Source organism: Ruditapes philippinarum, unplaced genomic scaffold (genome assembly GCF_026571515.1).
Source record: "Ruditapes philippinarum isolate M1 unplaced genomic scaffold, ASM2657151v2 ctg1169_1_1_1_1, whole genome shotgun sequence".
Taxonomy (NCBI): domain Eukaryota; kingdom Metazoa; phylum Mollusca; class Bivalvia; order Venerida; family Veneridae; genus Ruditapes; species Ruditapes philippinarum.
This window is the reverse complement of record NW_026859164.1, coordinates 190101-251125: the sequence shown is the minus strand read 5'-3', so window position 1 is coordinate 251125 and position 61025 is coordinate 190101. Positions and strand designations below refer to the sequence as shown.

General features: G+C 32.3%; 3 protein-coding genes and 2 long non-coding RNA genes across 7 annotated transcripts; 4 read left to right on the top strand and 1 right to left on the bottom strand.

Moving 5' to 3' along the window:
• Positions 1-13968: 13968 nt before the first annotated feature.
• LOC132755506 (receptor-type tyrosine-protein phosphatase T-like) lies at positions 13969-19163 on the top strand. Its single transcript, XM_060746386.1, has 11 exons — positions 13969-14158; positions 14609-14696; positions 15044-15117; positions 15516-15552; positions 15707-15804; positions 16067-16186; positions 16417-16568; positions 16977-17112; positions 17947-18096; positions 18344-18443; positions 19090-19163. Exons 1-11 carry the CDS (start codon positions 13970-13972, stop codon positions 19161-19163), a joined length of 1218 nt encoding a protein of 405 aa, XP_060602369.1. The 5' UTR covers position 13969.
• Positions 19164-22056: 2893 nt separating this feature from the next.
• On the top strand, positions 22057-23912 carry LOC132755503 (uncharacterized). The gene is made up of 3 exons (XR_009629222.1): positions 22057-22197; positions 22740-22875; positions 23637-23912. It is a non-coding gene; the product is annotated as an uncharacterized LOC132755503 (long non-coding RNA).
• Positions 23913-27273: 3361 nt separating this feature from the next.
• Positions 27274-36975, top strand: LOC132755505 (sushi, von Willebrand factor type A, EGF and pentraxin domain-containing protein 1-like). Its single transcript, XM_060746385.1, has 3 exons — positions 27274-27430; positions 27686-27889; positions 35519-36975. Exons 1-3 carry the CDS (start codon positions 27346-27348, stop codon positions 36973-36975), a joined length of 1746 nt encoding a protein of 581 aa, XP_060602368.1. The 5' UTR covers positions 27274-27345.
• Positions 36976-37702: 727 nt separating this feature from the next.
• LOC132755502 (uncharacterized) lies at positions 37703-38759 on the top strand. Its single transcript, XR_009629221.1, has 3 exons — positions 37703-37827; positions 38220-38332; positions 38650-38759. It is a non-coding gene; the product is annotated as an uncharacterized LOC132755502 (long non-coding RNA).
• Positions 38760-43439: 4680 nt separating this feature from the next.
• LOC132755501 (fibropellin-1-like) lies at positions 43440-49368 on the bottom strand. 3 transcript variants are annotated; one of them, XM_060746382.1, is made up of 10 exons: positions 49127-49150; positions 48627-48700; positions 48357-48515; positions 47818-47893; positions 47142-47237; positions 46542-46655; positions 46306-46419; positions 45159-45266; positions 44325-44504; positions 43440-43889 (listed from the first exon to the last, which is right to left on the bottom strand). In XM_060746382.1, exons 2-10 carry the CDS (start codon positions 48651-48653, stop codon positions 43735-43737), a joined length of 1029 nt encoding a protein of 342 aa, XP_060602365.1. In that variant the 5' UTR covers positions 48654-48700; positions 49127-49150; the 3' UTR covers positions 43440-43734. The 3 variants fall into 3 exon arrangements, with proteins under 3 accessions (XP_060602365.1, XP_060602363.1, XP_060602366.1); XM_060746380.1 differs by lacking the exon at positions 49127-49150 and adding an exon at positions 49226-49368 and having other exon boundaries at positions 43441-43889; XM_060746383.1 differs by lacking the exons at positions 46542-46655; positions 49127-49150 and adding an exon at positions 49226-49366 and having other exon boundaries at positions 43444-43889.
• Positions 49369-61025: the final 11657 nt, after the last annotated feature.

Sequence of the window (61025 nt, the reverse complement as noted above, 5' to 3'; positions counted from 1 at the left end):
GAAAACATTCTCTTAGACAAAATGTTATTTAATTCAAATTAACCTTGACTCATTTATTTAACAAGTCTTGCTACCAAACAAATATTTTGGTGACCTTGACCTTATATTGACCTTGACTGTTATTTATCAAAGCATTAACTTCATATTGAGACACAGCATCTTTAAGGTCAGGGCCTTCGTGTATATCAAACTCAAATTGACCTTGACTCATGTATGACATTGACCTTGAAGGTCAATTATTTTATTTTCGCAGATTATCGCCATATTATGCTGTACCTTTTTTATTAGTCAATAGATTATTTTCATACTTGAACAAAACAACTTTTTGGACAATACCTTTTCAAAGGTTGAACTGACCTTGCTTTTGAGCTTTAAAACACCTCGACCATCAAGGTTAAAGTATTAAATTTTGGACTCTGAAAGTTGTCACAATTTGTTATTTATGTACGGTTAGATTATTTATGTACGGATTTGATTCATACTAGACAAAACAACACTTGTGACCAAACAGACTTGGGAATAATTTAGTTTTGACATTGACCTATAAAGACCTTAATCGTCAAATGATTGAATTTTGATTATAGTTTCTTAACTTTGTCATTTATTTATGGAAATGATTTATTCTTGGACAAAACAACAAGTGTGACTAAACAGACCTATTTAAATTAAAGAAGGAAACACATTTTTTTCTTTAATTTTCTTTGTAAAGATTTGTTTAGTTTGTCTTCTGAAAAAGTAAAAATGTCGAGCTTTGATTACGCCCGGCGGCGGCTCTTGTTATTTTAGTTTTGCCTGTTGTTTTCTCATTAAGGGCACACAGGTTTCTTTATTTGGGGACCATACGCCAAGACTAATTTTTAACATTTCTACATAATTAAATGTTGAATTATGCCTTTGCTGCTGTAAGTGTACAAGGACGGTACTTTACATCACCACTACCGTCCGCGAACAAGTACAATTAACTGCGAACATTTTATTGGGAAATTATTTTCTTAAGTTTTGACTTGAGATAATAAAATACTGCTCCGTTCTGTTCTGTAATTGTGAAATTAGACCTTCTTACCTGTTATCTAGTGCCTACGCTTTTTACACACTGCCCCACCTACATGGCGATAAAGGTATAAGTTTACACGATATATTACATTTAAACTTATCAAAACACGGAAATATTCCATGTTTTTCCTTTTAAGGAAATAAATATGATTGCATAGTTGTTTAAAGGGAATCGTCTTATTTTTTTTTGGTCATGATGGGACTTGAAATATTTTTTTCCAGCTTTGTATACCAGTTGATGTTAGTCTGCCAAAAACACTTGCGTGCAAAATTTCAAATAATTATCTCATTCGAGTTGATCATTGTTATGTTGCAAAATGACTCGAAATTGAAAAACTGGCCAGAAATCGCACAAAAAGCGGTATTTGTATAATAACTTTTGCATACATGTATTTTCCATTTATATTGTCACAATTGATCAATATCGCAATGTGTATTAAGTGACATATAATTTTACACTGCAAGCTTTCATACTTTTAGACACCACAATTAGTGGGTATGTAATCTAATTTTTTTGCTCCAAAAGATTTTTTATGAGGGGGGGGGGGTTACGGTGCACCAACACAAGAATCACATATGGCACCAAAACAGGAAAGATGAGTTTGGCTTACTTCGGGTGTTACACTTAAAGCAACACCACTGGCCAAAATCAGAGGAAAGAGATGCTTAGAATCTAGTTATTCAAACTCATTTAAATCACGTACAATCTATAAATTGTCAATAAATGTTGAATTTTGTCCCTCTACGACACCGTAGCGTCACATCTTATGAAATAATTTCCTATAATAGACGGTGCATATTTCTGTCACTAAGATGCTGATATGGAGACAGAATCACCGACACCCGTATATTAAATGATCTAAATTAGTTTTCATGTTACCTTTACTTACAACACCATTATGAGGAAAAAGGTAAAGTAAAAATTGGCCCACAAAAATTTTAATCTCGCGTTTAAAGGAGGAACATGAAATAACAAGTACTTGAAAAGAGTGTTTATTTATAGGGGGTTGTTTTGTTAGATAATAAAAGAATGGACTTATGCAGGACAGATCAGACTGAAATTCACAAGTATAGTCTGATTTTATTGACCTGTCAATTATAAATACATTATAGCACTCATTTAAATATTCGATCCTACTTCGGTTTTGTCCGTTTATTTTACGAGAATTAATATGGAGTATATAGCTAACGTTTGTAAAACTCCAACTAGCTTAATGTAGGTTCTCGTACCATCCGCAATAGCAGTCGGTTAAGTGATACCAAATGTATGAAAGGTCCGAGGTTTGATCTCTTCTATTGACATTATTATACTTAATTTTAGACCATTTTTTTATTTCTTTATTTTGAAGTATATTATAATGAAAATGGTCAAGCGCTTTCAAAATTATCTACACAGGTACGAAACAACTGGGAAACACTGAATTGTCACGTTTGTATCGTGTTTTACGGCACTGAAATGACATCTATTGATCTTAATCCGAATGAATTTTGAATATTAATTCTTGAACAATGTTATATACAAAAGTATTGTATTAACAAAAAAGTGCAAAAACCTATTAAAACAGAAAGAACAACATTAACTTCAAAAATTTTGAAAATAGTTATGAATTAGAAAAAATGCCTGGACATACGCTGATTCGATCTTACAACACGTAGGACATTTAGAAATTATATACCCGTAGTTTACCCTATTGCGCTATAACGGTCAGTGTGACTAATGCATTGAAACCAGATGAATTCAATCATATCGTACTGCTTAAATCTCACGGAATTTACCGAACATTTATCGAATATTGATATATTCTGTGCATTGACCGTATAATCAGTATGGAATTGACAGGTTAATAAAATCAAACAATACATTTAGTTAAGTACCTTGTCTTCTTTTTCATACATTTCATAACGTATACAAGTTTTAATTGATATTGAACTTCTTACAGGAAATCTCATGTCCGTGGACTATTTTATTTTTTTCTCTATTCTTTGTGAACTATTCATCGTTAATGATAACATTTTTCCATTGAATATTAGAGATAAGACATTTGAATTTTTCCTTTTATCTTTATTTTCGTATATAATACTGTGATAAATGTCATGACATTTTGCTTTATTCACTTCCGGTTAACCTTTCTTCATGAGCATATTGTAAAAAATGGCCGTTTTCATTGAAAAGTCTCCAGTTACAAGTTAAAAATGCTATGAAACTATGAAAAATTCTTCAATACTAATAAAACTTGGGAGAATTGTTGATTTAATTATAGCCTCTGTAACAGCATGCTCCATCTTAAATTTCCTGTTACCATGGCAACTGGGGGACATCTCAAAATTGCCAAAACTCACTATTTTGCATTGTCCTTTTCCGATTAAAACTGATTTCAAAGTGCTGCAACTTCTCAATGGATTGAGATAGAGTAAAAGGCTTTCAGCGATGGTTACAAATTACCATACGATCGAGCTGATGCCATTTTTAGCCTGTCACATGTCCAAAATTTTCTCGGCGATGAGGTGGGCTGCCGCCCCTTTCAAACCCCCGAAACAGAAGGGGCACATTCCCCTTCTGGCAACCCCTTGATGTACCTTTTTCGGTGGGGACGGCGCCGAAAAAGTGATCACTGTTTTATCAACATTTCTCAAACGAAAAACAGTGTTTGGGGCCTAAACAAGACATTTTTTCACTGTTTGAGGCCTTAAAACACGTCTATATCAGGTAAAGGGTTAACTATCGTCTGCAGTTTGAGATGGTATTTGAAACATCTTGTGTTATTCTAAAATTTTAGAGTTAAGGATTAAAAACTAATTGGCCGGTGCTAGGTACATTCGTTTTGTTGTACTACGGTCATGATATAATTAAGATAGTGCCAAACTTTTTGCAAGACAAACGGGGAATGTACAATTATGGTGAAGACGAATGTCAATTTGATCTTAAGAGAACAAGAATAACGTTAAACAAATAACTTATACTATAGTAACTCGAAACAATTTCTAGTTACTCTATATACACTGAAATGATACCTTATTTGGTACTGCTGCGGAAGAATAAAATTATATTATACGAGTCCCTGGAGAGCATTATATAATTTTATCATACGAGTCCAATAAATTCAGCATTGAATCTGCACAAATATAATATTCTATTCATCACATAACCAACGTATGAAAAGTTTAAAGGGAAAATAATCATTTAACGCTATCATTTAACGCGTCTTCACGCTACTGTACAGTATGTTTGTATAACGCAAATTGCGTCACGTCAAAATATAAACACGGGTGTGCAATACCCTTTTTATTTAATTTACGAAGTGACAAAGGCGGTACGGGTATGTGATAAATGGGAATATACTTGCACTTAACATGAAAAAAACTTATCAGTAATTGTGACCAATGTTAGAGTTGCATTAATCACTTCCTTGTAATCAAAATGCAACTTCGTAAAGAGACTCTACTACATTTGATTTTTGTTTACATGTTTTATCTTATCTGTTTTGCTCGCAATAGTTGCTGAACAAGGAAGAGAACGGGTAAGTTTGAATTTTTGTCATATTTGTTGTGTTACTTGTTTTGGAATTGATGTTTTTTTTCATCATTTGTTGGCCATTATCTCCTAACTCTAAAAAAAATATGAAATCTGCGATAACTGCATTTGCAAGAATTTAATTAACGGCGATCATTTTTGAATGATATATAGTCATGAAAAAAACTTATCAAATCTGTTACCAAAGATGCTTCAAGTGCAATTCATATTATCTTAAATGGAAAGAAAGGAGATCAATTATCAAATATTCAAACTGGATAAAATCGTTGAATAAATCATATAATACTTATATCATAAATTATACACTTATCAAATTAATATAATTTCTTATTGTCTAAATGAAATGTCAGTAAAGAAAACAAAGCAGTCATCATATATAATTCTTTATCTATGCTGTACATATAAATGTTTTTAAAACAAAAGATCAAAATAATCAAACGGTCAAAAGCCGGTTCGACGTCCCCTGTAAAGTATTGAATGAAATATAATCTATTTATGGTTATCATTGAAAATAGCTTATGCAATATTTTTGCCCACATTCGAAGAAACAGCATTGTCACACATTTACAATTTGAATGAAATGAAGTGAATGATAACAAACTTTAGGAGGATTTTGTGACATTTTAGGTACGAGCTTTTCAAAATATTTATTTGGTGATGAATTCTTCAATTATAATTATTGAACAGATAAACAATTCATAACAATAATTGATGTGTTTGTACCCATTCATAAATGGCATGATGTAATTATTAATTCTGTATGATACGTTTAGTGAAACTAACTTTACGCTAGGTAGAATTTTAAACAGTCTGCTCTTGAATATTATTTCAATTTTATAGAGATATAAACAATAATTGTTTAAAGTCGATTTGAGATCCTTTAATTGAATTTCATGCGAATATTGAATTTTTGTTACAATGATGATTATTACAATGATAATTGAGATTTATGTATTCAATTTCAGTATCATTGTTACTCCCCTTTCAAAAACATTATAAAGTTACTTCCCCTATTTTCATTGCGTCATTAGAAAATCAATGTATTACATTTAATTATCATTGTTACTCCCCTTTTAATCAAAAACATTATAAAGTTACTGACCCTATTTTCATTGCGCATTTAGAAAACAAAAAAGGCAGACAACATAATATTGTGCTTTTCCCTTAAAATCAATTGTTTTAAAGTGATTTTGTTGATTAAATATTTATTGAAATGCAACACGGCATATGACAGGAAGTGCAAAACTTATGACACTGATGAATCATCTCGGACATTGTCAGTCATACTCTGGAGTTGGAAACTGTGTAACTCTTGATCCGGACACCGTTATCCCTGATGCAATTTCTGCAAAAAGCAATTGTGCTGGAACTATTTCCATCTAAATAACAACCCATACTGCACACGAAATTGTCATTTAAGAAAGAGAACAGCCGTAACATGATAATGACGACACTAAAATAGAACAAACAGTCACTAATAAATCAAATATACAGGTAAATAAGACGCGTGCTGATAAATATAATTCTGAAGAATTGGCTGAGTGCTTAATTTCTGGGAAATAAGAACCGTTTATCAAAACTAAAAAGTTTCGACAAAAGAAATGATTAGGGATTTGCTGTTTCATCTGACTTTCTCTGGTTCATGCGACTGCTAGAACATGACAAGCAGATCGTTCCAAGTTTGGCTGGCTGGATCTCTCTAACGTCAGAGTTGCAAGATCAAACATCCTCTACAGAAGAGCACATACGTCCTTTAATGCCCCAAGTACAAAAAATGCCACTATCCAAACAATTCTAGAAACAAGAGCTGTAAACCAACAGTACACATTTGTGACCTTTGATTTGGCTGCTGCTAAAAAGCATATTCTATAGTATGGAATAATCCGACTAGGTACAATGCTACTATCATACTTTTGGGGGCTTTTCGTTTGTAAGGTTCATACCTAGGGGTGATTGGCAAACGTATTCGTGGAAGTGGTGTCTCAGAAATCCTGATAAGAGTTGATCGCATGTGCTAATGTGTTAACAGTTGAAGCTCGCAAAAGTCAACATTTTGACGAGTTTGTAGCAGCAGTTATCAAATTCACAACCCTAGTGCATTGGAAGATATCAACCAAGCGTTAAATGAGAATCAAAGACGTGAACACCTTGAAGATGTGTTAGCTCATGATTTGTCACTGAACTTTAAAAGAGGTATCAAAAGTTCAAGGAAGACGTCAAAAAAGGTCACCTAGAGAAGACGGCACAGTTCTGAATGGATTTATTAATAAGATTTGCCTGGTTCTTCGTTTTGTGAAAGCCGCGAAGAAAAAAGATCTTGACCTATACATATCAACTTTACAAAATATGCTACAATTATTCTTTGCATATGATCATCAAAACTATGCAAAATATCTATCTGTATATGTTCTTATGTTGATAAACTGATTCAACACACCTAGGATCAAGAAAACGTCTTCAAAATAACGGATTCAGTGTAAGCAGATCCAATGTGCCTGGCTCCGTAATGCTGTTAATATAACGTTTGAGCAAACAATAAACAGACATGCAATGTCTCATGGAAACATTATAGGATTCAGCAGACACTTTGCTGCAAAGTACAGATGGAGTTAAACACGACATTTTATTTCGATTCTAACAAGATTAAATAAGGAAGATTACTGATGTTATTTTTTCAAGCGTTAATAACTTCCGGTGCAAATTTTTGTTTAACGATGTTCGATATCACACCCTACTGTTGCTAAGATATATACATTATTAAAAAAAGAGAAGTAATAAAAAAAGTTACTTAATCAGGTTTTTCAACAATAAAAAAATTACGTCTTAGAATGGATTGTATTGTGTTGACATCAGTGCCCAATTTATCATTCTTGATATGTTTGAAATGACGTCAGCGTTTATGAAAGAAATGTATACTTAGGATGACATCATTACGCTGCTTAAGGATTGGGGCCGTTTTGTTAAAATATGTATTAACTGATATGGATCAAATCTGTGGCGTAAAGCGGATGTTATATATTATTTCAGTATTTTATGAAAAGAAAACATAATATAATAACTGAAAATATAAATAAAAATGCTTTTCAATTGTTGCTTTAAAAGGCTTTGTAAGCTATATAATCGATGGAGAAAACATAACAGCCGCACATACAAGTAGTCCCTAACCAGTATTTATTGGCAGTTTAACACCGGTTATTTTCTTCTTTGTCTATAGTGGAGTGTTAGAATTTGACGCGAAGTCATTTGTGTTATACTAACATAGCGTAAAGACGCGCTAAATGTTAGCGTAACAATACATGAAATGTAATTTAAAAGCTTTTTTTTCTTTGCTTGTTTGCGTATTATTTGCACAATTCATAATTATGCTGATGGTTTCTTCAGATATAAGCCTTTCTTAGTCAATATCTGTGTTTCATTAATAGTTCTGTCGGTAAGATATCCGAAAAATATTAAGTTATGGAGACCCGAACCATATAAGTATCTGTCCAATACCGAGAAGTAACTTGGTTAGATAAATTCGCACCGAAATAATTCGATGCCCCGAAAACATAATCAAGCCAAAACGAGTACTCTGTTAGTAATACGTTTAAGCGAAAATCAAACATTCACCATCTTATTTTCTACTTCAAAACAATGAACACTGTTAAGATATTTTTATATTTTGTCACGTTTGAATGATAAGTAAGCCACTTTATATGATTTAAATATGTTTAAATGTTCAAATTTGTTAAACTTGTGTAACAAATCACGTGTTTAAAGATAAATACATTGATAAAATTTATGATCAATGTTCGAGGGCAATGAATTGCGTTCTTGTTATCATTATTTAACTTGGTAAATACTCTATCCAATAGTTTTAAGATCTGTATATCTTATCTTTTTACGAATAGGGTCATTTATTTCATGCACCTGTTGTTTTAAGAAACAGATTTCGTTTAACCAGGAAGGAAGAAAGGGGTAAGTTTGAATTATGCGTTTCGTCTATAATGTTATATCTCTTTTCTCGACCATTAAGTGCTTGATCAATAGAAAAAGTTGCTGTTCTTTCCTCTTTCTTTGTTTATTAATTATGTGACGGCAATTTGTTGACAATGAATTTATTTGTCATATTGAAATGAATATAAATTCAGTAAATTTTTAATAAATATTAAATTAAATATAATGTCCATTTTGCGCAAGAAATCTATTATTTTTCAAAAGCTTTATTTTCTTGTGAACTGTAAACGCTTCCAAAAAGAAACTTCTTTGACAATTATCTGAATCATCATTTTCCTTCTTCTACTTTTTTGCAATTAGTATTGATTACCTGAACCATTTATTTTTGCTTTTGTTTCGATTTGGCATTTAGAAACAAACTACTGTTTTTACTTTTTGCAAAATTCATGACAAATAATTTCACATTCAACGCTACACCCTTCCTTCGGGTGATAGGCAACCCACATGATCAAGATGTTTGCCTTTTGCAAAGAAGGAAAAATAATTTGTCATTAATATGGTTAACACTAAATTACATGCAACAAAACTGTATATATCCATAGAAAATATATAAAGCTAAACGTTTACCATTACTATTTCATGACCGCAAAAATTCTATTTATTTATCTTTATTTATTTATAACATTCAGGGCTTAAAACGTTTACGGGTATTTTTTTTTATCTTACACGCTACCCGCACGTTGGTATTATATTTGCAAGTCATGGCATATAAAACATATATGTTAAGTAAATAATAAAATGTTGATCATTCGATTTTAAAACCTGATAACTGAGGGTATGCTTAACTGACTTTAATGATAAGCAGTTTCTAAACAAGTCAGATTGATTTACAAGAAAAAGTGAAATTGAATTGTTGATTTGATTTATACCTAAATAAAGATAAATGATTATTTTCTAAGTATTCATATTATTAAATTCTGAAAATGAAATTGGTTAGCTATCTCTATTAGTAATCGTTGCTGCAATTTCCCAAACGTTCACATACAAACTTAAAATATTCTTTAAATGATATGCATATCCATTTGTGCATCATTATTAAATAGTATGCCAAAATTTCCGCACACAGACATACAGGTTGTTTTAATTGTGAATGAAAATGATTAAACAAAAATGTAAAGAAGCAAATGCGAACACAATAAATTTATTATAATTGTCACCGTAAACTATGTAACAGTAACACGAATGAAGAAAAACTTCTACAAATAATTGCTATTGGAGTGCACCATTTAAAAAGAAAACAATCTTTATCATTGAATTTATCATTCAATCCTCAATTCCTTAATTATGAAATGTCTTTGAAAACAACAGGTAAAATTTCTACTGTCAAATTTGGATATGGGAATAGTATTTGAGCAATAAATTTCTTGCATCTTTGCATATACAAATGTTTTGTACATATTCGTTTCAGGAAATTTCTTTAACAACAATAATCATTTTGATGCTTTTGTTGTTAAAATAGAGATCTTTGACTATGATATGGCTGTGCTTCTTACGTTAGAGCTGATTCTCGTAACATGCATTTTGATAACAGAAAAAATAGTAGTACACACACAACAAGGTAATCTATTAACTTTATACTATTTTAAGATTGGCCCGTAAGAACTTACTGCATCTAGTTGGGCATAAAAGTATGCTTTCTTTTATTTTTCAATTTAATTCATTTTCCAATAACAAGATAATATAATTGCTGTTTTCTATTATCATAAGAAGCAAAAAGAAACGATCATTTTACTAAGTGAAGAACGCCGAACATATCATTTCCGTTTTTTCAAATCTTTTTACCTATAGGCCCTGCTGATCGGTTTTTCCCAATTTTCCCTGCAAAGAAAAAAAAAGTATAGGGTTCTGCTTTCAAGCTCCTATAAAAGACAAATTTAATAAAAAATATTCATGATAAAGGTACCCCCGTAAAATAAAATAAGGGTTAATAGTGGCGCGTGCTAATGCTTGTAAAACTATAAAATGATTTTAAATGATAGATATTTTAAAAGTTATTTTATGAAAAATGTGCAGATATATTAACGTTAACGAGTTGTATTTATTTTAAACCTTTAAATGTAGCAAAAGGGTGTCCCCTTTTAACTCTAAGCAAAGGATGTCAAGGCGGGTTTGTAACTGGAAAAAAGAGTGACTTGGGGAATTTCAATGAGATAGGAAGTGTTATTTATACATTGGCAGATCATACTCATTACATATTTTTGCGGTGTCAGGAAGATGGCACCTATAACGACACAGGGTCATGTCTTAGTGTAGACAGAGCAGGTAAAAACAATTCAGTGTTCCTAAATGTGTTCCTGCTTTATGTCAACCACCTCAAGTCATTCCGCCAAATGGCAAGTATGTCTTTTCTGATGGTTCTGATTTTTTATCAAAGATAATTCAAATTGGAGACAAGCTCTTTTTTAAGTGTAAAAAAGGATATTCTTCAAAAGAAAATGATTACATTACATGTACAGAGGGAAGCAAATGGCACCATAATAAAAGTAGTGGATGCCAAATTGTGAATTGTACAAATCCAGGAGAAGTAGAAAACGGTTTTTACATGTTGGGAAATAACTATGATAATCATCCCTATACAGGATTTAATGTGTCCTATCGAACGACGATCTATGTTTCTTGTCTGGAAGGGTTTGCCATAAGTGAAAATAGCAAGTTTGAATGTAATGAAAATGGGTCTTGGTCAGGTTCAAAACCGACTTGTATTAACATCACATGTGATATTCCTCCAGAATTTGAAAATGGCAAATATCACTTAAAAAGCAACGAAATTCCAAGACATGGAATAGTTGGATATAAAGAACAAATATTGATTCGTTGCAATGAGGGTTATACACTGCGAACGAATCCACAAAGAACATGTATAGCATCAAATAAATGGACCGGGGCAACCCCTATATGTGAGGAAATATTTTGTTCTAAACCTTTACCTGCATCAGATGGGACTTATATGGATGATACAGGTAAATTACTAACGCTGAATAAGATAAAGTACAACAACACCATTACTTTTCATTGTCATAATGGATTATAATTTTAACGTCTGGGAACATTCAAAAAGGCGCTGTCATGATACTGGAATATGGAGTGGAACAAAACCAAAAATGTTCGCCTATAAGGTGTACTAAAACCAAAGAGACAGCAAATGTGGATACTATTCTTCAAACGTTACGACACTGAAGGTCCCTGTTGTAGAATTCTCGTATAACACTACACTACTTTTTGTCTGCAATAATTCCAAATATTCTTGCCTTAACAAGACACAAGAGATTAGATGTTCTAAAAATGGAGAATGGCTCGATAAAAAACATTTATGTGGTGACTATTGCAATTTTGTCAAAACATTTAATTGATAAAAAATAGATATCAGTTTTTGTAATCTTAGTAAATTTCGAAAACTTAACATATTTCATCTCTAATAATTTAGTGTGCATACTTATGATTAAAAGTTTTCTAATGATTTATATTGAATAAACATATTATCTTTTAAGATATTTTCAAAATTTATTTAAACATATCTTTTTAATTCTAAAAATAGTGCAATTTCTCTAATGTAAATTTACACGTAATCAAACAATATCGTTTTAGGTGTACTTAAAGACATCACACAAGAGCAGTCAGGGAAACACGACACCAAAAATACGAATTCAGATGCATTAATAGGTGCTGTTTGTGGTGCAATTATTGTCCTTATAATAGGAGCTGGAGTTTTTGTCACATTCATCGTTTTGAAAAGGTAAAATTAAGGGTTTACTAGCAATGTGTTTTGTTTGTTAATGTCCTACTTATCACTTTTTAAACACTTTACATATAGCTTACACACATTAATGACTCGTTGTTCTTTTTTTAAATACAAATGTAACCTGTGAATCAATTTCTGTTCATCACTGGTATGTTGTATCCCCCGTTTAATGCTGTATCTGGTTTTGTATTTGCCCGACTGTGTCTTCTTTTGTTTGCCTAGCTGTAGCAATGTTATTCGTAAGAGAGGTCACTGTTAGTTGAAAGCTTGTATGAATGTGTTCTCTTATATTTCACGTGCATGGTCCTTAGATCCGGACAAAACATATTCTTGCTTATGTTCAACTTCGTAAGAGTAACCGACATGACTTACTTTACAGTATAGTTGTTTAATATCTTGATTCAAATTCTTGTATGGCGATCCTGGTAAGAATTTATCTATTTCATTAACATATTTGTAGTACCATATTCCTTTCAATTGATGAATTTGATAAAAATGTGTAATTCATTGATTTGTTAATTATTTGAAGTTGACTTGTATTTTGTTTGTAGGCTCGTTTTGTATGTCTCACGATAACAAAGAATGAACAACTAGAAGTCTTTATTTATCCCCGGGTACATAAATTCTTATTAATGATGTGTTTGCAAACGCATTTAAAATATTGTTGCAAGTAATAGATAATTTGCATTATTTCTACAGGCGAAATGTTCTTTGGCGAAAAAAATCTGACGATGAAAGGCAGTCATTTAGAAGTTCTCTCACACATGCAACTGACCTGGAAATATTCATTGATTGCCAGGAAACGAATATTGTTACAGGTTTGCTTTTCTATTCGTAATGAGGGTTCTTTAAATACTAGATGAAATTACAACTAAAATAAAATACATGTCTAAGGCGTTATCAATTTAAATAGAAGTTGTTTTTTGAAGGAAGTAATAACATGTTCGCTTCATGGTGCATCCTCTTTCATTTCTTCCAGTATTATTATAACTTTCTGACTCTTCAGGATAATTGATTTTAATATTCAATGTGTTAATTAGTAATTACCACTTAATCCTGTTTTAGTATCGCTCATGTACCGACCTAATTGCTCTCGGACGATCACCACATCTTCAGGTTTAAAAATCAAACGTTCATCAATAAAAGATATATATATCATCTCATTAATTTAGCATGAACTATTAAGTAAGTAGTAACTTTAGACACTAAAACATTTTTTTTTTCTGTACAGTATGTGACTCTAAAACGACTCTTCAATGTCATCTATGATTATATATATGGGACCCTAGAAAATAATGGAACTTTTTCATGTCATTTTTGATGATATGGGACACTAGAAAATAATGAGACGCTTCAATGTCATCTATGATGATATATACTTGTATTTGGGACACTAGAAAATGATGGGACTCTTCAATGATGTCTATGTTAAAACGGAAAAATAAAGGGATTGCTCATTGTCGTTTGTGATGATGTGTCCTATTTTATTCTTTATACATGTATGTTTACATGTTAAGCAGTCGACAACCTTTTTTGATGCTTAGCGATTTTTCAGTGATATTTTTGTAATTAAATTTATAACACTTAACCAGGCCCTACCAAATGGTTTGATAAAAGCATTTGTATGAACAGAACGTACACGGATTGGAATGGCAGATGCATCAAGGAACACAAATAGAGTATATATCAATACAACAGTTGGAGATTCCAGCAACCAAACCTACTTTGACTTTAGGAACTCCGAATCTTTGCCTAAAACAGCAATAAAAATAGATGATCTTCAAGATGTTGTGTTTAATGGAAATAATGGGAATAACATATTTGAAACTCAGTTTAAGGTAAAATTTATAAATTTTTGAGGTATGTTTATTACTTTGATGATTTCACTCAATTTGATATTTGTTTCAAAATTGTTACACAAATTGTAAAGATGATTTCTAATCGTATTCGTAATAACTGGTAAAATTATTATTTCTTTTTTTTTCTGCAGGATAAATGTATAATAAGTTGTTCAAAACTTATGGAAGTCACGGATCAGTAGTAAATGTTTTTCAAAGCAATTGAAATAATGTCATGCGCCTTGAACAAAATGATATATATTTTCAGAACCAAATGTAACAAGTGATTTAATTTCCAATTAATCAATGACTATAAAACAATAATCTTTGGAAAGCAATCTTACAGGTAAATAATTACATGTACTCATTAGTTCAATCAGTCAATTTTGTCTTTGAAATATGAAAATTTGGTTTCTCCATTAAACAATTTACTTTATAATTATAATTAAGGCTCTACCACAAGGTATGGTTGAAAACTTTTCTGAAGCTGTCAAGTTAGAAAACAAAGGGAAGAATAGATATACGAGACTTTATGCTTGTAAGTAAACAGTAGTTTTCAAAATAATATTTTGATATTAAAGTTATAAATCAATTACTCTAAAAATATCACCCAATAATAACATAATGTATCAGCATTTGCAAAAACATAATATTGAAAGGACAAGCAAGAATTAAGAATTAAACACAACAGTAAATGACTAAGTCATAATATGGTCAGAAAAAGATGAGCAGATGAAAAAATTGATTCTTCAAAGTTAAGTGAAATAATTTATTATTTGAATTATTATGCTATTTAGGATAAGTATCTGTTCAACCTCTTATCCTGTATATCATGTATCAAATATCAAAATTGTATAAAAAATATTCCCATTTGTTTTAATAAAGATGATGACACACGAGTTGTTCTTAACACAGAGGAGGATTCAATCTCGGATTATATTAACGCATGCTATGTACATGTACGTGCCCCTCTTCTTGATCTCTTCATTTAGAACAATTATCATATTAGAATGATGTGTAAGGATAACCGTCTACCAGTGGCATCACATATCGTTGATAGCTTAAGTGTTAATATAATCAAGTAATCAAGTTTTAGCACAGAAAAAAGCCGTTTAAACAATTTTTATCCACTGTACACTTTTCCAGTATTATAATAAAACCAGATTCTTTATACATTACCAAATATCATACACTTTTCTTGCATTCTTTAAAAGACTATGTGTTCTATATTTTCCTCTTAGAAGAATTATCATGTTTATAAAGGCCATGACTTGACAACTTAAATAGAAGGAGTTATAGCATTATAAGCCCTAATTGTGGACAATATTTGTTACCATATAGAAATATCTTCTTACAGGGTTTCAATAAATCAAGAAAATATATAGCGACACAAGGTAAAACAAAGCTTAAACATATTACATTTTTTTTTAATTCTAAACACTTTTTTCATAAGTCATTTTTCATTTTAAATGAATACATAGCTGCTTTTTAAAGTTCACGTCATTTAAAATATTTTTTCAAGTATCACATTCGAAAGATAAATTTCAGGACCAACAAAGAACACCGTGGCAGACTTCTGGTGGATGGTTTGGCAGGAGGACACCAGCAAAATTGTAATGCTGACAAACTTAATAGAAGAAGGAAGGGTATATAGATTGACCGTTCTTATATGATGTTCAAAACCGTCCCAATTTATTTTTTCATGATTGTGCTTAATTGGTACAGTTAACTTCTCTAAAAAGTGCTTCGGGTAATTTGTTCAGTTACTGTCGTAGTTCTTTTTGTTCTTCTTTTTGAACAGATAAGCTAAATACATTTTTGTCGTTTCAAAGGGGATTGACATTTTTGACTGCCAGCAATGAACTTTGCCCACCTTTGTTGATCCTTTTTAAACACTTTCATTTACAGAATAAGTGCATAAAGTACTGGCCTGATGACATGGAGGAATATTTTGGAAAGTTGAAGATTTGCCTTAAAAAGGTGGAAACAAATTCCCAGTTTGATATAAGGACTCTATCTGTTAAAAAGGTATGGTCAAGTTGATATGCTCATTATGATAATCATTATAATAATCCTTGTAAAACACATTTAATAGTACTGAACGTTTGGAACGTCGATTCGATTATTATGATTCAGATTCATGAAAATAAAACCAAAATGATTATGTTGATCAAAGCAAATTCTTTTTCTCTTTTTGTTCTTTTTCTTTCGGAAATTTCTTTGATGTGCATTCATATTTTGTTTTTCCATTTGTAAAGGATAACTCAGCTGAAAAGACCGTTACTCAGTTTCATTTTACAGTGTGGCCTGACAAAGGTATTCCAAGATATGCATCTGCTCTAGTTCACTTTTTGAAAAAGGTGAACAATGCACCTACTCACGGTAGTAGTCCGATCATTGTACATTGCAGGTAAATTAGATATACATTAGATAAGAATGGCAATTTCCAAAAGTAAATCTTATATTAATACAGAAATTATTAAGTTCAATTTCAGGAAATATATACTATACGATTATCATTGTATTGATTATCTTTCTATTCAATAGATACATATATTTTGTTTTAAAAATAACAAACCCCTAACATATCTGTAGACAGAAATACTTTTTTAAGCTTTCTTATGAATGTTGCCTATTCAAGGCTATGTTAACAAGCTGTTGAATTATAAAAGTCTCCCGTTTTATAATAAAATGCAAAATTCTACCCAAGCCGGCCACAGGAAGAATGGGTGTATCAATGTCTATCATCTAAGAATTTGATAATTGTTGCTTTGCTGTGTATTCCATTTTATCTATATCATGTCATTGCTTTACCAAGTGCTGGTGTTGGAAGAACTGGAACCTATATCGCCCTAGACTATCTTACAGACCAGGGGAAAACACTTGGATACGTCGATGTTGCTGGGTGTGTTGATTCTCTAAGAAGGCAGAGAGTTAGTCTTGTGCAAACATTGGTAAATAATACAAATGATTAATTATACTTTAAGTTAGCAAAATTTGTCTTGTACTTCTTGAATTTATGATATCGGTAATTCGATAGGAGGGAATTAAAAATTATATATACAAAAGTGCGAAATTTTAGAAATGAAATCTAAGCGTGCCATAAATAAAAGCTACTTTCAAGTCATTGAAAATGATTTTGTGCAATGCTCTAGCTACATTCGTTTTCGATATCTCGTTTGCCACTGTGTCATAAATATTGAACCAAACAAGCATATTACTGTTCTCCTTTCACATTTTTTCATTATTGAAATTACATGTACATTGACCTCATCTCATGCAATTAATATAAAGAAAATAATATATAACTTCTAGATAATAGTGTCTAACTGAATTGAAAAAATAAATGAATAGGATTTGTAAATGTTTGATTTGAAATCACACGGATTTTCTTTTGCAATAAAATTTATTAAATCATTTACTATATACAAGTAATAATTTTGTACAGAGTGATCAATCTGCTTTATCTATACACCTGTTATTCATTTTAAATGTTTTATTTTGTTTACTTACGCGTTGTTTGAAACAATTTACAAACGGTCAAATATGAAATGTGCAATATTGAAGTATACGTATATAGCTTTAAAAAAGTTAACTTTCTTAAATAATCAATCATCAATGTAACCCTCATCTAAAATGCATGGTATCTTTAAAATAGAAACATGGATAAATAACAACATGACAAATTGTTACTACATTTGTTTTGAATAAAAATTTGCAAATCTGTACAGTTTTTACTATTTGTAACCTTTTAAACGTTTTTTTCTCATTTGTTTTATATTGAATAGGACCAGTATATATTTGTTCACCGCGCATTGGTTGAATCACTAATGATGTCATCATCAACAATCCCTGCACAGAAATTCCAAGAAAGATATTGTGAACTTCAAAAAGTAGATCCCAACAAAAATAAAACGAGAATTTGCATAGATTTTGAGGTATGTGCCCTTTAGGTAATTTCTACACAGTGCTTTATAAATGTTTTTCATGTTGTTTTTTTTATATTAAATATGTTGTACGTATAAGAATGTCTGTTTTATATTGTCTCTAGAGATATGAAATGGTCATTCACTTCAATTAAGAAATTGTACGTAAGCCGATATATAAATGAAATATAAAATAGGAGGATTTATTCTCTAAAAGTATCTATCAAATCAATGTAATAATTCACATTTTTTCTTAAAGAATCTTCAAAGAGTCTCGCCACCATCTGAAGACAGTCTGTACGTATCAGCAAAGCTTGTTGTAAATAGACAAAAGAACAGAGACCCTAATGTTCTGCCAGGTAATTGAGTATAAATTCATGTATTTCCAAATCATTGTGTATTCTAAATCTATCTACACTTATATAAAGTTCTTAAAGGAATGTACGAATTTGATTAAAACAATCTTTATCTGTATTCTTAGCATTAATTTTATGTCGGATTTGACAAATTGCCCGACAGGTTATCCGAATTTGAAACATTGATTGAAGTAAATGTCACGATACCGGTTATCTACTGAAATCAATAACTTGTCAAGTGTATTTACTCACAGTTTTAGATGAACCAATTTTGCGAATTTATCACCCTTTTCTGTGAATAATATTCTACAAGGAAGAAAATCACCAGTCCTGTCGGGCTTGACCCAAATTGATTGAACGGCAAATGAATTACATGTCGCATGTTGTAACACAGATTTATATCTTTAATGATTTTTCGGCTTGGTTACTCTGTTTAACTCTTCCTTTATGCTCGTATATAAGAGTTTTTTCCCTTTATCACCGGCATAACTTTGACTATCATCAAACTGTATGTATAATATTACAATTGCATTTCATACAAACCGCGATAATCTGTTTAATGGTACTATTTGTTAAAAAGATCCTTTTGATATAGAATGCTTGAATAATAAGAACATTTTGAATATAATTGTATCATTTTAATTTGCAGTTGAGGATTTCATGCCGTTCGTAACAAGTGATGATGGGAGACCTATCTATATTAATTGCCGTGTTTTGCGGTAATAAAAAAAAAAGTCGTTCGGAGGGGGGCGGGGGGGTCGTGGGGGGTAAGGTAATGTGGGGGGGGGGTCATGGAGTAAAGGTACAAAACAAAATAAAAAATAAAATAAAAAAAAAATAACGATAGCGGCATGCGGGTAAATAAACAACAAATATCAACTAGGTTTCGTTTTTACACTGAGATTTATAGAAGTGAATAAAACTATATCTCGGTTGCCTGCAATTAACATTGTTTGTTTCAGTTTTTGAAAAGGCATAATTCCAAAGAAATATGTGAGTAAATTTGCTTTTGAGTTAATGCTGCGTGCATAATATTATTACAACTAATTGCAGCATGATATTTTGTTCAAAGTTTTATTCTGTTAACACATATATTTTCATGTGTGTTAGACAACAGAAACAGTCTTTGTTACAACATTGGAGATTGTGGACTCAGCATAATTTTATCGTTACGGTTTATAAATTTAAACAAATCTCATTAGATTTAATTTCATGACCTTAAAGCAAATTAGCTGCAGTCATTAAATTACTTATTTGGCGAAATAAAGAGGTAGGCGTTTACACAAGTGAGCATATGTACGTTGAGTTTTTCCGCATAACATTGTGAACTTTTCACGTTAAACACATCACTATAATAAGAATAAATTGGAGTGGTTATACATTAAGTACAACAATTCAAACGATGTGTAAGAAAAGGACAGCGTTACTTGTGATTGTTTGGCTACAGTTATCTCACTTGCTGATAAATGCTTGTATTATAGTATTGAAAATGTGTCCTAATTAGCACGTATATCCAGTAATTCACGTTGCTTAAACAGGAGTGCAGTTACTAGTATTAGTAAACCGCACGCCGGTTACTGCACTGTCTGATGAGGATGAAAACATGTCATGTTTGTTGAATACCTATACTTTCTTCAAACTTTCTTCTTGGGCTTGCTTATTGTGACGACAGAGAAAGGGGTGATAATGAAAAGTCATGTGCGTATGCTCGTACATTGTTAAAGTTCTCATATTTTTACGACAGGCAAATTGTTTTAATGTTGCTATGATACAAAAGAGAAAGAAAATAAAAACACTCGGCAATCTGTTGATAGTCCGGGACCACGCCCCGTCGTCAAATAAGATACCCTCGTGTTTCGATGCTCTTTCTTCATGTAGGATAGACTATATCAATTAAGAAAACAATTGATTAAAGCGTATTTAGAATGAGAACGCAATACCATACTTTCCATAAATGGCAATGAGTGTTTCCTTTTTTTCTTGCAAATCGTCTCAAATATTAGAGGCCCCTAAGGCGTACCCGCATTTTGTGTATAAGTTCATTGTGAAATAAGTTGGTAACACTAGTTCCTGAAAGTTTTGATGAATTTTGCGTATTCTGATATGATTTCTTATATGTGATTTGTAAACTTTTAGATTTAGACGTCGACATTAACCCTATAGATGCTTTGGTTCCCAACGGACATTGTTAAACAAAACAAAAAAAGTTCAAGAGCATGAATTAAGTCACCTTTGTAAGACAAGATAAACACAATTTATTTTTAAGAAAAATCAAATTTGTTATTACTCTTTAAAATAGTTTTAAAAATTTATTGTTTGAGAAAAATAGAAATTAATATGAAAGTTGTTCATTTTTCTCAAATTGGCCAGGTTAAGGATTTTAGAACATTATTTACAAATAAAATCGACCGTAGTTTCAAATAATAATGTTTTTTGTTTCTAAAGAGTTACAACGAGAAGAATGCATTTACCATAACACAATCGCCTTTGAAAAGTACAAGAGAAGAATTTTGGATGCTTGCCTGGGAACAAGATGTTCACACAATTGTCATGTTGAACAGCACCGATGAGATAGAGGTAATCCATGAACTTATAAATTTAACATTTAAAAGATTTCATGCCATTGTTACGTTAAAGGGCATCGCTTAATTGAAATTATGGAATGAAGATTTTAATGATCAAAATGCACGAAAACAAATTGAAAATTACTTGTTTCAAGAACTATTCAATTGTTTTAAATTTTTTAAACGTTATTCACGTCTCCTGTTCGTTGCTGTGTTTACACGCTAATCAACTTGGTAAATGCTAGATATAAGTTCAGAAGACATTTGTAACATACTTATATGTCAACTAGCGATTTTCATTATTTTGTCGGTGTCAAAATATCTAGAATAACCGAAATTCTACTAGTACAAAATTAATTTTCATCTTTTTACACTGAGTACAATTGAAAAAATACACAGGTATCTGATTTTGTTTAGAATGACGAGAAATATTGGCCTGAGGGGAAACCAACTGTTTTCGGAAACATTCATGTTTCAAAAGTATCAACTGATACGACCAGTGATCATGTCGTTTTGACGCTGTCCCTGAAGAAAAATGACACGGTAAACTTTTAAAATCTTCTTTGATCGTTTTACTATATTATATATTAAATAAAATGAGAAGGGTTTTTGCAAATAATGTCATAACTTTCACTCGTTGTATAATCTGATTTTGGTATATCTGTTTTGAGTGTTTGGATGGATTTCTGCGCACCATCCAGTTTAGGTCAAAGGGCGCCGAAACAGGAAAAATGGTTTTGAATAACCTCAGGTGTTACAAACTTTAAGATACACCTTGGCGTTAAACGGTAGTTGTAATTCTGATGCCTCATCCCGTAATGACAACCTCTCAACCACAAGAAGATGGTGTTCCTGTGGATTCTTCAATTTTTTATATATGTTTTATCCATATCCATGTGTTTTTCGCAAAATATGATTTCATTATGTAGGACTGTAACTGTAACAGTAGAAAATGTAATAAATGTTTTAATGATCTCCACTGAAAACCTATTTGGATTAAAACAAAAGTAATTTAAACCACTTTCCTATATTATCTTCTATTTGCAGACGCGACGTATCAAACAAATACAATGTGGAGGATGGCGAAAAGGCAATTTAATACCTGATTCGCCAGACACTATATTGTCCTTGCTAGAAACGGTGCGGGCATGGCAACAACAAACGGGAAATCATAAAATTCTTGTTCACTGCATGTAGGTTCTTAGTACCTTTTCGAACGATATTCTCTCATACTTTTGTACAATCTTCACCTATCCAATAAATATCAATCACGTCTTTTCCTTTATTATTGACGTATGTGTCGACCTAGGTCATATCAAAACTTACATAATAAATATTATGAAATAATGTGTGCATTTGTTTTTGAAAGCGCATGTGTGGTCGGTAACAGCTTGCTTTCCTTTTCACACTTACTTCAATTCCGAATACTGCTTTGTAAGGAAGTTATTTTAGCTAACTTTAATTATAGGCAGTGTGTCTAACCAGGTTCATAGTACCGCTAGAATGTTTTCATGAGGCATTAGCGATTTTGACTGACAAGGAGAAATACAAACAAAACACAATAATCTATTAAATAAAATATAAAACAGACTCTTGATCACTAAAAATACTTATTCAATATAAGCAGTTTCCAATGAACCAAAATGAAGCGGATTTTATTTGTTTTATGATTACTTTTTTTACTATTTATTGTGATTTAATATACATTCTAAGTGTCTATCCTCATTGTCAGCAGGAATGGAGCAGATAGAAGTGGTTTGTTTTGTGTCATATCATCAGTCATAGAACGTATGAAGATTGAACAAGATGTTGCTATAGCGTCTGTTGTAGAAGAAATGAGAAACGCTAGGGAACAAATCATTCCCAGTTTAGTAAGTATTAATGAAGTATTAATGAAGTATTAATAAGTAAAGTCTCCTATAGAGCAAGTTATTTGAATTCCCTCTCGAATAGATTCACACGTAATTAAAAAGTTAAGACAATTCCTCATATCCGTACCTTATGATATATAGTTTCAAACATTTTAAATATTAAATTGAAATAGGTATCACTGTGATGCCTTAATGCGAATCAAAGGTTACGAATATAAGCAGTGTATTATTTTGATGTTTTCTTACATATACACGCACTTGCTTAAGTATTTAACACTGCTTTAATGATAAAAAAATCATGCCAGTATGTTTTCCATATCAATTTGCCATCTATTTCAGTTTACCGCCAAGTTCATTTAAAGGTTTGATGGACTTTTTGCGCTAAGTTAAAGGCTGTTAAAATGATATTACCACGAATCCAGGCAGTCAACGTCAACTACGTCGTTATAATAAAATGTACTTTAAACAAATGTTTTAAAGGAGAATCAAATTTCCCTTCTCTAATAGTAGTCCCCTTGTTAAGTACAGTTCATCGCTATAAAGATAAAAATTGTTTGGTAACATTCCTTGATCATCAGGTAAACGATATTCTATAATCCACAATTTTTAAAGTCCTTTGGAGATTACCCCTGATACATATGAACTTTATATTTTCTAAGTTTTAGAAACCCCCTTTTTAGTATATTGTTTATTATTAAGAATCATTATATTGTTTGATTTAATGCTTTTCTTTGCAGAAACTTCCCTTTTTTTTGTTCCAGGAACAATATCAGTTTTGTCATGAAGTGGTTCTTAACTTCATACAACAGTACGACACATATTCAAATTTCCGAAGTTAATAGAATAACAAACACTCATGACCAACGAGAATTCAGCTATCCGGTGTTTCATTTATGCTGTAGTTTGTGCCATCAGATGTTATGATAGTTTGTTTTTGATGAATTTGATAAATAGAATTTTGCTTTGTACATATAAATATATATTCTAATCACGTTTGTGTTTATTATAAACAATATAGTAAAGAAATTACATATCAATACTTTGTCAGTTATCAATTATTAATAACCAGTATTTGTAAATGTACACATGTTTTTAAGTTGCGAAGGTGAGTTCTAGAAATTAGAAGATATCACAAAACTAGTAAACAACCTTACTATTGAAATACATCGCACCAACACTGAAGGTCATGTTGCGACTTTCCAGCTTTACTTGTGGAGAAACGGGAAAACGTGCATTGAAACAAAATTGTGATGAAAACAGTTTATTTGAATTAAACTGTCCGATCCTTATCTAAATAGTTATAAACAAAGAGAATGAAAACTTTAAATGACAAAATTGTGCTTTTCCTCATAAAGTGACCACCGACTGGCCACCCTTTCAATCAAAACAGTTACTGTAAACAGAATTTCTGCCTAAGTTAAGAATTTTGAAGAAGATGAAGTGCACCATATCTTAGTTATGAAGTCAGACTCTTTAAAACATACACATGCATTTGAAATCCTTTAACCTTTTTTAGAAATGCTGTTAAAATCAATGTTATGTTTAATTATCTTCCTTTTACAGACCGAGTGAACAATGAAACCGTCCGCAATGCACACATGTTGGTTTTGTGTTTGTTCTAATTGAAATGCAAAAAGTGTAAAATATTGACCACTTCTACCTTTTCTGATCTTTGTTCTAATTGAATCCAATATTGCCTTATCTTCTTTTTTGGGCAAGAATGTAAATTTTATTATAGGAATTGACCGCCTCCGTGGTCGAGGGGTTAGCGTCGATGACTTCTAATCCAGTTACCTCTCTGGCGTTGGTTCGATCCCCTGGAGATGCTTTGGTAGTTTAGCACGGAGTAAGGTAGTCTAGTACTGGTGTAACTCTCCAGGAACGATGGTTAGGAAACTACCCGCCTATATAACTGAAATACTGTTGAGAAAAGGCGTAAAATGAAACAAACAAACAAACAATCCCTAAAATGCAATCATATTTGCTCTAACGTGAGACCAGTTCACACACATGCACATAACGTTTTATACATCCATTTTTTAGTCATACGAAATCTAATGTTTGAAGTGGTATATGACTACTTTTAGAGTTAAGTATTGTAAACTGATTAGCAAGTGGTAGGTACATTAAAAAATGTGTTTTGTTGCACCGCGGTCTTTAGTCAAGACAATGCCAAACATTTTTTCATGACATTCGGGGAATGTACAATAATGGTGAAGACAACTGTCAATTTGATCTTTAAATACACGAATATCATTTAACAAATTATTTATGACTCAAAACAATTTCTAGCTACTCCATATACACTGAAATGACACCTTTTGTTGGTACCTCTGAGGAAGACGGAAAAACAAATTGGATGGACTGTTTGATGTTACTTAATAAGTTAACTTAAAAGATCATTTTTACCTGTGTTTAAAGATAAAAGTGTGATGAATTATCTTCACTTAGTCTTTCTAAGCTTCTTTGCACACGCTAAACAATGATGATTTCCTTCACGCTGTTACAAAATGTAAATCGGATTCATTAACTTAACAACTGAATTATTTTTCACTAAGATAAAAAAGATGCTCAAACAAATCGTTTTCCTTGTTGAACATCTAAAATGTCATAAATAATAGAACTTGACATTTCAAATTAAACAAATAATAAGCCGTCATGACTTAAGATAAAATAATACTGGTCTTTAACAGGGTAACTGTATTTGTAACTCGGACTTTTTGATACAGGAGGTTGATTTAGATCTTAATATATAGAAAGTTAAAGTAAGTTTTTTTTCTATTTTTCATTTGAAAAAAAAATATACTGAATCATAATAACACACTAATCATAATGATTTCAAATAATGATATTATCTATTGCATACCAACATTTTATGATTTTTTGTATCTTTGATCTTTGATCACAGGGTGTCCCATACTCTGGAAAAGTAATCTTTTTATCACTTACTTTTTTTTTAAGGTTACACTATTTTGTCCGGCGCTATCATTTATGACGTTATCAAGTAATGACACACTATCCATATTGAAATAATTGAATAATTCTGAAAACTGTTTCTTATTCTGTTACATATTTCATATGATGTGTGCATATATATATGTTCTTCCAGCTATCTTAAGCAAGGGGTGTATTGATGTCAAATGCGCATTCATTTATGACATATGCTTTCCATCCAAATTCAAATATAGTAGATCTATGGCTACTGTTTATATAAATTTGTGAACTCTAATTTGATAATATCATTGTTGAAATAGTTAACACAGGTATATCGAAGTAAACTACAGAACATATATAATCATTTAACCATCAATTATCATAAGATAAAATAGTAATAGTAATGTTAATACATGTCATGCATGTTGTTCGGTGGTGAGTGAAAATACTTTTTTTTTGTTCCTAGCGAGCCTTTTGCGAGCATACTACTATTTATTCTATGAATTGAATACATTCAGAATTGAAGCTACATGAATATAATATCATATTTATCAAATAGCCAACATAAGAACTTTTAAGGTGAAAACAAAATCCTCTTTTTTTTTTGTTATTTTTATCATAAAATCAAAGGAATATACATGCAGTTTATATAATATGTGATCTATGTTAGAGTGGCGCTATTCACTTCGTTGTTATCAAAATGCAGCTTCGTAAAAAGACTCAACTACATTTGTGGTGTTTTTTTTTGTTATCTTTATTGCTCGCCATAGTTGCTTAACAAGAAAGAGAACTGGTAAGTTTTATTTTGACATATTTGTTGTGTTATCTGTTTGGGAATTATTTGGGTTTTTTTTCAGCAGTCGGTCAATATCTCATTAATTTAATTTTGATATTTAATGAAAATCTGTGATAACTATCAGCTGTTGATAAATTTGCAAGAATCTAATAAACAATCATCCCTTTTGAATGATATATAGTCATTTTAAATACTTTTATCAAAGCTGAAGAAGCTTTAAGTGCAATTTACATAATCTTGAATAGAAAGACAGAATATCAGTTGTTATATATTTAAACTGGAGAAAATAATTGAAAATATCATAAATAATATCATACTTACTTTTTAAATAAATAATGAATTATACACTGATCAATGAATGTAAAATCTTATTATTTAATTGAAATGCTCAGTTAAAGAAAGCAAATTATTCATTACATCATTCTTTTTATTTATGCTGCAATTCTGTTTTGGCAAATATAAATTACGATTAGTCAACAGCCGGTTCAAGTATTGAAAAAAAAAAGAAAAAGATATGCATATCTTTGAAAATAACGTATTCAATTTCAATATTCTTGCCAACGATGAAAGATCCTAAAAGATCATTATCAAATATTTAGAATTTGAATGAAATGATGCGAAAGAGGAAATATATCGATATTAATGATGGCAAACTATAAAAAGAATTTTCGTGACATTTAAGGTGTTTAAAACATTTATTTGGAAATGACTTTCTTGCTTTTCAGATGTGAAAGTAGGAAATGGGTTCATTTCGTCTGTTACAACTGATTCTCTTCATTTACACGTTAATACTAGAAATAGAAGTAGCGCAGACCCAACAACAAGGTAACCTAAGTATTCATGTATATAGACAAATAAAACTAACATTAATTCGTTAAAACTAAGAAAGCAATATCGTTGAAATAATAAAGAAAAGTTGAACTCCATTTTTCCGAATTATTAAAATTATATTCAATTGACATCTTCATTCCGATTGATTATCTTAATTCAATATGAATATAACTCCTACAATAAATGTGTTTGATAGAGTTACATATGAGATAAGCTTTTATATTTTCTTTTATGTTTTACATATTTCAGCGATCGGATGTCCACTTTTTTTTCTTAAAACGTCATGCTATGGAAGGTTTGTAGATGGACAGTTGAGTAATTTCGGCACATTCATTAAGATAGGAAGTATAATCGAATTATGGAATGCGTCAAATTATGATAGTTATGTTATCCTGCGATGCCAGGAAGATGGAACATATAATGGAACTACGCCTTGCCATTTAATAAGTCAAAGTAAGACAGTTTAATATTTTATGATAAATTGGCATAATGGCCCAATTAGATCGACATAATGGTCCATTTGTTAAAAAAAAGCACGCTAACTTTGGCAACTAAAGTGTCTGTAATGTTCAACATTTTCGTTAGGGAACAAAATGTTTAAATTTGTTTTTTGTTAAAAGATGTGGTAAAATTTTGTAACATAGCGTAGAGTTAAATTGCTTTAGGTTTTTACTTTAACTAAAGACCTAAAAATAATCCCATGCCACAGTATTTTACATTCCAGTAAATCTAGCTGGTCGATTATCTTCCATTCAAGAAGAAATTCCCAAAAATTCAACTGGTGAACAAGCGCGCAAATACAGCTCAGCAATAGAAATTAAAAACCGCTTTTACAGGACATTGAACTATTCAAATTTCCAACTTTATTTACTATTTAGAGTGATTTATTTCATTTTATGCAGTTTCTGCTTGTGCAAACATATACTTTAAGAATTAATTTACCTGTGTTTTCTTTGCGCAACGTCAGCATATTTTGCTAGTTATTAGTGATCAATGTGCATTTTACATGTAGACTTGACCGTACTTGATCCTTATTTGACAAGACCTTCATCACGTCCAAAGTCATGAGAAGTATTTGGCAAGCCTGCTTAAAAACAGTGATTGCCAGTCATTTTTGAAAACTGTAAAGAGCAGTGTTACGATTCCATAATTTTCTACATGATAAAGCTATTTATAAGTTGTACTTGTCTTTCCATTTTTATTCCACAATGTTTGTAAAATCATGTTTTATTTTTTGGACATATGCCATATTTGCTGTGGAAGCCACTTATTGAGAGTTGACTAGTAGGTCATAGCAAGGGCAAGCGAGTGCCTATGCAATTAACGATACAACTAATTAATCTCAGGGGGTATTATCTTGTTATTGTATCATAGTTTGGGGACCATTCTGTTGAAATTGTGTCACAGTTCGTTATCTGGAGTGTTAGTTCCCGCACTCCAACGCATGCCTATTAATTGGCTCATATTTGCTGGGGTTCACTTGAGTATTGAACTTTTGAATCAACCTTAGGATATGTGGCCTGCTTTTTAAATTTGTCTTTTGACGTCTTATCTGTGATACTAGTATGCAGGCTTCATAACCTCTGATCCCCTTTCAAAATTCCATTTTATTTAGTTCCGCCAATTGTTTTCTCGTTTAGGGCACACGCATTGTTTTACTTGGGGACCTTATGCCGCTTTTCATGTACTGGCACTGTAGATGTTTTCCGTTAAAAATAGTCAAGAATGCGCAGATAAGATTTCAACACTTTTCTTTATTCATCATGGAATAATATCAATGTGATACAACAATGCGATTCTCTGAAATAAATAAATAAACAAACTAAATACTGATTACAACGCATTTAAAATAAAATACAATAAATTGTCTAAAATAATAATGTTAATGCAAATCATAAATATACGATATCACCTTAAAACAATTACAGACTTAAATCTATGCAAATGATAATGTTATTTTATATTACCGCAAATAATTTTGTTTATAATTTAATTCACGGCAAAATATTCATCATCATTTAAAAAAGATTGAATTTACTACTGAAATTCATACATAATAAATTACTAGCTTACCGATTATGATCTTCTTTCCATTGGAAAACATCAATAAACAAAATACATAAAAAATTTTAAGCACTTCCGCCCAAGGCAAAACAACAAATCAAAGTAACTGTTAATGACGTTACCGTAAAACAATTTAATGACGTCTTTTTACGGGAAACAAAATAAGACGTTACGTTGGCGGAAAAAGTGAAGCTATGTTTAATTGAAAGAGTCAAACAATGTCTTTAATAGTAAATACTATCGGAAAAATCAAACTATGAAAATTATGTGATTATAATAAAATAAATTTACAATTAAGAACTATAATTCTTACACTCCCCACCATGAAACGTTACGATTTCATCTTACACAAACAATAGCTTATTGTAATGTATAGGTTTACGATTGAAATAGAACATTCTAGTAGGCAAAGTTTAGTTATTGGTCTTATGAATTATGACACACTAGTTTTGACCACACAGCTTCGTGTATGCCCGTCCCGATCCACAATATAGTTACAACCCTGCCCAACGGCCACTGCCCCCTTGGTTTGTTTTCCTGAGCCACGAGTACAATATCGCCCTCACGGATATCTCTTTGTGGTCTCAGCCATTTTTGTCGAGATTGTAGGGTAGGTATATATTCCCGAATCCATCGCTTCCAGAATATATCAGCAAGATACTGAGCCTGTCTCCACCTTCTCTTTGCATATGTATCTTCTTTTCTAAAAATGCCACGTGGAATACATGTATTGGACTTTAGTTATAAAATCATGCTTGGAGTTAAAGCTGGGGGGTCTTTTGGGTCATCGCTTACTCGGGTAATGGGTCTATCATTTAGTATTTTTTCAACCTCTGTTACAACAGTAAGAAGTTGTTCATCTGACAGAAGCTGCTCTTTGACTAACGATCTCAAAATTGCACGTGTCGATCGTATCATCCGTTCCCATATACCGCCAATGTGACTAGCTGACGGAGGGTTAAAGTTCCATTCGATTTCCCGCTGCAACATGAATTGACCAATTTCGGATTGATTCCATTCTCGTATGGACTTTCGCAATTCACAATCTCCAATAACGAGATTGGTTCCGTTGTCACTATATACCTTTTCCGGTAGACCTCTCCGGTTAATAAATCGTTGAAATGCGGCGATAAACGAATCTGTACTCAAACTATGAGTAAGTTCTAAATGGACGGCCCTTGATGTTTAACAAGAAAAAATACACCCATACCTCTTTACTTTCGACTTTCCTGATTTAACCATCAAAGGACCAAAAAAGTCTATGCCGATAAATGCAAACGGTGGTTTATCTGGTGTGATTTGCTCATCAAGTAACGGTCCCATTTGTTGCTTACAAAGCGGATTGTTCTTGCGTTTACATGGTACACAATTCCTTACTTCCCGTTTGACAGCGCTATGTCCATTTATTATCCAGTATCTTGTTCGTGTAGCTGCTAAAAGTTGTTGTACTCCGACGTGACCTTGACTCTCGTGGTAAAAACGTATCATTAAAGTAGTTAAATGATGCCGTTACGGTAGAATGATTGGACATTTGGTTTCATCATGGTAAATAATGCGTCCTTTTGTACGTATTAAACCATCTTTAAGTATAGGATTTAATGAAGCTATCGGACATTCACCTTTAACATTTGTTCCTTTTTGCAAGTTTATTAACTCATCGGCAAAGCATTCCGTCTGAACGTATTTCACAACTGCGCTAGAAGATGTCTTTAGGTCAGTCAAGGTGAGATTACCCTTTTCAACCACTACATTGTGATGCAGATATCGCTGTTTGCAATAATCCTTGTCTCTCAAAAACCATGCCACTGGACGTTTAAGTGTGAACCAATCAGAGTAGTATTCAATTAATATTCCCAATAGTGTCACAAGTGGTAACGTTAACAGCAATTTCTCTTTTAATCTCAACATCATCTTTTTTCACCTCCGGGATAATATTACCTGAATACTTAGGCCAGTGCTCCCTACCTTTACTAAGACATGTTGGTCCATGCAGCCAAACATTTAATTTGTCTGTTACAGAAGCGTTGTATACATTTATTACGGGATAATGCGGCATATACCAAACACGCTTTTTCTCTGGTATCATGTGACCTACATCTGATGAATATCCATTCGCAGTGTAACCATTTACAGTAGTTCTGTACATATCATGCAAATTATTGTCGCTTGACAACTTGCGCTTCAACTGCTGTAATCTGGCTTGAGCAAGCGGTATATTATTTACGAATGATGAATTTCCATCACGCCAAGGGAGGCCAATCTTGTAATGACCATCCTCTCGAGTTAAAGTTGATTCCATGGATTTCTTAACATTTTTATCTTCTACAGACATGCAACTCTTCACTTGTTGTGATTTATCATTAAAGTCAGTTGTCCACAAACGCTCAATTTGTTGCTGTAACAACATGTCACGTGACTCAAAGAAATTTATATTAATATCGTTGGATTCTTGCGTAGTTGGAACTGAACCGCGTATAGCCCATCCAAGACGAGTGCGTATCGCGTACGGTTCATCGCTATTTCCGAATTTCACTTCTAGCGGTATATGTGCAATAGGTGAATCCGTCCCTATTAACATCATAACGTCATTAGTGTCTATATCTGGAATATTTATACCGGATAAGTACGGTAAGTTTCGGATATCTGCATATTCAGCTGCAGATTGAGTTGATATCGGTAATGACTTTACTGACCAGACTTTTCTTAGGGTAATACTTTCACTTCCATCGATAGGTTGAATATCTAAGTCGGCCTCCTGACCATGTGTAATACCTTCACGTGAGTTTGCCGTAGACATCCGGAATGTGACGGGCTTACTGGTTATATTCAGGGTCCGTAACAATCTTTCATCACATAAGGTTTTATCGGCCCCATCATCTAACAGGGCGTATGTCTGACAAGAACTACCGTCCCCACCCCTAACTATTACAGGAATAATACCCAGACATTTTTTTACAGTAGAACCTTCTGTTGCTGCACAGTTACACGACGACTGCACTGCTGTGTGGCCATTATCGGGTTTTACCCAACTATGTAACAAAATGTGGTGTTTTACATTACAATTAGTCACAATTTAAGTGATCTTACCAGTTTATAACGACCATTGAGACTCATTGACTTGAACTCGTTACACAATGATAACTGTGCACAGTTACCTGAACAACAAATGCATTTACTACTTTCATGACCGTTGTCTTCAGTATGTGTACTCAGAGTAGTAACCTTTGGTCTATCATTACTGTAATATTTGCCAGAACTGTTTCTGGTTTCTTTCTTGATAAAATCATTGTTTTTACAAAGATCATAGCTATACATGGAGTTAGCGATACGTGATTTTTCGTCTACAAATTTAGACAAATCTGAAAAGCGCGGCACTCTACCTGACTCATTTATATAATGTGCTACTTCTACCCATTTTACTCTTACATGTGTTGGGAGCCGCCTAACAATGTATCTTAAATTTTCTGTTTTATCAATATCAGAGGAAAATCCTAACAGAGAAAGTGTAATTTCACATTTCTGCATCTCTAAAGATAATTTAGATAGCCTTTCAACATTGGACGCTTTAATCTGAGCACCATTTACCAAGTTATCAATGTAAGACCTTGCAATTAAATGTGGTCTGTCTAGATAAATCTAGACAATAAGATTGACCTAGCACGTTTATAATCTTCTTCCGGTTCTAACAAAACACAATCTTCTATACTAGATTTTGCCTTACCTGTGCAATACTGAATGAGATAACTTAGCTTTAAAGTATTGTCACTTATTCTGCTTTCAATGTCCCATCAAATGTCAATAATCAATATAGGCTTTGGTAAGTTGAATCCTTCATGGAGTGCTGACGCCAATCTTTGAAATGATCTGTCTATGTTCGATGTCTCACTGTCAACTTACGGTATACACGATCTGTTCATTTCCGGTCTGGGCTGTGTCAAAGTTATATTTCTCACAGAATCTGTACGGTTGTTCACCTGAATATGATTAGTCATATTATTTTGTACGTCAGGCTGAGCATTTTGATTGTTAGATATGACCCCGGTTTCTTCATGTGTTGTTTCTAACCACAACATTTCTTTGATCTCTGCTTCTTCTAATTCCGACTGCTGATCTAACAACTGTTGTTTCATTTCAAGATCCCGGCGAGCTCGTTCAAGTTCTTGTTTCTTTTTAAGTTGTTTTAATTTGTGTTCTGCAATTAAACGCTTTTCTCTAGCACTTTGTAATTTCCGGCGCCACGAGACTGAAGTACGTGAACTTTCATGGCTGACATTTGACTCTGCGTCATTTTCTACAGGAATATTTTCTCCATCATGCGGTCCAATAGCTCCCGCGATCCACTGAGAAAATATTTCCCTGAATTCTTCAAAGTTCTTTAAACAGCTCTCAAAGCTCGCTTCCAAGTCTGCAAAAACTTCCGGTTGCGCGCACAAATCTAAACATTGTAAATGCACTGATTTAAAATGTTCAAAGCGTTCACATAATTTATTTTTCAGTAGTTTAACCTCTTCAATATTATCGTAGAACATCATGCTCTTTTCAAGTTCATTATATAGTTTCGTCAGTTGAGCGCCATTTGCACTTCTTGATCTCTTCAAACTGACAAACTCCTGATTGAAAGTTTCCGCACTATTTGTTGACGGCATTTTCGTCACAGTAAAATCGAGAATTGTAAAATCGAGAATTGTAAAATCGAGAATTGTAGATGTTTCCGTTAAAAATAGTCAAGAATACGCAGATAAGATTTTAACACTTTTCTTTATTCATCATGGAATAATATCAATGTGATACAACAATGCTTTTCTCTGAAATTAATAAATAAACAAACTAAATACTGATTACAACGCATTTAAAATAAAATACAATAAATTGTCTTAAATAATAATGTTGATACAAATCATAAATATACGATATTACCTTAAAACAATTATAGACTTAAATCTATGCAAATAATAATGTTATTTTATATTACCGCAAATAATTTTGTTTATAATTTAATTCACGGCAAAATATTGCAAAGATCATCACCCTTTTAAAAAAGATTGAATTTACTACTGACATTCATACATAATAAATTACTAGCTTACCGATTATGATCTACTTTCCATTGGAAAACATCAATAAACAAAATACATCAACAATTTTAAGCACTTCCGCCCAAGGCAAAACAACAAATCAAAGTAACTATTAATGACGTCACCGTAAAACAATTTAATGACGTCTTTTTACGGGAAACAAAATAAGACGTTACGTTGGCGGAAAAAGTGAAGCTATGTTTAATTGAAAGAGTCAAACAATGTCTTTAATAGTAAATACTATCGGAAAAATCAAACTATGAAAATTATGTGATAATAATAAAATAAATTTACAATTAAGAACTATAATTCTTACAGGCACATTTGTGTCACATTGAAGGTTCCATGATTACCGCCATATGAACACATCTGCGGATGATTCAAAACTCAAAATTGTACCAGTTCATGTTAAATGTTGAATTCTGCTTAAACCGATGCTAGGGTGCGTGGACGGTAGTTTACACTTTCCAGTACCGTCCATGAACAGGCTCAATCAAACCGAGCATGAGCATGCAACATTTGTCGTGTCGTGTTGGGCTTGCTTAAGGGATTCTTATTTTCTCTATTTTATTCACTTATTGTGACGGCAGAAAAACGGAAAGCGACAGAAATATTTGTTTGAGCCAACAGGACTCCTTAACAATAATATTCAAACTTTAAAAAGAAGTTAGCCGTCCTTCAATATTTTAGCAATTAATTCACTGTAAGATATTGTACAATGAATCTGAACAACTGGGTCATTATATAATATTTTATCTTAATTGAATTGTAAGTGTAAAGTCTGAATATCTCAGTATACAAAAGAGCTCACACCATTAGTGTAAGATTTGCTAGAACTGTATAAAAATGGTAACTTCAATTCATAATCTTATAATACTATAATACAGTATCTTCACATATATTTAACATTTAAATTCTTATGGGATTTTTTCTTTTATTCCAGATAATAGCTGTGATGCCTATATCTACCAATCAATAAATTATTTAACGATGCATCCAAGTCAGTCAACATTTCTGGTTGGACGTGTTCTCAGTTTTTCATGTGAACCAGGCTTTACATTAGAAGGTCCTGAAAGCGTATATTGTAGATCATATTACAAATGGAGTGATAAGGCAATACCAAGATGTAGAGGTTGTCCATATCCAGGACATCTCGTTAATGGTTATTATACTGATAGTAAAGGGTTACCATTCAACGACGGAGATAAAGCAGTGAACGAAATATTAACAGCACATTGCGATCAAGGCTTTATGCTACTAGGGAATCATTTCATAGCTTGTAAATTACTTGTTTACTGGCCGATTACTGCTCCAAAATGTGTTGATGCATCATGCCAACCTCCAAACATCAAGTCCAATGGCAAATACGTCTTTCCAAATGGTTCTGACACTTCATCTTATAAATTTCGAATTGGACAGAAGCTTTTGCTTATGTGTAAGAAAGGATATTATTCTTCTTCGGACAAAAATTACATTACATGTAACGTTAGGGGAATAAGGTCCATTGGAATAGATTTTGGATGTAAACTTATAAAATGTGAGAAACCAAAGCATATCGAAAACGGTAGTTATCTAGTTGTAAGTAATTCCGGTAACCATTCGTACGCAGGAAACCCAGTGCCTTATGGTACATCGATCTACGTTTCGTGTCAGGAAGGCTTTTTTAAAGCCGGAAATACCATGTTAGAGTGTACTGAAACGGGGACATGGTCAGGCGAAAAACCTAATTGTACCCAGATCATATGCAAAATTCCCCATTCAATTGCCAATGGTGGATATCAATTAAATCAATCTAGAATTTCTGCACTTACAACCTTTACATATAAAGAAAAGGTATTTGTGCATTGCAATAAAGGTTATGAACTTAGAACAGACCCATATAGAACATGCATAATGGCAAATGTTTGGAGTGGGGAAACTCCCATTTGCGAGAAAATAGTTTGTCCAAAACCTATATCGGCATTAAATTTGACTTATTTGGATGAAAAAGGTATTGTGCGTACGCAAAGTAGGATTGTATACAATGCAAAAATATTTTTTCAATGTCAAATTGGATATAATTTAACAGTTGGGACAGCAACTAGAATGTGTACTGCAACCGGAAACTTGACTGGAATAAATTCTTTATGCGTGCCTGTAGCATGTACAAAGCCAGAGGTCACATCCTGTGGACACTTCATGCAATCAAACACAACACAAATCTTATGGGAAAGAGAATTTTCATATAACTCTACACTGCTTTTTGTGTGTAATTTATTAAAGTATTCTTGCCAAAACAAAACAAGAGAGAACATGTGTTCAGAGGGCGGACCTTGGATTGAAAATATACCTATTTGTGGTAAATATAAACATGATTATTCCTTCTTTGCTCTAGATATTCTGATGAAATGTTTTACATGAATGTAAAATTATTCTTAGTTTTGAAGTGATATTGTAGGACAGGCCATGTTCTTCACACAGTATCATTATGTCAAACTCATTCATTGACTTACTGTTAATTTATCATATACATGTATATCAAAGCGTTCTGAAACTATTCAACTCTACAACAGTCTACCCTCGTTTAAAATAGCGTCAATTCAAGACACAAAAAATTCGCCCCAAACATGACAGAAATGTAAATATAGCAACAATTCAGCCCCAGACATGCATGGTTATTGTGTATCATTTTATAATTATTATATAGAATTATTGTTATTTCTTTTATTGTTTATCTCTCAAAGGGTAAAATATAATGAATTTATCAAATAAAATGGTAAAAGCAGAACTAAATGTTTAAAGCTTTGTGAACCAGATCATTATAGATATGAATATGTAGTGTAGACAATATTTGCATGTGTGTAATAATATTGTCATCCATTATAAATTGATATACTAATACAGAAAGATGTTTCTATTTATTTTCGGTTTTATATAACACACAAATATAAGTATGTGTCAAACAATATGATAGGGTTGAATTGGCTTGGCGTCGGTATGACACCACTGTGAATTTTTGCATTGTCGAATTATTCTAACACTAGTATCCGTTCAAGTTACCAAGCATCTTTATAAAACAATGACTGATACCATTCACAGTTTTCTATTGTTATATTTGAAAGTATAATAAACCTTTTTTACAGAAAAGGTCAAGGAGCAAAACGAACGGCAATACACAACACGTAACACTATGGTGATTGGAATGGTTTCTGGAGTCGTTAGTATTGTCATTGTACTAGCGTGTATTACCACCTTTTTAATTTGTTGGAGAAGGTATAACAATTTAGCATTTTGCTTAAGACTGTAATGTCATAATTGTCTTGTAACTGTTAAATGAAAAGGTTATCAAGTGATAATGTGTATACTATAATATAATTGTTATTCATATATATATATATTTCTTTCTGTTTTTGGAAGACACGAACCTACTTACATTTTGAACAAATTTAGCCATTTTTTGCATGGGAGGGAAGTAATTCAATATCAAATGCATAGGTAAACAATCAACTTTTAGTAATTGATGTATAGCATTGGCGGTGAATTATTTGCCCAAAAGGGTAAATCAAAACAATCGTATTTCACAACAATCAAAAGAACTTCTTCAAATTTCTTTTCGTTTTACATGAAAAGGATTTACAATAAAAGCCATATATTTTGTAACGTAGGCGTATTGCTGCTAGAAGGAGCAAAGATAATTCAAACTATGATAACTTAGCGGTGGACCGTGCGGCACCTGATGCCGACTATGAAGAATTAAATATTGTTAATACAGAAACAGGTATTCAGTTGGAATCTTTGTATTTTATAATTTACAATGTAATATTAATATTATATGAATTACTGAAAATGGAAGAGAAGTAAATATCATGAAAGGAAATAAATCTCAAAATAAAATCACAGTACAAGTAACAAATCCAAAGAAAAAATATTTGATATTGAAAAGTTAAGTTTTTTATGATAGAAAATTCTAATTATATTTTGTTTTATAAACATTTTGATATAATTTTTATGTTTTTTGTCAAAATGAAAATAATAATAATCAAAATGATAGTCCGCTAACATGATAGTTATACTATTACCTATATTACATTACAGGTGCAGTGTCAACTTTGTCATGATGTTTTGCTGCTTATATAACAACACTACGGTTCCTTGTACTTCGTAATAGTAATAACTTCGATTTTCTAGAAATCTCGACCCTGGAAAGATCATCCTGGACTTTAAATATTTCACACGAAAGACAATGCACCTAATAAGAATTTGTACTACTTGTTTATCAAGCAGTTGCCATATCTCTTACAACATTAACATAAACATCCGATTGTATTTCTGTTCCGTTATAAAATATTAATACCATTTAATGTATACTTTTATTGTTTTTTTATATTAAGAGGATATTTTTTCGTTTGAGTGAAATATGGAATATATTTTCAAGAAACATGATAAAATGCCACATATTTTCACGAGCCGGGACTATCATTCTAGATAGTTTTCAAACGAAAGTTCAACAAAACGCTATTTTGTATTTATCAGATGTTTCAAACAAAATGACGAAAGAAGTCGCTTAAAATAAATATGAGTTTTGACTCCGCCCACTTTCATATTTATATTTCAATTTTTTTTTTAAATATAAAATATATTTGACTGATATGGAACTATATTTCATGGGTAATATTAAACATTTTGTAACGATATCAGTACATATTTTGTTGTATTCCAAAATTATATGGCTGCTCTTCCCAGATATACAAAGGAAACTATCTAATATATAATTATTTTAGGATAAAGTGGAGAAAAAAATTATAGATTCTGGAAATATATTGTACGTATACGTGTGAATATACTGATAGTGAAAAAATCTGATTTTTTTTTAAATACACGTGTTACATACAAATGTAAAGTATAATCGGTACGAATGCATTATAGCAGATTTCTATGAAAATTAATAAACAATTTTAAGTAAAAACGTTCGATGTAAAAACGTTCGATGCACCTTTCTATTGAAAACAAGCAATTGATTCAATTGTGTTATATTTAATTTTGATTGACAAACATAAATTTGCTCGTCACATTTAGGTTTAGATATTTATCTTTAAACAATGATTGTTTTCTTCGAATGACACAGAAAAGAATTAATAAGTTTTTTTTATTTACCTTATTACTTTATATAACTCAAAAGGTGTTCAGATATTGTATTTTTATATTTTGTGCATGAATTACGCTAGATATAATCGTGAATTTAAAACAAAGATAAACGGTACCAGTTAGCAATAGGAGTTCAACAACTTGTTGTGATTCAAATATAGTAATAGTTCTGTGTATATATGAAGACTAACAAGAAAGGAATACAAACAGATACACCGAGCAAAACATCGATATTCTTTTAAACTTCAGAAGTAAAACTGTATTGTATAATGGCTGCAGCGCGAACATGTTTCCTTACATATCAATGGAAAAAGGTATAAATGTCATGACATTGATTTATTTTTGATAAAGTGCATGCCTGATTAATCAAGCTTTATGAGTCAACCTCAGCTTTATCATATACCTCATCAACACATATTTAAATAAGACAAATAAAAATAATCAGAATTTTTACCTCTTACTAGTTTGAAAAATTTAAACTAATAAACTTTGATTAGAACAGAATTTATGAATTTTAAAAGTTTCTCTTTTCTTTTTTTACACTAAAACTCAGTGGGTTTCTTGTAGAAATTTCTTCAATTTGCTGTGGTACAATTTGTCAAAAATGTCTCGGGCGTTGTATTCTGTTGACGTTGGCGTTTATTTCCCGAATACGTAAGGAATTTACGTTCTTTGACGCGCATATCACTCCAAAATGCTTGTGAATCTCCATTCCAATACGGTTTATTTCGTGTGAGGCATTTATTTGTTCTTTTAGAAGAATTATAGATAGGTTTGTTCCTGTTCATTTCATCTATAATACTTATAGTTTAATTCTAAGACGAATGTGTACCATCGTAATGGCTCAGGTGGTTAATCAACATCACTACAACTTTTCATGATTTGAACTCATAGGTTCGAACCCTACGCCCTGTCATGTTGTAAGGATGATGTTGTTGTAATTGTTTTTCTCCCTTTTCTATTTAATTTGTCTTTTGTTTGAATATATTTTGTTCTTTAAAAAAAAATCTTTTTATTTTCTAAAGGCCTTCAGTTAGATTTAATTGTGAAATACTAGTACACGCATAGCGACACTCGGTAGCCGACATTTTTAAAAATAGCACTTTGTTGTGGGTTAAACTATCAGGTGTTTAACTTTTAAAGACACTGATTGATACGAGTGCGGCGGAAGCAAGCTAATTGATAATTAAGTTAACTTTATTTACACCAAACGTGAATTCTTGTATTGATTAAACTCTACTCTGATAAGATTGTTGGTTTGTTGTTATCTCTCTCTTGTTATCACCATTACTAACAGTAAAATTGATTATCGATCGTCGGGTGCCCTTAAATCGTCCCTATCCTAGAGTTAACACCCTTACGTTGTATTTAACAGCACATGTTCATTCAGGCGGCGTAACATTCCGATTACAATTACTAGTATCCGAAGTTTTACGGAAATAGCCGAGCAATTTTCATGGATTAAAAAAATAAAAAACTAACAAAAAACAACAACAACAAAAAAAGATAAAAAAAAAAACAAAAACAAAAAAACAGAATTTTAAATTGAGCAACAGTCATACATGTATATATGTTTCCCTGTACTCATCCTTGAACATAAGTTCATTTAATACAATAGAACTCTTACCGTTTTGTACAATTAGCAATAGAAAGAGCATCGAAACACGAGGCTATCTGATTTGTACGAGGGGGCGCAGCCCCCGGGTATTAATCTGATTGCTGAGTGTTTTGATGTTCTTTCTCTTTTGTTTCATAGTCAAACATAAAATGCCCATTGATTGGCTCATTTTTGCTGGGGTTTACTTATTGTGACGGAAGAGAAAGGGAAAGCGACAGAAATATCATATTTAGATGCTCGTTCATTGGTTACTTTTTCCAGGGGTTTCATATTGTGACAACAGGGAACGTGTTTTTATGTTTGTTTGTTTCATTTAACGCCTTTTCAAAACAGTATTTCAGTCATATAGATTAGGAAACTATCCGCCTATATGACTGAAATGCTGTTGGGAAAAGGCGTAAAATGAAACAAACAAACAAACATAAAAACACGTACCCTGCTGGTCACAAAATGAAACCCCGGGAAAAAGTAACCAATGAAAGAGCATCTGATATATCTGTCGCTTTCCCTTTCTCTTCCGTCACAATAAGTGAACCCCAGCAAAAATGAGCCAATCAATGGGCATGCTCTAGAGTGCGGGTAACTAATACTCTCCTACAGCTGCAGTTATTGACCACTGTATGTTCATAGTACAGCTTCACTTGTAGGGTTTAATTCTTTAAAAACAAAATTCTTTATTATTATTCTTTATTATTCCATTATATTTTTGATTATTATTTGTATCAATTTTACAATCTGTGTAAAGGCTTGATCTTCTTATGTTTATGTGTAGTGTAAAGTTATTAAGGGAATGCAATTTGTATGATTTCAAGCATAATTGCATTACTAGAAACGAGAAATATCTGTCGTACATCTCATGACAGACAATTCTTTTCCTTTTAAATTACGTAAAGTGCGGCTTCGCATCTCAACTTAAAATATAAACGATAAAACTAGACCAACATCTTTAAAGTTTCGAGTCCTTTGCACTAGTGATGTTATTCATTGTCAGATGATGTTACACTTATTTGAAAATATATTTGTTTATGTTTATTGGTCATCCATTTTTACCTGGGCAAATATGTTAAAAAAAACTATGAAGACAAGCAAATCTAAACTATGTTTTATTTACTTTTAAAGCATATTTCTTCTTCAAATGAATTCTTCTCTCCCTGCAAAAAGAAACAACCTGCCTATATGACTAAAATACTGTTGGGAAAAGGCGTAAAATAACACAAACAAACAAAGGTTGAGGAAGACAGTGATGTATGATGGTTATGACAGAGTGTTGGCGTAAAAGAAATCAAATGGATTTACGAATGCATATATTGCAGTGGTAATTGCATTAAACTGCCTGCGTTCCCTTACACTGGGCTAAACAGATCACGAAAAAAAAATTTCAATGGCTAAAAACGTTCAAAATGCTACTTTTTCAAAGCTTTTAAAATACATTTCCAAAATGTTACTCATTGGCCGGATTCTTAAGTAATATCTTCCTTATTTTGTCTTTTGTCAATTTTATTGATTATTTTGTATGAGAGTCACAATACCACTTTGCTTTCATTTTACTACCTTTATCACAAACTATTTTCCCTTCAGTTATTCTCTTTTAAGGTGATTTATATCTTGAAGGTTGATAAAATATATTATAACAACATTATAAATCACATTTTTCCCTTTCTACAATAAGAAAACAAATATTCATTTTTTAGGCATTGTGCCCTTGATTAAGAACTTCCAGCCATAGGGCTCTGTGTTTATGTGGCGATGACCATGGAGCTTTCTATGTTTATTTCATACCATTTTCTACAAGGTAAATATTAAATGTTATAGCGACCTTTATGGCTATTTCAAAAGTCGTATTAATAAGGTGCTGTATTATTTGTTAGTTTGTCATAAAACTGGTATCCTTGTTCATAATCACATCAACAGTTTTAAACAGTGGGGTTCTGGTCAGCCTACTCGGCGTTGTCCCCAGAGAACTCGGGGCTTTATGAACTGTCAGGGAATACACTCGGTTTATATGGGATAGTTTTCATATCATGGTTTTCAGTTTTCTTATATTCCATTAATATGACTAAAAACTCGACAACTATTTATTCCTTCTTTTAACTTATATTATAAAACAACAAGGAAAAGTAATGGTTAAAACTTTTGTGAAATTTTTATTTCTTCATCTCTGACAGAATTCTCTTAACCAATACATATCCTATATCAATAGGCTTAGCATTCACCTGTATGGTATTGAAGACAGTTGAGCTATACATTTTGAATGATACATTTTCATAATTTCTGAAATTGTGTTTAGTGTGACTAAAATTATAAATCAATATATAGTCATAATTCTTGATCCATCTATAAATAAGATATACACGAAACGCTAAGAGAGAGAGAAATAAATATTATGTATAATTATATGCAATTATACATATTCGCGTCTACTCCAAACTAAAGTTGAAGCAGAATCCATTATAAGAATAGATTTCATCAGTCTGGAAGGTTACTGAAAGCTCATTGGTTGAGGACACGAGTGTCTGCGGCATAATTATTTGGTAATGTTCTCCCGTCAATATACCAAGACAAGTTTGTAGTCCTGTATAATTTAAAAGGAGAAAATATCAAAATGAAATGCAGTGTAAACAGTGTTTATTTTCCTTCCGAGCTAATAAAAAATCCCCGGTTTGTAGCATGTCAAAAATCTGGCGGTTAATTCATTTTTTAAGTAAAAAAAGTAGAATTGTTACATTTCATTGATGTTCAAAACAAACACGGATAGCTTTCAATTCAAAAGAAGCATACACTAATTATGAGCCTGTATTTGATTTGATAAGTTGTATTTGATAAATTAAAAAAAAATCAGAATTTGAAATAGGAAAACAGTTATACATGATTATTCCATATACTAATATTTTCCCCTGCCCATTTTAAAAGCGTTTATCCTTTATGTCTAAAATATACGCGGCCTTGAATTAACGAATTGACACAAACAAATTCGTACGAACGTATATCAGATAAAGCTGAATATTACCGTCGTCCTGTACAAACACATAATCATAATCTTTTTCAACGTCGAAGTCCCAGAAGAACACCTCAATCGTTTGTCCAGCAGATGCAGCTATTTTCCACTGTATGTTAAGGTCATAATCGTAGCCACTAGTATTATATCCCGGTGAGCAAATCGTAGTAGGTGTACTTGTAGCCATAAGATCTTTGAAATTACAAAGTGCTTTATTTATTCCATTGTGTGTTTATTGTTTTTTGTATCAAAACTATTTACAGTCAGACTAAAGGTAAGATCTTCTTAGTTCAACATGTAGCGAAGCGTTATTGAGTAGCTGATATTTTAATCAAATTGCAATTTTCAATGATTTCAAAGGGACTATTTACGAAATGAAATGTCTTCCAAGGGAGGTAAATAGCACATCTCGTAACATACAATTAGTACACAATTGCTTCCCTTATATCAAAAGGAAATATTGAAATAGTAATATAATGCTACTCCCCTCCCCTTCCACCACATCACATCTAAACTTAACAATATAAATGATAGAACTATACCATTTTCTTTAAAGTTTCCAGCCCTTAGTCGTGGTAATGTTATTATTTTCAAGCTGTAATAATTGCCTGAACAAGTATGTTCAAAATGTATAAAGACAACCATATCTCAACTTAGATATTATGATTTCTTTTTTAAGTTTTCATGAATCAAATATAATTTAATTTTATCATACAAAAGTATATTGTAAATAACTTGTTTAACATACTTACCAGATTAGTTGATAGAAATTTTAGTTAGATTGTATTGGAAGCTATGACCGTATTGAAACACTCTCGAACCAACCAGTACTGATCAATCACTTACCAGTAATATTTGTTGAGTCATCTCCGCCACAGGTACACTTATAACCATCATCTACATTAATACAATCTTCTTTATCGCCGCAAGGGGAGGGGTTGCATCTATCAATTACTTAAAATAATACAGTTTCATATTTCAATATTGAGACGAATTTCAAAACACAATATTCTAGTAAAAAGGTTATATTACGTAATATAAAGTCGCTGATATGAAAACAATAAACGATTAAAAAAGCTCAAAGGAAGCGACATAGAAGCGACAATAGCCGTTTTAAAAGACGTTTAATTGCTCTTTTTTGCGTCTGATAAAATGCGTCGTTGTGCCCTTTGAAGTTGATCGGTTACCTTTAACAGTTTAACGACTAAATGGGTTTGAACGACTGAATACCTGGGGTTGTTTGAATTTTTAACACCCGAGGTTAATCAAAATCAACTCTGCTGTTTCGGCGACATATGACCTATACTGTGTTGGTGCGCCGTGATTAACCAACCAACAAATAAAAACTCAGTCGTTTCGTCGGCACTCTTGTTTAACGATTAAATGATTGGTTAGTTAAACGCTGTTGAAGACGGTTTATGCTTAATTGATTGTCAAAATGTTTCAAATTGAGACTTCTCATTTTACGAAAAAGAGGACAAATACAAAATATACTTACATAGTAATTCTGATAGTTCTAGCATTTCTTTATTAACTCTAATATTTGAAATAAACTTGTCTATGTTACCATCTCGTTAAGTCCATTCAATATTTTATCCAAAATTTTCATATGGCCACAAAACTTGACCCTTTAAATTTCATTACTAATTTGTCTACTGTTTGTAGTTAAAAGGTTACAATACGGTCATTTAACATCAGCAAAACATTGTGATTATAGTTTAGTCACTTCAATATACATTTACATCTCCACAAGTAAAAGGCATATCAAAATTCTAAAATAAACTCTTTGCATGAGACATTTTCTTTCGATTTGTAAAGCTAGTTGGTATCATATAAGGTTGTATTATATCGACAATAATCTTTTGATGACATTTTTCTTAAGAGATTAATGTATGCACTACAAATTTTCAAGAAATACCACAGTGACCTCCTAGGCTACGCTTAGGCTATTATTTTAATATATGTATTGCTGCTCGTATTGCTATGAATTTACCATTTTCACAATGATCTCCTGTGTACCCTGGACTACATTGGCAGATGTACCCATTCACTTGATCGATGCAGGTACTATTGTTATTACACGGTATAGGTATGCAATCGTCTATATCTAAATAATAAAAACAAGTGTCACAATCATGTATAGAAATGCATATAAAATGACTTTAAACAAGACACTCTTAGGCTATCATCTTAATATATGTATTACTGCTCGTATTTCTATGAATTTACCATTTTCACAATGATCTCCTGTGTACCCTGGTAAACATTGACAGATGTATCCATTCACTTGATCGATGCAGGTACCATTGTTATTACACGGTATAGGTATGCAATCATCTATATCTAAATAATAAAAACAAGTGTCACCATCAATGATCATGGATAGATAGATGCTTATAGAATAATTTAAAACAAGACACGATTAACTTATCATTTCATTGTATGTATTACTGCTCGTATTTCTATGAAATTACGTTATCATTTAAATATATAGACAAAAACAAACTGATTTTTCACGGATATAATTGATTAAGTATACGAGTCAATACATTCATCTTTCAGGGGACTTTAATTTAAAGTATTTAAATGGTAGCATTCACTTCTCACTAAAGAAAGTTTGTCTATGCAACAAATGGTGGCGTCAAGAATTTCTGAAATTATTACATATCAGTTCTGTACAAACAATGGGCAGCTTCTTAGAGATTTTGCTATGCATTTTGCGTTGAAGTTATCATGCATTACGTAGAATTATCATGCATTTTGTATTATTATCATCATACCACACGCAAATGTTATATGTTACAAGCAAAGTATATCAAAATTATTTACTTGTTTCGCAAAACTCCCCAGTAAATCCAGACCCAGAGCAATTGCAGAACATGTTTCTATGGTGAAAATAGCATTGGCTATACGTCATACAACCACCTGAAACAATGTGACATCACTAGAAAGTGTAAAAAAGCCAATAGTTGTAAGTGATCTACTTCTAAAACATCGAATTGCATTAAATACGTTTATGCACACAATAATCGCCCTTTGTTGTTGCACAATTTAATTCGAGATGTGCATCTTGTAACATTGAATGTTACATGATAACTTCCGGGCAAATCTCCAGATGTGGCTCAGTTCAAACTTTGACCATTGAAAATTTTTAATGTTGAATTCCACTTTAGTCTTTGAACCTTCAGCCGGGGTTTTGATTTTGCATTTCCTTCTTTATGTTGAGCATTTGGACGAGCATAAAAAATTAAATTAGATTATCTTATTTTTGACATTGTGCTATATAATAATTTAATTTAAAAAAACAACGTGATTGCTAGTATCTGGACATCAACTAAATTAAATAAGACATAGACGGACTTTACATTTATAACCAGCGTAAACGATAAATAAAAATAAACATAGTAAATTCCCCAAAATGCTTTAAACGTTGTGAAACTGAATGGCAGATCGACACGGGGTCATATTTCAGTGTATTTTGGTTGTATTGAAATTAACTACTCACACTCATAGCATCTCTTATTCGATTTACTGTTAGCGTGTCCAAATCCAGGAAGTAAGCATGCATACCCATCTGGACACTGGTATGTAATAAATATTTTTATTAAACGATTTTTTAAATAAATTAAAACTGGCATTTCAGTTGTGTAGGAATGACCATGAATTTAATTTATTTATCAACAAAAGCATATATATTAAGCATTAATAGAACATTTCGGATTTGAAGTTTAAATTGTAATATGTACACGCAATATGCATAAAAATGCCTCATGTCATAAGATATTAACAACATTATATGAGCCGCGTCATGACAAAACCAACATAATTGGTTTGCGACAAGCATGGATCCAGACCAGCCGCGCAGTCTGATCAGGATCCATGCTGTTCGCTTACAAACTCTATAGCAAGTAGAGAAACTGATTGCGAACAGCATGGATCCTGATCAGATTGTGCGGATGCGCAGGCTGGTCTGGGTCCATGCTGGTCGCAAACCCACTATGTTGTTTTTGTCGTGACGCGCTCAATTTTTGTTCAATGTTTTACCTCACTACGATCATTACATCTAACTATTCCCTTGCCTTTCCCATGCGACGGACGTTTAAACGTCTTCGTAGATTCATGTTTGTTTGTTTCCTTCCTTTGAACCCCTTTCGTCGACTTAGAGGAAGATGTTTTCAAAAACAGGAATACCAAGAAGAACAGCTAGAAAAAACATTGTTGAATGTGTAGATAACATTTGAATGTTAAAAATATTCGAACACTTTTGTATGTATAATTAAGAAAATAAAAAGAAATGAAAATTTTTTTTCTCACCAAAAAAGTGATCGTAAATTTTCCCATTGTTCTTCAGTCACTATGTTAACTCTCCTATCCAAAATAAAACAGCCCTGAAGAAAACAACAAAATTTGACCTTAGATTATTAGTTAATGTCCTCATATTGAATCGTAATGGTAGCATTTCTGAAGCCTTAACGCTAACAACTTTTAAGATCAAAGCCTATCAAATGGTGAACGTAAACCGATTTACTAAATCTTTAGGTTTCATGATTATGCTACAATTCAGCAATCGTACTCCTTGTTGTTAAGATATTTTAATCATTTGCATATACAAGTTCTTTTGTAAATATGTTTAATTCATTTGTAAATGCAAAATTAAAGAGACAGTTTTACATATATATTCAAAAGTACGGTTAATAGATCAATAATCTAATACACTTTTCTTTTTTAGAATCTGCACACCTAGGAAAGAAGTTAAACATAGGTAAACATAAAATAGGTAATTATAGATACAGATTTAACAACAATTCTCTTACAACAAAAATCGTTGTTGAAAAGACGTCCTTTTTCAAATATGAAGTAAGATACCAAAATAAAAAAGATATGCTACATAGAAAGAAAATACAACTTCTTACCTTCAATAAAGCAAGATATCAACCAATTCACGACTGATACACAAGGCATAAGTTTCAGTATTTATGCAAAATAAATTATCTGTTTTTTAAATGACATTTTCTAATGACATTTCCTGTGTTCAAATGGATGTTAATTAACACTTGCAAAACGATGTATACCTTTTCTTAACAGGGTGAATGCGCTGTGGTGTCACTTTGACCGTTTCAAGCTGATGCATAAATTAATCGGGATCTTGTACAAACCAGTGCAGCTGTATTTGAAAACTCAAGCATATATGGTGAAACAAAGAATAAAATTAAAATGGTCGAAACATTGATCTTTTTTCTAAGACTGACACTTACACAATATGAGCATTTTACATACTTATAGAGCAAAAATGACTGGTATTAATTTCCACAGACCGACCGCTCAATTGAATGACTCTTGAAAGGTAATGAAAACTATATACTAGTACTAGTATACAGGTATTTTTTTTTTCTCTCTGAATAATAGTTTATTGTGAGGTTTTGGCAACATTAGTACATGTTTTATAAAGGCTTCAGATTGTTTCAAGACTCCGCATAAAAATAAAACTTGTATTTTTTACCGATGTATAAACTCAATTTGCTAGTCAGGTATACTTTACCTATCCTTTTAATGCGGTGGATTATTAGACGCATGTAGAAACCGGCGATCATGTTTGATATTATGTTTGATTACAGTTAAATATTACATCTATGGTAGGAGAAGGACTTAAAATCTGAAAATAAAAGCAAATCAATTATTGAACAATTAAGGACCACAATTATTTTTTATAATCTTAAAAAATTCAAACATATAATCACATTGCTCAATTACATGAACTATACGAAATATACAAATGTTGACATCTTAAAAAGCAACCTTACAATTTCTAAAAAATGAGAAATAATCCCGATGAATTAGCGATTCTTTAATTAAGCGTTGCTATTTTATGATAAATATATCATGAATGATATTTGAAATTACAAATTTAAATAACATGTATTTGACTGTTTATATCTTATGAAACCTATTCTATTTTATTAATCTATTTAATTATAAACAATTTATCTTTGTTCTTTGTAAGAATCACGTGACTACATGGTTTATGTTATTGTTATGAAATCAATTTAAAGTAACATATTGGTGATAAGACATACAGGTAACTAGTGAATGATATGGCGGCTGATAATAGTAAGTTTGTATAAATAGTTTCAAAGCTGTTTTTCATTAATCAGTTTCATATTTTATATCATTTGACATGTTTGAATACTTATATTTTACACATTGAAAAATTTTTTTTTAAACCTTTTAAATTTTTCTTGGTAAAGGGTTAAACTTGGCCCTTTCTGTCAAACTTCTGACAAGAACGTTCAAAAGTTTAAAAGGCACGTTTATTTAAATAAATAGTGGTAATTGTCGTCCGTCGATTTCCGTCGCGCAGGTTTCCAAAACGGAATGACGGTAGGGTGACAGTCCTTGGATCCGAAATCGTATTAGATCATAGAAAAAAAATCTTTGTGTTGATATTTTATCCCACTGAAAGGCAATTAAACGTTAACTATATCGTATGTTACGACGGGAATATTGATTTCAACTGAATCATATATTTTTTCGATAATGCATAAAAATATTTTTTATGCATGCACTTTGCACTTTACGGAATAATTGCATTGTTTATGCAATGATTAAAACATGTATATTTTATAGTCATTTTGCAAATATTCGATGCCCGGTAATTATTTGTCGGTAAATATAGGACTCTGAAGTAAACCATACGGATTTCGATTTATGGTACAACGGTATATTTATAAGCTAGAATTACAAGTTGAATTACAAGCTTACAAAATAAATCAAAATAATGAAATTAAAAAAAAGGATAGAATGAAATACATGATATATCAACTTATGTTTGATATTGTTAAAAGAAATAATAAAAAAATATATACATGAAAACTACAAAAAGGAATTGTCCAAGACTCGAACTTGCGACCTCTACGCCACAACTTCGTCATGCTTACCACTAGGCCATCGGGCAGTGTTAATTGATTTTAATATCGAGATTTATAATATCAATAAAATCTTTAACATTTATCATAATAATTTACGGACACTAACGAAACACCTCCGAAAAGTAATGAGTCTCAGGTCAATATTGCAAAACAATACTTGCTTTTCAATAATGATAGCAGTTTCTTGACAATATTGCTAAGCAAGTTTGCTTCAGATATGATGTTTTAATGTGAATGAATAGTCACTCAACATATTGTTCCTCTTACAATTAACCAAACTGATATTTTCTTATATTTAGGAAAATACAATAATTTTTCTAACCGGCGACGCTGGCTCTTGTTGCTGGGTCATCATGCACTCCTGTTATATAAGTTATTTTCATAATCATATCTTTACAGCGGGTGATCAGAATTCATTTTTCATCGATTCTGAATAAGTTTCTTGACATTTTGCAGCATATGTTGTTTAACTTCAAATACATCGACCGGAGTATGTTACTTGTTTTTTGCTTTTTCTGGGAAGTGCGCAGCATACGTTGTTCACCTCCAAGTGGATCAACATGAGTGTAGTTGTGTTTTTCTTTTTCTGGGAAGAGCGCAACATACGTTGTTTTCCTCCAAGTGGATCAATTGACATGATTGTGTTTTGCTTTTTCTGGGAAGTGCGCAGCATAAGATGTTTATTGGAAAATACATAATGTGCATGCAATACAAAAATTTCATGCATTGAATATCATATGTGTGCAATTGCGACTCACAAAACAAGCTACCATGTTTTATACATATACATTCACATCGAAAAGGAGCTCCACTGAGCTAAAAGGCATAAACCATATAACTTGAAGTTTTACACAGATATATTGACGCAACCAAAATCTCAACAAAATCCTGAAGAAATACACTCATAATTAAATAGAAAATCATTAGTTAGAGCTCCGCTTTTAATTTTGTGATCATTTGATCATAAATCTTTACTCTGGAAAAACGTGATGGTCTGAAAAATAGAGCTCAAACTAATACCAAGAAGTAAACAAATTTCCGAAAACTATTGCCAGTCCCACCCATCATATAAAAAACTCAGTGGAGTTCTTGACTATGACAGAACTGACTCATAAACCATAACACAAAAATGATATTCTTGATTTTATTGTTAGTATATGGCTTCCATTAGTTAGAGATTTATTAAGGCCATATGGATAATATAAAGATTCACTGTGATATTATACATATTATATAAACCAGGCATCTGACTAGAAACGTCAATTGTTAAACTTGACGAACAAATACTAAACATCATTATATAAACACACAATACAAATAACATATTACAGCTATATGATGCAACATCGGGAAAAACTGAGATGTCCATTAAATATTACAATGCAATGATGACACACCGGCAAGTGCGAATAGTTAGGTCATATTCTTCTCATCATCATAAGTTTCTGTTTGATAATTAACGTATAATTAAAAATATCTTTTGCGTTCTTCAATCTCACTTCTAAAGGCCAAGGAGACAGTGAAACCAGCAATTACATATAAGCATTTCTTTTATATCAAGATAAACATGCAAATTACCAGTGACATGTGTCTCGCAGTCTCGTAAGCACTTTTAGCAAAGAGAGGAACTAATTTGTTCCAGCTGACTTTTACAGAGAGATATATAACAGAGTATATGCATGGATCATATTGAACATTCGTGCTATTTTTGCATATTTGTTATTTATCAATACTATTCATAACTATGACACTGCAGTAAACGAACCTTACAAGAACATTTTAGTTTGAATTTTAGTCACACTAACATTGTTACGGAAATATCTTATGATGAAGTGAACCTAAGGTACATTATATATTAAGCACTAGCGGGCACCTTTGTTGGACCAACGACGTTTCGTAAGTTAGAAAGATAGCTACCACACATGAAAGAATCCAAAGTCCCTGACAAGATTTCGGCCCTCAACACTAAGGGACAAGTTGTGTGAAGTCAAAACAACTCTTTACCACCCGGTCATAAGGTACTTGACTTCAAGATGAAGGTAATGGGTTCGAACTTCAAATATCTTTGATATTTTCCGTAAGGTTTAGGACCTTGGTCATTGATTAATTTTTTTGTGCATGTTAATCACTCTAGAGCGACTTTATCAAAGTGATAAGGCATAACATATTTGTCAAAACTTAGAAAAAATAGACGCCAGATACTAAACAAAACATAAACTAGAAATGTGTTCATAGGACACGGATGCCCCAACACGCCACTGTTCTGTCAATCTTATGACTCTAGGTCAAATATCTTTTGGACTACATGTGCCACAAGTTGAAAACTAAAAATCAACAAAGGGCTATAATTCTGTTAAATTTGGTCGCAGCAAAAATTCCTTCCTTTACTACCATCTACACATTAAGGTTGTTCATCCCTGTAAGTTTAAGCAAAATCTGCCATCCAGTTTAAGAGTTGCGTTCACAAAATTTCTACATAGTATCTAGTGAAAAAATTAACAAAGGGCCATAATTCTGTTAAATTTGGTCGCAGCAAAAATTCCTTCCTTTACTATCATTTACACATTAAGGTTGTTCATCCCTGTAAGTTTAAGCAAAATCTGCCTTCCAGTTTAAGAGGAGTTGCGTCACAAAATTTCTACATAGTATCTAGTGAAAAATTCAACAAAGGGCCATAATTCTGTTAAATTTGGTCGCAGCAAAAATTCCTTCCTTTCCTACCATCTACACATTAAGGTTGTTCATCACTGTAAGTTTAAGCAAAATCTGCCATCCAGTTTAAGAGGAGTTGCGTTCACAAAATTTCTACATAGTATATAGTGAAAAAATCAACAAAGGGCCATAATTCTGTTAAATTTGGTCGCAGCAAAAATTCCTTCCTTTACTATCATTTACACATTAAAGTTGTTCATCCCTGTAAGTTTAAGCAAAATCTGCCATCCAGTTTAAGAGGAGTTGCGTCACAAAATTTCTACATAGTATCTAGTGAAAAATTCAACAAAGGGCCATAATTCTGTTAAATTTGGTCGCAGCAAAAATTCCTTCCTTTACTACCATCTACACATTAAGGTTGTTCATCACTGTAAGTTTAAGCAAAATATGTCATCCGGTTTAAGAGGAGTTGCGTTCACAAGATTTCGGTACGTACGGACGGACTGACTGATGGACGGACGGACAAGTGCAACGCTATATGCTCCCACATTGTGGGGGCATAAAAACAAAGTATCAATCCATCCACTCATACTGCAAGTAATTCGAAGAAAATATAGCAGTGAAAGAAATCTTAATTTATGTTTTCCAATGACTTCTCGATTTAAGTATCAATACATTTTTTTACATGTACCAAAATCAGGTTTATATGTTCTTAAACAATGATGCGTATATATATTGTAAAAAAAAAAGAATTCTGTTTTGATTTATGTCAAAAGCAAAACAGCATGTCATAATGTCCTATAGATGAATAACATATAAAACAGTGACAATGTCAGACCGAACTCTGTTAATATTTACATAAAAGCAAAGCAGCATAAGATAATGTCCTGTAGATGGGTAACATAAAAAAGTGACAATGATCAGCAGCTGTTATTGATTTACGTCATGACGAAAAACAAAACAAAATACACAATAGATAGATGAATAATATGTTATAACATTATGAAACTAAAAGAAATTAAAAATGAAAATACATGTATAGGCTAGTAACAGTGTTGATCTTCCATTATTGATCGATTTAAGTATATTTTAACATTGACATGTGGACCAAAGAACGGCTTCTTTTTTAGTTCTTTAATTTGTACTTCATGGAGTTTATTTTTGGCTAGTTAACCCTGTAAGAAAATGATTTCATGAATATCACGCGATGTTTATGAAATTGTATTAATTTATGGTATGTGAGAAGTTAGCAGTGAACAGTGAGCTAAGCAAAAAGGCATTTCAATTTATATAGGGAAGGTAATGATCTGCTGTAATGCTCAGCTGTTTTTGGGCATCTAGCAGGGCATTCCTAAATATAGTGTAAAATGCTCTGCTGCAATACTCAGCTGTCTTGGCAATCTAGCAGAGCATTCCTAGCTTTAGTGAAAAAATGCTCTGCTGGAACGCTCAGCTGGCTAGGCAATCTAGCTGTGCATTACTAAATATAGTGTTAAAATGCTCTGCTGGAATGCTCAGCTGGCTAGCTAAGCTGGCTAGGCAATCTAGCAGGGCATTACTAAATATAGTGTAAAAAATGCTCTGCTGGAATGCTAAGCTGGCTAGGCAATCTAGCAGGACATTACTAAATATAGTGTACAAATGCTATTCTGGAATGCTAAGCTGGGTAGGCAATCTAGCAGGGCATTACTAAATGCAGTATAAAAGTGCTCTGCTGGAATGCTAAGCTGGCTAGGCAATCTAGCAGGGCATTACTAAATATATTGAACAGCTTTCTGGAATGCTAAGCTGGCTAGGCAATCTAGCAGGGCAATTCTAAATATAGTGTAAAAATGCTCTGCTTGAATGCTAAGCTGGCTAGGCAATCTAGCAGGGCATTACTAAATATAGTGTAAAAATGCTCTGGTGAAATGCTAAGCTGCTAGGTAATCTAGCAGGGCATTACTAAATATAGTGTTAAAATGCTCTGCTGAAATGCTAAGCTGGCTAGGCAATCTAGCAGGACATTACTAAATATAGTGTACAAATGTTATTCTGGAATACTAAGCTGGCTAGGCAATCTAGCAGGGCATTACTAAATATAGTGTAAAAATGCTCTGCTGGAATGCTAAGCTGGCTAGGCAATCTAGCAGGGCATTCCTAAATATAGTGAAAAAATGCTCTGCTGGAATGATTAGCTGTCTAGGCAATCTAGCAGTGCATTACTAAATATAGTGTAAAAATGCTCTGCTGGAATGCTAAGCTGGGTAGGCAATCTAGCAGGGCATTACCAAATACAGTGTAAAATGCTCTGCTTGAATGCTAAGCTGGCTAGGCAATCTAGCAGGGCATTACTTAATATAGTGTAAAAATGCTCCGGTGGAATGCTAAGCTGGCTAGGCAATCTAGCAGAGCATTCCTTAATATAGTGTAAAAATGCTCTGGTGGAATGCTAAGCTGCTAGGCGATCTAGCAGAGCATTAAGAAATATAGTGTAAAAATGCTTTGCTGAAATGCTAAGCTGGCTAGGCATTATAGCAAAGCATTCCTTAATATAGTGAAAAAATGCTCTGGTGGAATGCTCAGCTGGCTAGGCAATCTAGCAGGGCATTACTAAATATGGTGTAAAAATGCTCTGGTGGAATGCTAGGCTGGCTAGGCAATCTAGCAAGGCATTCCGAAATATAGTTAAAAAATGCTCTGGTGGAATGCTCGGTTGGCAGACTGATTCTGAGTTCCAGGATTTATTGTTGCCAAAGTTTGATTGACATTTTCGACTTCTAGGCAATTCTGAGGCACTCGCAGACTTTCAGGAATTTTTGGTGCAAATAGAAATAATGATATTTTTTTATTTCTAAGGACCCTTAAGAGACTATTTCATTGTCCGGCGACTTTTTGAAGGACACTCGCAGACTTTCAGGAATTGTGGTGCCAATGCTGATATTGACAATAAAAACTTCTAAGGACCCTCAAGAGTCCATTTTGGTCGTCTGCGACTGATTCTTGGACACTCGCAGACTTTCAGGAATGGTTGGTGCCAATGGAAATATTTATATTTTTGACTTCTAGGGACCTTCAAGAGTCCATTTCATTGGCCTGCAGCATATTGTTGGACACTCGCAGACTTTCAGGAAAGTTTGGTGCAGACTTTCAGGAATCTCTGGTGCCAATGGAGATAATGACATTTTTGACTTCTAGCGACCCCCCAGAGTTCATTTCGATAGTCTGCAACTGATTTTGGGACACTTGCAGAATTTCAGGAATTTTGATGCCAATGGAGATAATGACATTTCTGACTTTTAGGGAACCGCCAGAGTACATTTCTTGCGTCTGCGACTGATTCCTTGAGACTTGCAGACTTTCAGGATGTTAAGTGCCATTGCAGATCATGACTTTTTTACTTTTAAGGACCCCTTAGTCATAAGCAGAGCATTTTTACCCTAAAATGTCATTATCTGCATTAGCACTAACAATTCCTGAAAGTCTGTGACTGTCCAAGATTAAGTCGCAGACCCAAAAAATGGACCCTGGATAGTCCCTAGAAGTAAAAAATGTCATTATCTGCCTTGACATCAAAAATTCCTGAAAGTCTGTGAGTGCCTCAGAATCAGTGGCAGACTAAAAAAATGGATTCAGAAAGGTCCCAATAAGTCAGAAATATCATTTTCTGCATTGACACCAAAATTCCTGAAAGTCTGCGAGTGACTCAGAATCAGTCGCAGACCAACGAAATAGACTCAGGAGGGTCCTTTTGAAGTAAAAATGTCATTATCTCCATTGGCACCGAAAATTTCTGAAAGTCTGCGAGTGTTCCAGAAACATTTGCAGACCAACAAAATGGACTCTGGATGGTCCTAAAAATTCACAAATGTCATTATCTGCATTAAAACCAAAAATTCCTGAAAGTCTGCGATCGTCCCAGAATCAGTCGGAGACCAAAGAAATAGACACTTCAGGGTCCCGTAGAAGTCAAAAATGTCATTATCTGCATTGGCACTAAATATTGCAGAAAGTCTACGACAGCCAAATAATCAGTTGCAGACCAACGAAATTTATACTTTATTTAAGAATGCCCTGCTAGTTTGCCTAGACAGCTCAGCATTCCGGACACTAATTTTCAGAATGCCTTGCTGGATTGCCTAGCCAGCTGAGCATTTTTAACACTATATTTAGGAATACCCTGCTAGATTGCTTAGCTAGCTGAGCATACCAGCAGAGCATTTTTCGCACTATATTTTGAACGCTCTGCTAGATTGCTTAGCCAGCTGAGCTTGCCAGCAGAGCATTTTTACACTTTATTTAGGAATGCTCTGCTGAATTGCCTAGCCAGCTGAGCATTTTAAACACTATATTTAGGAATGCCCTTCTAGATTGCCTAGCCAGCTAAGCAATTCAGCAGAGCATTTTTACACTATATTTTGGAATGCCCTGCTAGATTGCCTAGCCAGCTGAGCATACGAGCAGATCATATTTACACTATATTTTGGAATGCCCCGCTAGATTGCTTACCAAGCTGAGCATAACAGCAGAGCATTTTTACACTATATTTTGAAATGTCCCGAATAGATTGCTTAGCCTGCTGAGCATATCAGCAGAGCATTTTTACACTTTATTTTGGAATGCCCCGCTAGATTGCTTAGCCAGCTGAGCATAACAGCAGAGCATTTTTACACTATATTTTGGAATGCCCCGCTAGATTGCTTAGCCAGCTGAGCATAACAGCAGAGCATTTTTACACTTTATTTTGGAATACCCCGCTAGATTGCTTACCCAGCTGAGCATAACAGCAGAGCTTTTTTACACCCTATTTTGGAATGCCCCGCTAGATTGCTTAGCCAGCTGAGATATAACAGCATAATTTTTTTACACTATATTTAGGAATGCCCTGCTAGATTGCCTAGCAAGCTGAGCATACCAGCAGAGCATTTTTACGCTATATTTTTGGAACGCCCCGCTAGATTGCCTAGCCAGCTGAGCATACCAGCAGAGCATTTTTACACTATATTTAGTAATGGCCTGCTAGATTGCTTACCCAGCTGAGCATACCTGCAAAGCATTTCTACACTTTATTTTGAATGCTCTGCTAGATTGCTTACCCAGCTGAGCATAACAGCAATCATTTTATTTCCCTATATAAATTTGTTTAAGCCTTTTTGCTTAGCTTTAAATGTTTTAAACCCCACTTCTCACATACCTTTTAATTTTTTGAGGCTAACTTTTTAAAAAAAAATATTTTAAACAAATAAATGGGGTTTCCCCATTCTTTTTCTCACAAATTTTTAATGCATGCCAAATTTATTAAAAAACCCAAAACGAAATAAAATTTCTTCTCCCTTTTTTCTAGATTTTATTTGGCATTTACAAAAAGCAAAAAAAAAATGAGCAAAAACTAATTCAAAAATTTTTTACCAATTTAAAAAAAACATGTTTCATTTTAATTTTTAAAAAACAATGAAAAAAAAGGAAAACAAAAATTTCAATGAAAAGGGAAAAAACCCAAAACAATATAATAGGGAACACTTTCTCAAAGGGATCTTTTAACATGCCCAAAGATTAACAAAAAACAAGCAAGAAATACAACAACCATTAAAAAAGTGATGGTGATTGTAAATGTCTTTTTGTACAAGGCAACAAAGTAAAAAACTATTCAAGATTTATCTTCAATGTCCACAATCAATGACAAAAATGAGAAATACTAAATTTAATCAAGATTTATAAACATGGCAAATAATTAACAACTATTTAACAACATAATGATTAACATTATGTCAAAAACCAATTACAAAAAGAGAAAAAAGAGAAATAATACACAATCATTGATAACATAACACAGATCAAAGTTTAATTAATAAAGATCAATAACATAGCGAGAATAACATGTACTGTATAATGGTTGTTAATATATCAACATTCACAGTTAACATGACCAAAGTCAATAAAAAAACCGAAACGAAAAATACTGAAAATATTTGTTGTTGCTGCTGATACGTTTTTTTTATGACATTGTAAAGACATTTTTATTGTTGTAAGCTGTCAATCATTAAATAAAAGCCTGAAAATGGAGACTGAGAGCAAAAGACAAAAAATGATTTGTTTCAGACTGTTTGTAACTTAATTGATTAACCAAATAAAATAATCGTAAGAAATTTGAAAATACCTATGACTCGAGTTTAATTTGAACCATCAAATTCCAGCTCAAATTTATAGTTGTAGACATTCTGATTTTTTTTGAGGCAAATTAAGAATTCCATAAGAATAAATAAAATGTTTTGTTTGTATTTTTATAAAAAGAAATGTATGTTATGCTTAATAACGTTGGGCAACGAAGCTTAATGGGTAAGCAAGACGCTCTTAAAGAGGAAACGATAATATGAGAAGACAAAACAAACATACTAATGCTACCAAAAAGAAGAAAGAAAACATCGCAAAATATCTTTTGACTATCAAACTTTGGCGTTTGTGATGTGAGTGACCTTATAAAAGAGGATTTCTTGGAAATTGTTAAAAGTTAGACAGATGTTACACAAGAACAGAACGGAACATACTCTTTATTTGGAAGACACAGATTACAAAATATTAAATTCTGCAAGCACATGAGTGAAAATTTATAAACAAGATTAAAAGCAGTGGGAATGGTAAATAAATAACCGAGAAAAGAACATATATACAAAGAAAGTAAAATCCTGCAATAGATATTGCTTAAAGGTATTGTTATGACTAGTTCTAAGCTGATTTTACATTAAAAAATAGTGTTTCAATTTCTAATCTTTGTACGAATGGTGTTTTTTATTATTTTGTTTTACCAATGTGATTCGATTGAAAAAAAAGTTGTAACTGGATGGAAAAATAGAACATTTATTGTGAAAATGTAATTAAGTTTGGTAGGTTTAATATAAAAGAAAAACAGAAACTAAAATAAAAGGGAAAAGGAAAATAATGAAAATAAAAAAATTATGCTAAGTATTAAATTGACGATTTCAATAGCCATATCAGCATTTTTAAACATATAACACAATACCATGCTGCACTGATGAATATACTTTTTCATGCGCATAATGTTCAAGGTATAAATTGAGAAGTCTGTTGCTTAGCAACAACAACAAGAATATAGGGAATAAAAAATAAAAATCCACGAATACTTGAATACTCTCATTGT

Bases quoted from the DNA above. Each gene is read 5' to 3' on its own strand.
- LOC132755506 (XM_060746386.1), top strand. From the start codon at position 13,970: ATGGCAGATGCATCAAGGAACACAAATAGAGTATATATCAATACAACA. The intron at 14,159-14,608 runs GTAAAATTTATA...ATTATAATTAAG, and splicing joins TATTTGAAACTCAGTTTAAG to GCTCTACCACAAGGTATGGT. The intron at 16,187-16,416 runs GTATGGTCAAGT...CCATTTGTAAAG, and splicing joins GGACTCTATCTGTTAAAAAG to GATAACTCAGCTGAAAAGAC.
- LOC132755501 (XM_060746380.1), bottom strand. From the start codon at position 48,653: ATGGGAAAATTTACGATCACTTTTTTG. The intron at 48,516-48,626 runs GTGAGAAAAAAA...TGTTTTTTCTAG, and splicing joins AATTTACGATCACTTTTTTG to CTGTTCTTCTTGGTATTCCT. The intron at 47,894-48,356 runs GTAAAACATTGA...ATTACATACCAG, and splicing joins GATGTAATGATCGTAGTGAG to TGTCCAGATGGGTATGCATG.
- LOC132755505 (XM_060746385.1), top strand. From the start codon at position 27,346: ATGGGTTCATTTCGTCTGTTACAACTGATTCTCTTCATTTACACGTTA. The intron at 27,431-27,685 runs GTAACCTAAGTA...TACATATTTCAG, and splicing joins AGCGCAGACCCAACAACAAG to CGATCGGATGTCCACTTTTT. The intron at 27,890-35,518 runs GTAAGACAGTTT...CTTTTATTCCAG, and splicing joins TTGCCATTTAATAAGTCAAA to ATAATAGCTGTGATGCCTAT.